The sequence below is a fragment of the Apodemus sylvaticus genome, chromosome 11, assembly GCF_947179515.1.
Source record: "Apodemus sylvaticus chromosome 11, mApoSyl1.1, whole genome shotgun sequence".
In the NCBI taxonomy this organism is placed as follows: Eukaryota; Metazoa; Chordata; class Mammalia; order Rodentia; family Muridae; genus Apodemus; species Apodemus sylvaticus.
In genome coordinates, this window is record NC_067482.1 from 5,908,042 (window position 1) to 5,977,365 (window position 69,324).

At 43.3% G+C, this 69,324-nt stretch overlaps 2 protein-coding genes across 2 annotated transcripts; both read left to right on the forward strand.

Moving 5' to 3' along the window:
- Window positions 1-6,936: 6,936 nt before the first annotated feature.
- On the forward strand, window positions 6,937-39,616 carry Hsd17b11 (hydroxysteroid 17-beta dehydrogenase 11). The gene is made up of 7 exons (XM_052198910.1): window positions 6,937-7,536; window positions 10,683-10,790; window positions 21,338-21,469; window positions 22,623-22,729; window positions 27,606-27,743; window positions 37,241-37,357; window positions 38,963-39,616. The coding sequence occupies exons 1-7, from the start codon at window positions 7,327-7,329 to the stop codon at window positions 39,045-39,047; spliced, it is 897 nt and encodes a 298-aa protein (XP_052054870.1). The 5' UTR covers window positions 6,937-7,326; the 3' UTR covers window positions 39,048-39,616.
- A 5,572-nt stretch (window positions 39,617-45,188) lies between these two features.
- Window positions 45,189-60,324, forward strand: Hsd17b13 (hydroxysteroid 17-beta dehydrogenase 13). Its single transcript, XM_052199352.1, has 7 exons — window positions 45,189-45,602; window positions 50,345-50,452; window positions 52,186-52,317; window positions 54,192-54,298; window positions 56,237-56,374; window positions 57,836-57,952; window positions 59,914-60,324. Exons 1-7 carry the CDS (start codon window positions 45,393-45,395, stop codon window positions 60,002-60,004), a joined length of 903 nt encoding a protein of 300 aa, XP_052055312.1. The 5' UTR covers window positions 45,189-45,392; the 3' UTR covers window positions 60,005-60,324.
- Window positions 60,325-69,324: the final 9,000 nt, after the last annotated feature.

The window sequence follows — 69,324 nt, forward strand, 5'->3', positions numbered from 1 at the left end:
AATATTAAACAGATATCATATTGTCATAATGCCTACACTCCTATTCCTGTGCCTGTGTATGTGAGAGAAAATTGAAGACACACAAAAACTTGACCATAAGTGTTCATAGTAGCAATTTTAAGCAAATACTTAAAATTGTATTAACATAACTATTGTGGGTGTGAGCACACACACCATGTCACATGTGTGGATGTCATAGACAACTTTGCAGAGTCAGTTGTCTTCTTTCACTTTGGATGGGGCTCAGGCCACTGGGCTTGTGCACTAAGACTTTGTCTGCTGAGCCATCCTGCTGCCCCTATAGGAACAATTGTTAATAATAACTAGGTATTAGAAACGTGCTAAGTGGCCCCATGAGCAGATAAACAAAATGTGCTGTAGTTATTCAGTGGAATGGTGTCTGGAGAGGGACCGAGGGGTTGGGTCTGAGACAGCCTTGAACCCTATGAAAAGTGAAAGAAACCAGTCTCAAAAGACAACTTACTGTGTTGTCCGCTAACATTCTCTACTTGAGAGCAGCCTAACAAACCCTGGCTAACAAGAGCACCACAGTCACAGAGACATGAAACATTTCAGAACAAGAGCCAGCTTTGTACTAGGCTAACACTGTGCCTTTCAAAAGGCATTTACTGTCACCCCTGTGTCTGACCTAAGCCTTCTGATAGATACTTCTAGATAAAACTTCTGAGTCATATGACTAAGCTTCGAAGACTTTTTACCTCCATCAGCCCTAAAGCCAAGACTGTATAACATTAGGAAAATATAGAAAGGATTTACCTGCCCTTCTATAGCTCACCAGACCCGATGACCACACCAGTGTAATTGGTAAATATATTGACTTATGTTCCTGTTCTGTGGTTACCAAACTTTATTCAGTTCCTCTAAGTTGGAACATGTTGTCAGTATAACTTCATTTTATGCTCCCAGGCCATGATAACCTATATCTGGCTCAAAATAAATTCTTATTTCATTATAAGAGTAGTTTTTATATCGACAGTGTGATTGAACCATATGAAGTAATCAGAATGATCAAATGCATCCTAAGAGAAGGGGTCAGTGGTTGTGTTACACTGAGAAGGGGTCAGTGGTTGTGTTACACTGAGAAGAGGTCAGCGGTTGTGTTATACTGAGAAGGGATCAGTGGTTGTGTTATACTGGGGAAGGGACCAGTGGTTGTGTTACTCTGAGGAAGGGACCAGTGGTTGTGTTACACTGGTACACTGGGAGAAGGGACCAGTGGTTGCGTTACACTAGTACACTGGGAGAAGGGACCAGTGGTTGCGTTACACTACTGGTACACTGGGAGAAGGGACCAGTGGTTGCGTTACACTGGTACACTGGGAGAAGGGACCAGTGGTTGCGTTACACTGGTACACTGGGAGAAGGGACCAGTGGTTGCGTTACACTGGTACTCACTCCGAGGGTACTCTAAAGTCCATTGAGCTGTGCTGTATGAACTGTTACTCGGCAAAGCTGCTTTTACAAATGCCATATGTTAAATCCTAGCCCTGCTCATGGAAGTCAGTGTCTTCCTGGGCAAGTCATTTACTCTCCCAGAGCTGTCTCTGTGGAAACTGATTTTTGTTTAACTTCTCTCAAAAACATAGTTTTCCTCATTTGTTCAATATATGTTCCTACTACCCTCCTGAAAGGGAAACTAAACAGCCAGGGTTATATCTCAGCTAGATCTTCACCCTAAATGGTTACTGAACAATCAAGTGGCCATTGTCCTGGGGTACGAGTACTGGGGTAAATCACACAGTAAGAAGGAGGCTCTTGGCCACGTGAACACAGCTTGTCATGTGACAAGCCCTACTCTGAGTATTTGTAAACATCTCGTTTATTCATCACAATAAAGATAATACTGTATTTATCCTCCTTTCATTTATGAGGAAGCAAAAGCCAAATAGTAATAAAACTTGCCTTGGGCCACAGATAGTAGTTAATTGAACAAAGATTGAACCTCCAGCCATCCAGCCCCAGAAACTATTCTCAGTAACACTCTGTCATCTCCAAAGTGAACATTGTAATAGGTGGATACATAAATTCTCTCTTAGACCCTACCTCCCTTTATAAAAAGTAAGATACAAGTCACAGTAGAACTTACCAATCAATACCCTGGGATATTTGCTGCAAAGATTCTATTAACATAGTTGATTTTTTAAATACTAGTATAATCTTCTAAATTAATTCAGCAATAAGATTGATTCTCTAACTTTGCAGATGTTGGTGCACAAATCTGAAAAAATTGGAATGTTAGTATAGTTTTTTATAGTATAGTTTTCCCAGTTGACTGAGTTCCTTTAGTTAGCTTTGTTAGAGCTAAAACAAGTAATTTTTTAACAGGTCTTTATGAGTATTTTGCCTGCATGCATGTCTGTGCACCGTGTGTGCAGTGTGCAGGGATCAGAAGATGTCAGATCTCCTGGAAGTGGAGTTACAAGGGGTTGTGAGCCACACTGTGGGTATTAGGAATTGAATCCTTGTGTACAAGTCAGTCATCTCTAGATCACTGCAACAATCAATCTTAATAATATTGAATACAGTCAAGCCTTTAATGATCTTGAACAAAATAAGACTATTTTAAAGCAAAAACAAAACAAACCCCCCTCTCCTCATTAGCATTGGCAGTTCTTTCTCCCTCTCTTATCTCCTCCCCCCTTCCCCCCTTCTCTCTCCCCTTTCCCTCATCTCTCTCCCCCCCTTACCTCCAGTTGTTTTAGTTTCTACTCAAATATCCTGTTTCCTTTTCTCTAGGATGAGTTTCCTGGCTCTTAGACCATGAGTGCTTAAAGAGAGATCTTTCTCTCTGCTTTGTACCCCTCAAGTTGCCTTATATAAAGCATTTATATTAACCCTTACTGAAGTGGGTTAGGTAGAATCAACAGTTGTCCTATTTGGGGAGCTGTATTTGGGGGGCTGTAGGAAGAATAAAAACACTAAACTTTTTTTTTTTTTTTTTTTTTTTTTGGCTTTGGCTTTTCAAGACAGGGTCTCTCTGTGTAGCCCTGGCTGTCCTGGAACTCACTCTGTAGACCAGGCCGGCCTCGAACTCAGAAATCTGCCTGCCTCTGCCTCCCAAGTGCTGGGATTACGGATGTGTGCCACCACCACCCGGCCACTAAACATTTTTTATTTGTTTTCAGAATAATGAAAAGGAAGAATCCCTGAAGCCCCCATGCTAAAATAAAAGACATTTTCTTTGATTCTTTTGTTTTAGGAAAGGTTCCTTTCATTTTCAATTGCTAAATTTTAATTTTTGAGTTTCAGTAAAAGAAAATTAAAGTTGAACCAGGAGATTCCATAAAATTATATTTTTCTGTAAGTAAGTTCTGAAGTTGAACAAATCAATGAAATCGTGTGACTTTCTAGAATGATCTCTCTAGTGGGACTGTTTGCATCTTGATGTCCCGGGCACGATACAGTAGTTCAGCTCCCCCTCTAAATCCTGGAAATTCGGGTTGTGGTTGGAAATATGATTGGGGGAAATCCCACCTTTTGGAGAGTCTGAGTCTTTTGTTCAACTGGGGAGGAAGCTAGAATGCTTGAGTTTGAGTCCCTAAAAAACACAGCTAAGAGCTGGAGGAATCCCCAGGGAAAGCAAAGGGCGGGGTCCCAGCGGCACCAGAACCTCAGTGGAGGGCCGCATTCCCTCCCGTGTGCAGTTTCTACAGCTATTCCGCGCCTTAAGGCGGGAATTCCAGCCCCGCATTTCCCCCCCCACCCCCCACCCCCACCCCCACCCCCACACACACTGCCCCTTGGCCCCGTTTCGGAGGTCACTTTTCTCTTTGTTTTAGGTAGGGTAGCTCTCCAAGACCGAAGGAACCCCTGAGCCTCTGGACCTCAAACTCGATCTGAGCGTCCCGGAGCCACCCCGAGTGAATCGTGAATCGCTTACACCTGTATTACACCTGTCCAAAGCTGTCAATAGTTAACGTCTCAAGTGCTGCCCTGCTTACGGAGGATGGGGGACGGGAAATCAGGACATTTTGCCTTGATCTTTTAGTAGTTATCCACCTCGTTTGGAGAGCCCAAGATTGCCTGCTGGGCTCCAGGTGTGGCTCTTGGGTCCTTCTCAATAAAGCCAAGGGCTAAGGATGGGTGAGAGTGAGAAAACAGATCCTCTTGTCTGAAGTAATTAAACCTCCTAAGACCACACGTTCGGAAGTGGTTAAGAGCATTGGCTGCTCTCGCAGAGGACCTCAGGCACTATTCCCAGGACCTACCCGGTGGCTCACAGTTGCCTGGTAACTCTAGTTTCAGGGCGCTCAGCACCCAATTCTGACTTTAGCAGGTGTCCAGCGTGCATGTGGTGCTCAGACATCCATGCAAGCAAAATATTTATACACATAAAATCATAAAATGGCTTTAAAAAAGGACAACACTCAACGACTGTCCCTGTGATGAATGACAACGGCACGATAGTATTTTAAATAAGAATATGTCTAATCTTACCTCATTTACTCCCCAGGGGATTCTTTTATTTATCCTCTTGAAATGTATAGGGCATTTAAATTTTATCATTATTCTAAACGTTTTATAAATACCTTTTAATCTTCCTGAAAATCCTATAAGGTATTTATTAATATCCTAATTTTAAGGGTAAAGAAATGAGACACAATGCTTTGTCAAATTCAAATTTATTCAACAAGAAAGTGACACAAACAGCGTCCTTTATTTGTATTTTATTTATTTGGATATTTCTGTTTTTGAGACAAGTTCTCTCTACATAGCCCTGGCTGTCTTAGAACTCACTATGTAGACCAGGCTGGTATCAAACTCACAGAGATCCTCCTGCCTCTTGCCTCCCAGGTGTTGGGCTTAAGGAAGCATGGCACCAGGCCCGGCTGACAGGATCTTTTATATGTAGCTCAGGCTGGCATGGAACTTTGGATCCTCCTGCCTCCACCCCCAGATACTGGGATCATAAGTGATGACAGTATATCCCGTCCTAATCTATGGTAGGAATTAGACTGGCCTCAACACCAGACAGCTGCTGAAGTCCAGCTGCTCCACACAGTTCGTCATTCCAGTCGACAGCACTGCTTTCCTCTGCTGTGCTCTGCCCCGGGCAGTCAACCCTCTAAACAGAGCCACAGGGAGGAAAGACACTTTTGATTCACAAGAATGTAAATATTACTTGTTGACTTTCAGTTTTCAAAATGAACTGGTAGAAGGAACAAAAGCAATGGCTGCAAGACAGGAAGTAAATCTGATCAGTCCTGACAGCGGGAAGCAAGCTGCAGAGGACAGAGGCTGGGAATTACCCCGGGACGAGGGACTGGGGTAAAGATTACACACCAAAGCAGACTTGGCCCAGGTTCTCCCAGCATCCTTCAGTCCCTACCTGGCACACCCTGCCCCAATCTTGAACTTTCTAGCCCAGGGCCTGGGCTGCCCCCCTCCACCCCTCTATATAATTTAGACATTTTGGTCTCTCTCTTCTTTTCCTTTTCTCTCTTTGGGCACGTTCTCCTTTCTTTCTCTCACTTCCCTACACCCCCTCCCTTTCCCCATGGTGAGTTCCCTGGCCCTGGTCCGCAATAAACTTGCCTCTAATATAATTTAATATAGCTTAAATTGGTTCATTTCACCGGCATCGGAGAAATAACCTATCATACTCCTGGGGAAGACTGGAACATTTTCTTTCTCCTTCAAAATCTGTAGCCTGTGGTTGTTGGGAAAAGAAAGAAAAATAGAAGTTTGTTCCCTAAAGTTACAAATTAAACTTAGCAGAAGTAGCAAAGGGAGGGATAATTATATTGGGATGTAGGAGACAGTAAGATAAAAAGCAAGCGAGTCACAGCCTCAGTGTCACAGGAGGAGAGTCAACAGCTACCATTTATAGTTCACAAACTGGGGAGCCGTCAACCACTCAGCAGACAGGCTGCTGGCTCGGTCCTGCTGATAAATGGTGAGAAACTGCCCTGGGAAGAGAGAGTTGCAGGCCAGAAGGAACTACACAGAGGAACCCTGTCTCCAAAAGTGTGTGCTGGGAACGGGAATGCTGGAGAGACTACAGCTACAGCTCCGTGGTCAAGCACTGGCTGTTCTTCCTCTGGACTACGGTTCAATTCTTTTTTTTTTTTTTTTTTTTTTTTTTTTTTTGGTTTTTGTTTGTTTGTTTGTTTGTTTTTTAGATTTGGTTTTTTTGAGACAGGGTTTCTCTGTATAGCCCGGGCTGTCCTGGAACTCACTCTGTAGACCAGGCTGCCCTTGAACTCAGAAATCCACCTGCCTCTGCCTCCCAGAGTGCTGGGATTACAGGCGTGGGCCACTACCTGCCTGGTTTATGGTTCAATTCTCAGTGCCTACATGCAGGGTCACAGCTCCTAGTAACTCCAGTTCTAGGAAACGCAGAACCCTCATCTGCCCTCCACATGCACCGTGAGCAAAAGCCGTGTGCATACTTGCAGGCGGACCACCCACCATTTTTGAATATATGTTTTGCTTTTTGTTTCCAGATTCTCTAAGGCCAAGTGGGAGCTGGTTGCCTGGCTGTGCGGTTCTTTCCTGGGGAAATGGGTTTACTGCTTTTTCCTAAAACTTGATAATGCCTTGGAAGGATACAATCGCCACTCCAGAAATCGTGCTCAATTCAAATTAAAAGGCGATGTAGGGTCCTTTCTAAATCAGGAACAGAACAGCTTGGTTTCCCACCTTGTGCTTTGTTTTGTTTGAAGGGTTGTTTTGTCATTATTTTGGTTAGAGTGCAAAGAAATGGGTTTGTGACTTTTATACACAAACGTGCCATTATTTGTTCTAACCTGCCCCTCCCCCATAGCCGTCCTCCCATCCCCCTCTAGCTACTTCTATTCCTTTCCCCCAAGCGTCCCCTTCCTTGTTTCCTGGTCCTTTAAGGTGTGGCTCCACATTCTTGCAACCCTTATGTAGAAACCGGCAACAGTCCACCGCAGCCCGAGAGGTGCTAGCACTGCCGTTCTCCCTTTTCTGCGCGGCGCAACGACCTCTCCGATGTCTGCTGCAGACAGGGAGGGGATTTTTCCAATTTAGGAAAGCGCATGGTAACTAGCCCTCCTAGGAGGAAGTCGGTGCAAGCTATCAGGGTCGCACCGCCCTAGGGATTGCCACTGAACTTCGTTCCTCCCAGATTTCCAACCCAGCGAGCAGTTGCTCTGACTGCAGTCCGAGCCAATGGCAAAAACCCTCCTGAAGCCCGGCCCCGCGGAAGGAATGGTTTCCGAGTTGTTTGTTTCTCTTTAACAGGGGAACTCTGCCTGGTTTAAGCTTTTACTCTCTGCCTGACCGGCACCCTCCTGAGGCAGTTTAGGACCGGAAGGAGAACACCGGGCAACCAAAAGGATGAAGTACCTTCTTGACTTGATTCTACTGCTGCCTCTGCTCATCGTCTTCTACATTGAGTCTTTCGTCAAGCTTTTTATTCCCAAGAAGAAGAAATCAGTCGCCGGAGAGATCGTCCTGATCACCGGAGCTGGTCATGGCATTGGAAGATTGACTGCCTACGAATTTGCCAAACTTAACACCAAACTGGTTCTCTGGGATATCAATAAGGTAACCGTGCTTCGTCGCTACCTTTCCTTTGTGGTCCACACTGGCAAACAACCACCTTTACCGTTCTCTGTAGAGTCCATAGAGCATTTAGTTACTATTGATATTTTTCAGATTGCAAGAGAGGCATAATTTGATATGTTAGACCACACGATGAACAGACCTATGGACGATGAGAATCTTGGCTACCTTCCTTCGCTACATTAACACCTTAAAGCCATCCTGAAAATGGCCCGTAATCTCCTCCTACTGACCCTCATAAACTTTTGAAAAATGCAGCCGTTTTAGGTGCTATACCAAGAGTTTGAGGTGTTCAGCTGTCAAGTCTCATTCACAGCTACCGAGATGGGTTCGAAATGACACCCCACAGGAATCGCCGTTGCACTGTCATGGTTGCCTACAAGAGTCATTTTAAGTCACCTTGTAGAAAAAAAAAATTAAAAGCAAAATAACTTCAGTGTGGTCTCCTGTACCTGCAAGTCAAGGTGTGAGGCAAGTTAGAAGGACCTAGCTGTGAAGTGTTAAGCCGGCTTTTGGTGAATGCTGAATGACAAAGGGATATCTGAAGGCATCTGCTGGCTTAGCATGGCCCTCACTGCACTGTGTGCACCCATACTGTGAACAAGAGGTCAAGGGTCATGAGGTTAAATAAGAGCTAGCTCTAGAGTGATTGACACTGCAAGTAACCAGTGTGCCGCAGTATCTACAGCCTAGAGGTTAAGACCTGGTGGCAAACAGGAGATGGGGTCCTTCCATCTGGTGGAAAAAACAGATAACCAGGTATTTATACAATGAGTGAAAGATGCAAACTGGGCAAGCATAGGTCAGCTGGCCAAGGCCCAGCGTAATCATATGGTCAGGCATAAAAGGGGCTCTTTGCTTCTTAGCTGAGAAAGACAAGGCTTCCCAGGCCTAAAGGTTTCAGAAGGCCAGGGAGATAAGTTAATGTGTGAAGTAAATTAGCCAAGAGTCTAGCAGCTGGCACACAGACAAGTCTGAAATTTCATTCTTTAAAAAGAGTGGTTTGGGTTGATGGTTTTTAATATACACGGTTTTCTCTAAAGCGTGTCTATCAAAAAAATATTTAATGACTCTTACTGTCTTCTGGACAGTATTATAATACAGAACTACAGATACCAGTGATGAATACAGCCTTCATGAGCTTAAGATAGTCAACAGGCAGCCTGTGCTGTAAAATGCACGATGGGGTGACATAGCAAAAAGAACCCTGAGAGGAGCATGGGGCTGTGCACAGGATGGGAACAGCAGACAGCAGGTTGTCAACGTGGCCAGGGACGGCATCAGAAGATGGAGCCAGAGAGGCTGGGGTTGCAGGTCAAGTCACAGCACTACCCCAGCATGCGCAAGGCCCTGGTTCAGTTCCCAGCACCAACACACACAAAAACACAGGGGCAGCAAATTCAAAGCCTGGAACAGACTGAAGAGAAGAAAAGTCCGAGATCTGGACCAAGGTCTGAGCTGAGGACGTTGTAGACACCACCTATCCCTCGCGGCTGTTTAGTGTGGGTAACCCACTTGATTCCAACCATTTATCGTGGAAAGGGATGCAGAATATTATATTGATAATGTGGAAGTAGTAGGAGTTTGATGGGGAAACTGCAGTAAATAAAAGGATGGAGTGAACAGTGGTTCTCTGAGTCAAACGCACAGCCTTGCAGAAACGTTGACAGTTTAGAGATAGTAACAGTTCTGCCCAAACTTTGTTACCTGTTTTATCTGTTTCTATTAACTCACTCTGATTTGTGGGCTGCGCATAATGTTTTAATTCAGCCTCTCCATGCTTTTTTAACGTATTTAGGTTAATTGTAACAATACAAACAACACCTGTGGTATATACATACAAAACATGGAGTGCTGAGGGAATGAAGCAGATGAACACAAGGCCACAGGGGCCCGAGGGAGGGCGCTGGGGGAGGAGCGCCTGGGAGGGACCCAGGGGGGAGAGGTGCTGGGAGAGGGGCCCTGGGGAGACAGCTTGGTTGATCACGTTCATGTGGACCCAAGTTTGGAACCACAGTGCTCCCAAGGGCAAAGGGGCCAGGGCCTGCAAGGCCCGTCACTGAGCCAGGAGCCTGGAGGATCTGTGGACCCTGCTGCCTTAGGTGCGTGGGTGGGGCCTGGAGGATCTGTGGAAGAGCTGACACTGGGGGTGGGGGTTGGGGCGTGTCAGGGAGTAGGGAGTAACCCTGGAGGATCTGTAGATCTGGTGGGCAAGCCAGCCTAGCAGACAGGACAAACTCCAGGCTCAGTGAGAGACTGTTTCAAAAACTAAATAAAAAATATAGAAAGTGGTTGTAAAAGAAATTGTTGACCTCTAGTTTCTATGTGCATGAAAACCACTCATACAAGGATGTGAACATGTACACATACATGTGCCACACACATCAATGCATACACATTCATACAATCCATGTGCTCACAGGGACACAGGCACACATGTGTGCACGCACACACACAAAGGAACTAGTCTTTGTATGTCAGCAGAAGTGTGTTCTGCAGTAGATTGGGGAATCAGACTTCTAGTCCCCTTTACTGTCTGAGTCACTGTGACTTGATTGATCTGACTAGCTTCTACTGTGCTTGTCAGAGTGCTGTCCCGCTCTGGCTCTTGGCTGTGCAGTATTTTGCTGCAAATATTTTGGGGGAAATGTCTTTAATTAAATGTACCTGAGAAACAAACCACTCCCCTAGTCAAAAAGAATATTCTGCTGGGTCAGGTTTCATTTTTTGCAATATGCTACTAGAAAAATTATAAAGGGGAATATGCCTCTTTTGGGGACCTAAAGCCAGGAGCCTCCATTTGGGGTACTGACTCCTGGAGGCAGTGCAGTGTTTGGAGATGATTTCTCCTGAGGAGGGATCCTGTGACAACCAAGTAGAGGGGACTGGAGAGGAGGCCTGGAGGGAGGGAGTAAAGGTTAAGACTCTGACAGCTGTGGTCTCTCGAGAGAGCATGGACGTCTGGATGACCAGGAGTCCAAATCATGAAGGACTAGAGCTGTTAGCTTAGCTTGGGTTAACTAATCCACCCTGTACTTGAACAGCTTGTCTTCCTCTTGGGCCCCAGCTTTGGTGATGTGCCCCCATCATTAACGTTCTCCGTTTGCTCTCTTCGTGGCCTTTTCTAGAATGGCGTTGAAGAAACAGCTGCCAAGTGCAGGAAGCTGGGTGCCCAGGCCCATGCCTTTGTGGTGGACTGCAGCCATCGGGAAGAGATTTACAGTGCCGCGAAAAAGGTCAGATTCCACGTGTACTTAGAAACATGTCAGGCGGGGGGCTAGGAAGTGTGTTGGAGATGGTCACATCTGCTCATTATACAGAGTCATTGAAAAGCGTCTCGGCTTGTATTCCCCAAGACTGTACGTCTGGTTAGTGACAGACTGGAAGTACACAGTGCGATCGATGGAGAGACTCGGGCTTCAGTGTGCTCCACAGTCCCCCGGGAGCTTACTGGCTGTATCCTCTCTTGGGGAAGGAGGGATGGCTCCATAGGTAAGATAGATGGCTCAGCGTTTAAGCCTGCCTGCTGCACAGGCGTGACAACATGCATATGTAAGACAGCTACATGTGCCTAAGGTTTGCTGGCTATACTCCTTTGTTCTCCTCTGGCCTCTGCATGTGTGTGCATAGACACATGCACCTACATGTACACTACACACACACACCACACACAGTATACACTACACACACATCACACACACATATATACCACACATACTACGCACATACACCACACACAGTATCCACTATACACACATCACACACATCACACACTATACACAACACACACACATATACCACACATACTACACACACATACCACACAGTATACACATCATACACATTATACACACTATACACAACACACACACATATACCACACATACTACACACACACACCACACACAGTATACACTACACACACATCACACACACATATACACAACACACACACATATACCACACATACCACACACACACACACACACACACACACACACACACACATATACATACATACACATTTGTGGAGGGTACTATGTGGCAAACTTTAGCAAGTACAAGGCCTGGGCATCAATATCAAAAAAAAACACCAGGTGTGTGCATGTGTCAGCCTTTCTCCAGTGGTTTTCTTTCAGTAGGGTAGAGCAGAGCCCAGGAATCTGTACAGTTAGAAACCTATCCACTTCCCTCCCTCTGCCATGTCTGACAGTGTGGAAGGCCCTTGACGATCACCAGCCACTTCCCAGCACTGACAGAGTCTCCTGAAGGCCAGTCAAGGCTGTGGGCCTGAAACTCCCAGTGTTAGGGTTTTGTTTGGTGGCAGGTTGATCTAGTCCCACCAGGCACGACTGTGCTCCTCTACCTACAGTCTGAATGGAATGTGCTTTTGTTTGTGCCTCGTGGAGGAGGGTCATCAGAGTAACAGGCAAAATTCTCTAAAATGTGCCATTTCTACCAGAGCAACCTGACCTCTCCCTCAGCTAAGTGGACACAAAGAGCGTGATCCTACCCAACTGAGAACCTCTTTGTTTAGATTTAGATATGGTTAAATGTTTTCCTTCTGTTTTTAAATAGTTTTGTTATTTTTTTATTTAAAATTTGGCATCATAATACGATTACATCATTTCTCCCTTCTCTTTCCTCCCTCCGAAACCTCCCATACAGTCCTTCTTGGTCTCTTCCAAATTCATGTTTAGGCATTTGGGTTGATGAGACTCTGACTGTCTTCTAATATTAGGAGACATGGACTCACAGCAAATCCACAGACTGTCTGGCTCTTACAGCCTTTCTGAAATGTTCCCCGAGTCTCAAAATCAAGATAGTTCATAGACATATCTGTTGGGACTTGGGTTTACAATTCTGCATTTTGGTTGTGGTTTTCTGTTGAGGTCTCTCGTCTGTTGCAAAGATAAGTTTCCTTAATGAGAGGGGGTGCTAAGTTTATCTGTGGGATAAGGACAAATATTTAGAACATACCTAGGGATTATGCTGTGTGTGTAGGTTCCCCATGACTTTACTACCCCTGGGTAGTTAGCTAGGTTTCCAGTACGAAACATAATTCCTCTCTTGTTGAACAAGTCTTTAGTCCAGTTAGAGAGCTGTTGGTTACTGTCATAGTTAGGGTTACTATTGCTGTGAAGAAACACCATGACCAAAAACAACTTGGAAAGGAAAAGGTTTATTTCATTCACAGTTCCATAGAACAGTTCATCATCAAAAGCAGTGAGGACGGGAACTCACACTGGGCAGGAACCTGGAGGCAAGAGCTGATGCAGAGGTCATGGAGGGAGCTGTTTACTGGCCTGCTACCAGTAGCTTGCTCAGCCTGCTTTCTTATAGAACCCAGGACCACAGCCTAGGGATGGTACTATCCACAATAGGCTGGGCCTCCCACATTGATCACTAATTAAGAAAATGTTGCGTGCGGGAAATATTAAAAAGAATGTCAAGTTTCCATGCTATACCCGGCTACTCTGGCTACTCTCTGCCTTGGCGGTCTTACCCAACCAGTTCTTATCTCGTGGAGACTCTCTGACTCAGAGCTCCAAAACCTCTCCACCCAGCTCAATAAGTTCCCACTGGCAGGTCGCTACCATGCCATCCCAAACTACAAAGCCCCTACGGCCTTTTGTGGTTCACATCTGGCAAACCCACGCTTTGCCACCATACCTTTCTCTCTGGAACCCAGACAAGTCACGTGAAGGAAAACACAACACAAACTTAGTTTCAGAAACAACAGTAACTCAATCCCAGGGCCCAATGACTAGAATCCAATCTTTCTTTCTTTCTTTTTTTTTTTTTAAGATTTATTTATTTATTATATGTAAATACACTGTAGCTGTCTTCAGACACTCCAGAAGAGGGAGTCAAATCTTGTTACCATAGTGGTTGTGAACCATTATGTGGGTGCTGGGATTTGAACTCAGGATCTTTGGAAGAGCAGTTGGTGCTCTTAACTGCGGAGCCATCTCTCTAGCCTCCTAGAATCTCAATCTTGTAAGCCAATACTAAATCGAAATCCACCAATGGTGAATCCTGGCAGGTCTACCTTTGAAACTGGGAGACACTAGTAGCTACATCTTGTCTTTATGCTATCCCAGTCCAAAAGCCTCTCACTTCCTGTTTCCTCTCTTCCTCCATGAAACCTGGAAGACCCGTCCACTTGCCCAGTGATTGGTCCCTTTATTCATTTGGGGGAAGGTTCACGAGAAGTCACCTGAGTACATGACTCATTTCTTGTTCCAGACAGCCCCTCCTGGGGAAGTGGAGTTAACATCAAGTTACAGGCAGCACCAGGGCCATCCTCAACAGAAAATGCCTTACAGCTGGACTTTATGGAGGCATTTTCTCAAGTGAGGCTCCCTCTCTGATGACTTGTGTCATGTTAACATAAAACTAGTCAGTACAGTCACCACTACGGTGTGTGTGCCCTGCTGCACCTTACTGTTCTCAGGCCTTGTTGGGTGTTGTTATGGTTCATGGGCATCACAGCTGGGTAGTACTGCTGGTTGCCTCCCTCCTTTGGAAGCTTGCACGGTGCCATCTGTTACCACAGAAGCTAGGCTTCAGGGACAGGGCATTCCAGTCAGTTCCTGTCCAGATGTATCTAGGCTGTGTCTAAAATGCATGGCATCTTCAGCAATAAGGACTTACCTATTTGCTCTCTTCATAACAATAGAACTGTGACTAAAACAAATTGTCTTCTTGATTCTTCGCTTTTTGAGTTCTTTATATATTTTGCCTATTAACCCTCTGTCGGATGATGTGTAACTGGCAAAAATTCTCTTCCGTTCTGTGGACTTCCTCTTCACTTAGCTGATTATTTCTTTAATCACACAGAAGGTTTTTAGTTTTCTGAAGCCCCTCTTGTCAAATGTTGGACTTAATTTCTTGGGCAAATGGAATCCTATTCAGAAAGTCTAGGTCCCACCTGTGGGTTTTGTCTACCAGTTTCAGTGTTTCAGGTTTAGGTTTTTGGTCCATGTGGTTAGTTTTATGCAAGACGATAGATAAGGGTCATCCAGTTTTCCCAGCACCGTCTGTTGAAGATGCTTTCTATTTTCCAGGCTATGGTTTTTTTTTTTTGTTTTTTGTTTTTTTTTTTTTTTTTTTTTTTTTTTGCATCTTTGCCAAATATTAAGTGTCTGAAGGTACATACACTCATGTTTAGGTCTTAGATTTTGTGCCATTGTCTGCTTGTCTTCTTGACTGCATGTTGTTTTTGTTACTATGTCTCTGTGATGCTGAAGGATCTAGAATGGTAATCTTTCTAGCACGGTTCTTTTTGCTCAGAATTGTTTTGGCTAAACAATCTTTTTGTGGTTTCATATGAAATGTAGGATTTTTTTTTCTTTTTCTGAAGAATGAGAAATTTTCGTTCTTCAGAAATGGGGATTTTGATTGGGATTGCATTGAATCTGTAACTAGCTAAAACAGTCATTTTCCTAATGTTAGGTCTTCCCGTCCCTGAGCGTGGGACATCTATTTTTTAGTGTCTTTCTCTAGCTCTTTCTTCAGAGGTTTAAAGTTTTCATTTTGATGTTCCTTCATTTCCTCAGCTGAGTTTATTCCTAGATATTCTATTTTCTTTGAGATTATTGTGACTGAGAACCCACATGTCATGATCTCCTTCTTTGTATGTTTGTTCTTGGTGTATAGAGAAACTGTTGATTTATACAACTTGATTCTGTGTCCTGTTGCATGTTGAGCTGATTTATCATTCCTAGTTTTCTGGCAGAATTTGGGGATCTGTAATATATAGTATCATGTCATCTACAAATAGGGATAGTTTGATTTTCCCCCTATTTGTAGCCCTTTAATTTCCTTCTCTTGCCTTATTGCTATAGCTAGTACTTCAAGCACTGTATTGTAGTGAGTGGGGATAGCAGACATCCCTATCGCGTTCCTGATTTCAGTGGGTTTGGTTCAACCTTTCCTCCATGTATGATGACATTGTCTGTGGGTCTCTCATTTATAGCTCTTATGTTGAGGCATGATACCTCTAGCCTCCAGGATTTATTATGAAGATGTCTTAGTCAGGGTTTCTATTCCTGCACAAACATTATGACCAAGAAGCAAGTTGGGGAGGAAAGGGCTTATTCAACTTACACTTCCACATTGTTGTTCATCACCAAAGGATGTCAGGACTGGAACTCAAGCAGGTCAGGAAGCAGGAGCTGATGCAGAGGCCATGGAGAGATGTTACTTACTGGCTTGCTTCCCCTGGCTTGCTCAGCTTGCTCTCTTATAGAACCTAAGACTACCAGCCCAGGGATGGCACCACCCACAATGTGCCCTCCCCCAACTGTGAAAATGCCCCATAGCTGGATCTCATGGAGGCATTTCCTCAACTGAAGCTCTTTTCCCTGTGATAACTCCAGCCTGTGTCAAGTTGACACACAAAACCAGCCAGTACAGAAGATATATTGGATCTTGTGAAAGGCTTTTTTTTTTTTTCTGCATCTGTTGAGGTGATCATATGGTTTTTGTTGTTAAGTCTATTTATGTGGTTGGTTACATTTATTGATTTGTAAATGTTTCTGGGATAAAGCCAGCTTGGTCATGTTGGAAAATCCCTTTGGTGTCTGTCTGTACTCTGTTTACCATTATTTTACTAAGCATTCCTGAGTCTGTGTTAATCAGGAATGCTATCAAGTAGGTTGTTGTTGTTGTTGTTTTTGCTGTGTTTCCTGGTTGTGGTGTTCCAGTGATATTGACTTTATAGATTGAGTTTGGGAGCGCTCCTTAATGTCTCCATTTGTTTGAGTAGATTAAGAAGAATTAGCCATTGATCTTCTTTAAAAGTCTGGGAGAATTCTATTGTGAATTCATCTGGCCCTGTCGTTTTCTGTTTTATTTGTGTTTTTGTTTTATTTATTTATTTATTTAATCTTTTCATTATCATTTGATCTCCTTGTTTGCTATGGGTCAGTTTAGATTGTTGAGTTCTTTTGGTTTTATTTTGATGACTTGGCTGAATATAAAAATTCATCATTATTTTTCATGTTTTCAAAAATAGTTTTAATGGTATTCAGGATTCTAAAAGTATTCCCTTGTGTTATTCCAAGCTTCTTTGGTCTCTGTTGAAAACTTCTCATGTTTAATTCTGATTTTGTTCATCTGGGTCTTCTCTTTCTCTCTTTTGGCAAGTTGGGCCAGGGGTCTGTTTATCTTGCTTATTGTCTCAAAAAATAAAATAAAATAAAAAACAAGCCGGGTGGTGGTGGCGCACGCCTTTAATCCCAGCACTTGGGAGGCAGAGGCAGGTGGATTTCTGAGTTCGAGGCCAGCCTGGTCTACAGAGTGAGTTCCAGGACAGCCAAGGCTACACAGAGAAACCCTGTCTCGAAAACCAAAAAAAACAAAACAAAAACAAAAACAAAAAAAATGGTTTAAAAATAAATAAATAAAATAAATAAATAAAAATAAAAAAAATAAAAAACAAAATAAAACAAAACAAGAAAGCTGCTCTTAGACTTGTTGGGTGTTTGTATTATCTGTGATTATTCCTGCTTCATTGGTTTCTGATTTCTTTTTTCTTCCCATTAATTGGGTTTGGATTTGTTTTGTACTTGGTCTACATTTCTTAGTTGCATTTTTTAAGTCATTTATTTATGTTCTTTCTGATTTTTTAAAAATTTTATTTAAGTCATCAAAATAATTTATAATAGTTAAATACCTCTTAAATATACATGGTATCTTCTGAAGCTAAAAGTAGTATGCACGTAACCAGTTTTTAAAATCTACTTGGAACTTTAAACATGATAGAAGTAGAAAAAAAATCTCTTATGAAATCCTCTATGAAAGGAAATTGTGACAGGTTCCTGATTAGACAGAAACCGTTCCATCTCCAAGGAAGAATACTCAACGTAACTGTGGCTTCCTAGAATGAATTGGGTGCTATTTCTGATTTTTAATACAGCCACTTGAGCTGCACATTTCCCTCATGAGACACGGTCATGTTGTGCCTGAGTCTTAGCTATGTTGTATGTTCATTTCCATTTAGTTCTAGGACAATTTTTATTTATTTTTGAATTTTTTCCTAAGGCCCATTCATCACCCAGTAATGTGCTTTTTAATCTCCATGAGTTTGTGTATTTACTAAAGATCTGTTTGCATCAGTTTTAAGTTTCGTTGCTTTGTGGTCAGATAGGACACCAGAAGTGATTTCAGTCTTTTGGAATTTCAAAGATTTTTTTGTGTCCACAGATGTGGCCCAGCTTAGAAAAGCGTCCACGTGCTGCTGAGTAGATTGTACATTCTTTGGTGTTTGATTGGAATGTTCTGTATCCCTTAAGTCAGTTTGATGTATGATGTAGTTAATTCTGGTGTTTCTCTTGTCCAAAGGCTCATGGAGAGGATGGGCCTGTGGCTATTGAAATCTCCTACTAATACTGGATTGCTGTTAAACTGTGTCTTTAAATCCAGCACTAGTAGTTGTTTGTTTGTTTGTTTGTTTGTTTGTTTTTATAAAATTGCACACCCCAGAGTTTGGGGTGTGTGTGTGTGTGTGTGTGTGTATTTAGGATAATAATATCTTCTTGGCTAACTGACCCCTAGTTTGAAGCTTATTTGGTCAGATTATAGTATAACCTTTCTGTGCCTGTCAAGTGTACTAGACTATAGAATAGAATATCTATGCCACAGGGCTACTGGTAAATATTAAATTAATTAGCCGTGTGAACTACCTAGCAATTCAACTGTCAGCATGCTTTCTTTATAAAGAAACATGTAAATCTGGCAGCATTCCCACCCTGAATAGAGAACAGATAATGAAAAAGAAAAGGGTTTTGTTGTTGTGGTGGTGGTGGTGGTGGTTGTTGTTTTTAAGCGACTATAAATAAATTACAAGAACCCTTACAATTAAGAAACTACTCAGCTTTCTGGACCTAAGAATGAATGTAAGAATATAGATTAAAATCCATATGCCTCTAAATAATCAATTGGGCTATTCAACATTAAAAGCCTTCTGGACAGACACAAACCTGTAATGTTTTACTGCATAAATATACTAAGCACACATCCTCTAAATAAATAACTATTTTTAAAGGAGAAAAAGTTGATGGTATTGGGGAAATTCTTTAGTAAAATGAGACAGGAGTATGAAGATATTATTAATAATTTTCCTTCTCTGATAGATGTGAGGATTGACTATGGATAAAGGACAAATACTGCAGTGTGGCCCTTATCACCTTAATTACACGCTGAGGCTGATGAGGTGATTCAGCCCTCCTAATGAGCGCTCAGCTTGTCAACAGAGGCTTCCCTGGGCACTGGTGAGCCTTTGTTCCCTGGCGGCCTTTCTGTGTGACGTCCTTTGTGGAGATCTGGGACAGTTCAGGGTCCACCTTTAAAAGCCTAAGCCGTTCTGTTGGCTCCTGCTTCTCAAGTGGGCAGACAAGAGCACCACCTTAAGTATTGTGGTGAGCATTAGATACAAAGAAGATGAGACTTTAAAACCGCGTAGGGGAGCAAATGATCCCACGGGACATTTGCCACTTTCCCTTTGATCCCCACCACACCGTGGCCCAAGCTCTAAATAATGGCAACTTTCTTAGGAGAAGCTTAGCTTTTATTTAGACGTGGCAGAGTACTGTCTGACTCTGGGGTGTACACAATCAATAAGTTTAGTTACTCGCAGCCTAAACAAAAGTTCTTATAGGATTTCCTTGCACTGCTAGACTTGAGAGCTCTGCTGCTCTGGTCTTCTGAAAAGGAATTTAAGCTTCGGGAGTCTTGAACTTTCTTATTTACAGGTGCTGTTAGTGATTACGGCAGAATCCAGAAGATGCAGCAATCACTTGGGGAAAAAATACATCGCCCTAAGTTCTTCCTTCTTGAAGATGAATAGGCTTCACGGCTCAAAGAATGCCTTGTACAGCCCTTGGCAGGCAGCCCTGTTATCTTACCTATATTTCCTCAACTGAAATCATTTTACCCATGGCTGCAGTAACCTCTGAAAGCTGCAGTGGCTTTCAAAATATAATCCGTTTGCTTTCTCAAATGTTCCTTCTGAGCTAATACCAAAGGGAGAAGCTGATCACCAAGAGGAAAGACTTGACATGGTAGAAACCAGGCAGGTAGTTTTTTGTCTGTGCTTTCAATTTTGTTTTGAGACTATGTAGCCCTGGCTGCCCTAGAACTTTCTCTGTAGATCATATTGGCCTCAAACTCACAGAGATCTGCCTATCTCTGCCTTTGGAGTTCTGAAATTAAAGATATATACCACCATCCCTGACTGTATTAGTTTGGGTTCTCTAGAGTCTCAGAATGTATGGGCAGTCTCTATATAGTTAGGGAATTTGTTGATGACTTACAGTCTATAGTCCAACTCCCCCAAAATGGGCAGCAGCAGCAGCCATGGATGGAAGTCCAAGGATCTAGCAGTTGCTCAGTCCCACGAGGTAAGCAGGCAAGGAAGAGTGAGAAAATCTTCCTTCTTCCAATGTCCTTATATATCTCCAGCAGAGGGTGTGGCCCAGATTAAAGGCGTGTGCCTCCCTGCCTTTAATCCCAGATGATCTTGAAGATCTCCTTGTCTTAACCTTCTGAAATTCATAGCCACTATGCTTCATCTCCATGCCAAGATCCAGGTCAGAAACTTATATCTCTGAGCCTCCAGATTAGGATCATAGGTGAGCCTTCCTATTCTAGATTGTAGTTCATTCCAGATATAGTCAAGTTGACAACCAGGAATAGCCACTACACCGACTATATCTAATATTTATATTATTTACCTCATATTTATTTCCATGTAAAGACCTTCTCAGATGCCTCACAAGGCCAAGAAAAGAATCTACAAACATATCCCTTGGACATAGGTATAAATGAATGTGTATCAATAACATAATAGTAATGATAGCTCATTTACATGTTTCATTGTTTCTACAGTAACACAACAAGCAGTGTTCTTGACTCTGCTTTAAGCAATGGAAATTTTGAACCACTTATTTAAAGTCCAGAAAGCAGAGTCAAAACTCTGCTCATGGCTAACCAAAGGTCTGTTACCCGACATTCCTGAGCCTCCTGCCCTGTGATGGAGAATATCTGGTGAGCAGTGGAGGAAAGTAAACAAAGTCAGGAGCCTAAGAAGTGGCCATCTTCAGAGCGGAGTCAGGGTCACACGACTCCTCACAACTGCCCTAGAATCTGCTAATGGACTTGACTCATTTCTGCTTACCTTTTGAAGAAGCGTTTAAAAATCAATGCTATTTATCCAAATATCCCTTTAGCCATAATCAATAGAGTAAGGTCAAGAGACTAAATTACAAAAGAATTCTAAACAGGGCCACTTTCGGTGTCAGCACTAAGATATAAAGTGTCTTTTACACCAAGTTGACATATAGGTAACAAAGTTGCTTCCCGACCCCCTGCCTACTAGATAAAAATGTATTCTCCCATGGGGTTGGGGATTTAGCTCAGTGGTAGAGCGCTTGCCTAGCAAGGGCAAGGCCCTGGGTTTCGGTCCTCAGCTCTGTTAAAAAAAAAAAAAACTGTATTCTCCCCCCCCCCCCCATGCTTACTAGATAAAAATGTATCTATCGTCTTAGGGGATGGAGAGATGACTCAGCCATTAAGAGCACTGACTGTTCTTCAGAGGTCCTGAGTTCAAATCCCAGCAACTACATGGCCTCCAATGCCTTCTTTCATGTGTCTGAAGACAGCCACAGTGTGCTCACATACAAAAAATAAATAATTCTTCAAAAGGAAAATGTATGCTCTTTTCAAACCTACAGCCAAACCACTTACTGGATATTGTTTTCGTTTTTGATGGTTTAAGGTAAAGGAAGAAGTTGGAGATGTTAGCATTCTAGTAAATAATGCTGGCGTGGTCTACACTGCAGATTTATTCGCTACACAGGACCCTCAGATTGAAAAAACTTTTGAAGTCAATGTGCTTGCACACTTTTGGGTAAGTGTGATTCCTTTTACACAACATTCCTTTTTGAAGACCCAAAGATTAAGAGTTCATTTCTAGTGATATGACTACATTTTTACCAACAATTGCACTTCCAAAATTAATAATAAGGTAAATCATTGTTTCAGGTATTGTGTGTGTTTTGATTCTTCTGGCTTTTGGCATCAAAGAAAGTCTCAGGTATCTCAGACTGGCCTTATACTCGATATATAGCTGAGGCTGGCTTTAAACTCCTGATCCTCCTGCCTCTGCCTTCAAAGTTCTGGGTTTGCAAGCATGCATCACCATGCTAAACTAGACTTGATTCTAAACTAGGTTTGCACACCTCTCTGTGATAATATGGAAAATACAGAGAGGAAATAGAGACCACCTGAATCACTGTCTGTGGTAACGGAACAAGGGTGAGTGTGGCGTGCTTTCAAAGTCTCAAGAGACTCAGACCCATCTTATTTCCTGGCCTCAAAAGCTTCAGACTTTATAATGCAACCCACCATTCAAGGACATTAGTTGTATGTTTCTGAAGATGCCAGCTAGTTCCCAGAGAGCTAGTTTATAAAAGACCCCTTGGTAGATTCTTAGGTATGGGCTTGGGGTGATTGGAGCTGTTGAAAATGCACCATGCTTTTACCCTGCTTTTCCTAAGCCATTGATACCTATCTGCCTATGTTTGTGCTTGGTAACATATAGTGTATTATCTTATTTGCTTCTGTATATCCCCAGCACACAGTGGGTACTCAATAAATGTTTAATGTACAAATTAATTAGTAACCATTAAAAGATTGCGCTCATGGTATTTTGATATCATGATCAAATTATTGTCTAGTTACTTAATATTAAGTGTTACTTCTTCTTGTACTCTAGTGTATCATTTCTAGTCAATATATAAACTGGTTGAAAATATCTATGGTAAGAGGGAGCTGGTTAGGGATATAAGTAGTTAGCGATTTAAGTGAGATGAGCTCTCAACGCTTTTGGTGTGTGTTGCAGTTGTTCTGATGTGACCTGCTGTTCATTTGTCTTAAGTTAGTCTTGGCGATCAGGGTATCAGGAGCAAGGTTTGGAGAATATGTCTTTCTTTTAAAGTATTCTCCATAGGCTATGAACCAGAAATAATACATGGTATCTTTTTAACAAAAATTATTTCTAGACTACCAAGGCATTTCTCCCAGCGATGATGAAGAATAATCATGGGCACATTGTCACCGTGGCGTCAGCCGCAGGGCACACCGTCGTCCCCTTCTTGCTGGCCTACTGGTGCGTGAGTACTTCTCCTTCGTCTACTCTGACACTTAACTTGTATGCTTTTGTGTCTCATTGGTTTAATTTAGATCCTCATAAACTTTTATATAAGGTGTGCATACATCTTACTTAAAAATAAATTACCCATCTACCCATATACATGTCTGCATATTTGCACACATCTATAGTTACAGGTACAGATATGTACATAATCTGAGTTTGGGCACTTAATTTTTCTTATCCTATCTAGTGAGGATTATCTTCATCATGATCATATACTTAAAGTTGCCGAAATATGAAGAGCTCCACAGAGTCTTGGGATTAACAGTGTCATCAACTCTTAAGCCCTCTTTCAGTTCACTTCAAGGGCTGTTCTGGAAGTCTATGGAGGAACTACTTGTAAGACAATCACTTAAAACATTCCCCATGCTTTCTAGCTGTAAGGAAACAACAGAAATGTTTTGCCACAGTGAAGATGGCAGTATTGTAGCTTATAAAGAGGAATGGCCTTTTAAAATTGACAAAGGGTGTCATCTGAGACAGGCGGAAGCCCAGAGCGGTGGGTCCATACATCTCCATCCGAGCTACAGCTCTGTGGTTTCCAAGCTGTGCAGAGTGCCCACTGCAGTTCTCAGCTGCCCGCCACATCTGTAAGCCTTACCTATCACAGCATCTTCATTGGTTCCATTTTACTCAGTGTCTGCTCGGAGCTAGAGCTTTACCATAAACACTATGATTTCTCCCAGCAGAAACCCTTCCCTTCAGGTATCTACCATCCTCCTTACACACTCCCAACTTCAAAGTTGATATTAAAAGAGAACAACTAGCTAGAAATTTTATTTTGTCACAAATAGCGTAGGAATTAGCTTATAATGGAATGCTGCTTTTAAAAGATTTAAAAAGAAACAGTTCTGACTATCACGAAGAATTGAGGTGAAACTGCAAAGGCTAAGGGGGGGGGGTCTATTCACTTAGGTTTCCTACATTCATATCTAATTCACCCTAAGGTTCAAACCTACTCTAACGACATGCACTATTCTAAAATACCTCTTACATCCTAAGAGACTGGACCTTTTGCTGGACCTCACAGCCAGAGTTAATAACACCCCTTGCAGTCAGTTAAGACTGCTGTCCTACTGTACACTCAAACTGTTTAACCTGACTTTAACAGAACAGTGTAACGACCATGGAATCAACTCCCCCTAACCTAACGCACACCTGCAGTCTTACCTCGCTCTTCCATGCCCCTGACCCAGAGGAATGCATACGACTCACTTGTTGAAAGCAGCCAATACAGAAGTGGAAAGCAACTTCCTAAAACCTACCATAAAGGTTGAGAGCATCTACTTATGTGTACTGGTTGATAAACAGTGATGTTTGCTACCTGGGTCAGGTGGAGCCAGTGACCTAATCCCTAGTAAAACTGTTAAAGATTTCTGTAACAGTTTTCTGCAAAAGTTTCAGTAATGGTCTCATTCCCTTCCCCATGGGTGCTTTCTGTGCTGCTCAATAAATGCAAAGCAAAGTTCTTTATTAGAGACAGACACACACAGTCACACAGTCAGAAGGTAGAAACAAGGACAGTTCTCAGTCTTCATGCAGGCACAGACTCAGATCAGACAGAAGGGATGGAAGTCAGAGGGAACATAAAATAGAAAATCCACATCTGGGCTCAGTCCTGATGGACTCCAAGGGGAAGTACCGCTCCTTAAAGCCACACGGAGGCAAGATTGGTGACTCGGAGCTAAGGTGTGTTCCTGATGTGTGTAATCGTGCCCTTCCTCCCCCAGACACTTGAGACCATAAACTCTATGCTGTTTTGTCATTTTTCTAATTCACTTGAGAAAAAAAATCAGAAAATAGAATTTAGTTATATATATATTATATAATATATATTATATTATTATATTATATTATATTATATTATATTATATTATATTATATTATATATATAATCTCACCAAGCACAAATTACCATGTTAAGCATTTGGAACAACTTTTGGGCACTTCAGCCATAGTCACATGTGAGAAATCACCCACAGTGGGTTGCTGCTCTGCTGTGGCGGGGCACACCTGCAATCTCAGCACTTGGGAGCTGCAAGCAGGGGAGTCAGGCTGGGCGAGTCCAGGGCTAGGCTGGGCTGTCACAGACACACTGTCAAAAATAAGGGCCAGAGTGATAGAGCACTTGCCTAGTATATACAAGATCCTACGTTTAAGGAGGGGGGAAGGAGTTTCCATGTATAGTGACGCCAAGGCAGGAAGATCACAAGTTCAAGACCAGCCTGGACTGCATTGCAAGTTCAAGGCCACCATTCAGGATATAGTGAGATTCTGTCTTAACAAACAGACAAACAGAAAACCTAGAAAAACCAACTGCATTATAATCTTGTATTTTGGATCTAAAACCATTAAGCTGTACACATTAGTAATATATACCAGCATCAATTTCAGTTCCTATGACATGATACTATGAATGTCACCACTCAGTTGTTAGGACTTTTGCAGGACTCTCTCAGTTAATAGGAATACAAACCTCCAGACCCAGGAAGGGCACAGAGTGAATCTCGGGCTGGCTGCTTCCCTCTGTTGATAAGGATTAGCCACCAGCAGGTCAGCTGACCTCTTTAAACCTCAAGTTCAGCAAGACCATCCCAAAGCACCTTTGCACAAGCAGGTTCTAGGCTCTGGGATCTAGACCAAGCTGGATCCAGTCATCGTATGGGTCTGACCGCTTGAGGACTGTGGTGTGATCAGAGCAGGAAGGTCTGAATGCTGCCCAGCACAGACATTTGAAATGCTCCCAACTGTTCTTTCATGAGCTTTCCCCAGCATTAATCTTTGGAAGCCCGGCTGGTGGTTTCTTGCTATAACGCTTGCACATGACTCTCAATCCAAGAGTAGGGCATGGTGACTCTCACTCCACTTGGACGAGCTTCATGCTCTTGTCAAACAGCCTTCCAGAAAAGGCCAGTGTAACCTGTGCTTTGGAAAACTGAAAGCCGTAGTTAGTTTTCAGTTTTGTTTTATCTCACTTTTTCAAAAAGCTCAGATCCAGACTTTAAAGGGTTGCTAGCCTCAGTTATACATGATGAAATCTGCCTATGTTGAAAGACAAACTGAGAAGATAAGAAATTGACCATCACATGCTAAAGGAACATGCTACTGTGTGTGCTAATGAATGAGCGTGTCTTTACGCTGCCTCTGTCGGCGTTTTATCCTGTGGGTTTCTCCTGCTTTCCTTTAGTCTACCAGACTTTACTTTGCACATTGAACCTTGATTCCTGTTTCAGTAAACAATAGTCATAAAATGCCTACATCATGGAGTCATGAGGCTTAAATAAAAATAGACCATCTGATTCACTGTGAGCAGGTTCTGTCCCACATCAATTATTTTAGATGCCATTACTTTCATTTGTGATGTTTTTCAGTGTACGGAAGCTTTCTATGCTATTATTGAAACCAATATTTCATTTACAGCTTCAACATATTTCTAAGCTTAAAAAAATGAAAAAGAGCCAGGCATGGCACACACCTTTAACCTCGGCACTCAGGAGGCAGAAGAAGGAAGATTTCTGGTCTACAGAGTGAGTGCCAAATAGCCAGGGCTACACAGAGAAACCCCGTCTCAAACAAACATATCTATAAAGAAAAGAAAAGACGTTCCACAATTTTCTGTTTTTTAGAGTACAGTGAAATTGGCAAGAATGTATAGATACTTTATCTAATTTCTAATTCATAAAGATTTAGAAGCATAAAACTATCTGGTAATTAATATCACTGGACTACACACTCAAGTGACAGATTTTTGTTACATGTATCTTATGACTTTTTTTAAAAATTAGTAATGTAAGAAACCAACAAATGACTGACTTATATCCCTTCAATTCAGTAGGTGAATTGAGTGCTCTGTGACTTAATATTTCAATAAAACTCTTTTTAAACTTAGAAAATAAAATATTTACCTAGAAAAATAAAGTCCATTTAGAGTAGTTTCAGCATACTTCCAAGTGAAGATGCTTTTGTGAGAATTGCTTTGCACTGTGATTCGTTTATGACAAATTTTTACTGAATGCCTGTCAAGCGGCAAGCGTTAAGCAAGGCCCTGGAGACTCATTGGTGACCAGCATAGTCATGGAGGTTACAGTAAAAGGGTAAGTACAGAGCTCAGGGGTCAGTCAGGAAAGTGCTGGGCTGACCACACAAGCATAGGAACTGAGTTCAGATCCCCCAGGCCCAGCAACACCCGCCTATCACCCAGCGCTCTAGGAGCAGAGAAAGAAGCATCCCTGGCACTTGCTGGCCAGGCAGTGCAGCCAGTGGGCAAGGCTCAGGTTCAGTGAGAGACCCTGTCTCCAAAAATAAAGTGAAATGCATTAATGGAAAATACCAGACTTAAAATCTTGCCTTTACCCAAATACTACACCCCCACCACACACAGGCACACACATGTATTACGAATCTGAAATATTCTATCCGAGTATCAGAGAATGAAGGTGGGGGAGGGGTAAGAAAGGGTTCTGAGGAACCAAGCTGTGACTTAAAGAAGAATGGATGTGTACAGAACTTCCCCCTGAATTCCATGACCATTTTAGAATAAATAACATATTACAGTGGCATCCGATTTTCTTGAAACAACAACAATCAAAGCAAACATTCCACAGGTTTCTTGTCTTCGATGCACTGAAATCCACCTGGTTAGGGACTCAACACTTGGACATGGTCTGGGCCACGTGCCTGAGGCTTTCGTGTGCTTAGGAATTAAGCTCTGAGCTGATAAATCCACACCAGACCTGTGATGTGATTAGGGGCGCCCTGCTGCTGGTCGGAGGAGCTCACCCAACTGCAGCACCTCAATTCTTGAATTCACTTGTGAACTTCTTCCTTTCAGTTCCAGCAAGTTTGCCGCTGTTGGCTTCCACAGAGCCTTGACCGATGAACTGGCTGCCTTGGGACGAACAGGAATCCGAACATCGTGCCTCTGCCCTAACTTCATAAACACTGGCTTCATCAAGAACCCAAGCACCAAGTAAGCTGGCACAGGGCGAGACCAGAATAACCGGGGAGCGCTCGTTACTGCAGCGCAGGTGCTTGCTGGGGATTTCGCTCTGTGGGCTTCCTAAACAGATTAATCCCTGAAACACCTGAAACCTGAACGTGCTGTTCACCTCGCTTTCAGTTTGTGAGGCTTGTGGGAAAACAGGTGGAGAAACAAAGAGAGAACGGTGGGAGGCCCCAGCTGAATGAAGACCTGAATGGCGGTCAGAGGGGGTGGGGAGAAGGACCACGGTGGGGGGGGGGGGGTGGTGGAGATACTAGTCAATCTTTATTCCTTTGTTTCTTCAACCCTAGACCAGCAGGTTTCAGACTCGCGTACACATTCTTATCTCCTGGAGTGTTTGGGACAAATGCTGGCCTCCTGAATCCCAGAGATGACTTACATTGCTTGATTGATGTAGGGTAGTGGTGAGGAGGGTGCCTGGATCCCTGCTCAAAAGCCACGTGGGTGATTCCGGTGACGCTGTGTGGTTGTTCCGCCATAGTGCCCTCCAGAAGCGAGGCGCCAGCGTACAGTCTACCAGCGGGCAGGGGGCATCTTGTCTTCGTGAGCTCCTTGCTGCTTGCCTTTTAACCGCTGCCAACTCCATAGAGTCTGTACGTAATCAGGTTCTCACACACTGCTTGGGGGCTCGTCTGCCTCACCCACCGTATCTGCTTACTTGTCTAGGGAGCCTCAGGATTTTAAAGCGAACATCTACTAGCCTTCCTGTATCTGAGACCCCTTTACATGTCCCATTGGCTGCATAGAGTCTTCCCAAGTGCTCCCCCACGGCCCTTAGGTTCCGCGAGGTATTAGGAAGGTCTCTGTCGACCACACTTAATCTACCCATATCAGCCAGGAAAAGACCAAACTTAACATTTGACTTTTATCTTTTGAGAATATCTCTTCTTTAACCCATGTATTGCATGTGCTTGGTATCTTGAAATGTAGGTTTTTTAGTTCTTTGTACACTCTAGATATTCGTCTCCTGTCGATTGTACAGCAAGCGAGGATTCGGCCCCATCCTACAGCCGCCGCCTGTCTTTACTTGGTAACTTTTCTGTGCAGGACTTCTTAGTGTCACAAGACTTCACCCCAAAAGAATCTATGCTAAGCTACAATTTTGTTAGAAAATAAAGGTAAGACTAAACCCAGGTCTTCTAGCATCACCCATAATCCCTAGCACTCTGAAGGCTAAACTTCACACCAGCATGGGCATCAAAGTAAGATCCGTCTCCAACAACAACAACAACAACAACAACAGAAGTACACAACAAGCCAAAAGGCAAGACTATTTGTTCAGAAAGCCAGTTCTTAACTCCACCTGTATTAACTATAAAGCCGTAACTTGACCCTGAAGAAAGGACAGGTCAACCTGGGGTTAGGGAGCAGCCTTGTTCATTAAACCCAAGAGCAGGTGTACCAAAATACCCCTTGCTGCTCCCTCTCTATCTTAGAATTTAGATGCTGAAATAACATATTGGCATTCTTCTTTGTTTTTGTTTTGTTTTGTTTTAAATAAAAAATAGTTTGACTTTCAGTTGTTAAAATCGGGTACCACATTTTAGAGCTTTTGCTGTTTTAGCCTTGCCCCAGGACATGCCTGGACAAGGCAAGAGCGCCCTCTGCTGGACCAAATATATCCCTAGGCGAAAAATTAGAGACTAGCAGCTGAGCACTAAAGTCTTTTTCTTACCTCTAGAGCGCTGGGGCAGCTGCTGTCTCGCTTTCCAGTAGAGATGATATCCGTCTGAGGTTTAGAGTTAATCCCCATGAGCAGCAAACAGAACCTCAGACCCAGCTACCCGGAGCCAGATTTCTTCATGAAGAAACTGGACCGGCTTCTAAGTGGCCGAATTTGAAACGATGCGTCCCAGATTAGTGTTGGTGCTTAAATCCACTCCTAAGGGTACTCATGTGTCTTTATCACTTGTGTTTATACATGCGACACAATGCGAAGAAGCAGGCTTTCCATAAAGGCAAGAGTTCACTGTAGTCCGAATTTATGGGGATTAAGTATTGTCATGCCTCCTAATTAAGTCCTTGAGATCTAAGAATTATTTGTATTAAATAAACTTGGATAGTCGTAGAGTTACTAAGCATTCACCTGCTAAGTGCCAAAAGCGGTCCTAGGTACTTTATATTCGCCTCTATTCTCTGACTTGATCCTGCATGCCAGCTTTGATCCTCCTGCCACGGTTTGATAATCTATCTTTGTCTGTGTCTGTCTGTCTGTCTGTCTCTCTCTCTCTCTCTTCCTTCCTCCCTCCCTTCCTCTTCCTCTTTCTATTTCTCCTTCTCCCTCTCATTTCATACAGCCAAAACTGGAATCAAGCTCACTATGAAGCAAAGATGACATGAGCCTCTGACCCCCCTGCCTGCCTCTGTCTTCCAGTTTCTTCTGCTCCTAATTCCTATAAGGACTCTGCAGCTGGTCAGCGTTCTGTCACTCTGACAAAATACTGGTGATAATCAATGTACACAGAGAAAATGTTTGTTTTTGTCCACAGTTTTGGAGATTCACACCTGTGATTGGTTGGCCTCAAGTTTTCTGGCACATAGCTAGGTAACACTTCACGGCAGCAACCAGTCAGCCAGGTGTGCGCCTCATGCCTCTAATTTTAGTGTGCACCAAGCTCATTACCACTAATTAAAGACCATCTTGGGCTTAAATACTGAGACCCAACCCAAAACAAAGCAGGAAGCTTCCTTGCCATCTGTTCTTGGAAGAAGTTTTAAAAGGATTTTTGTCAGTTCTCCTTTAAACGTTAAAAAAAGAAGCCAGGCGTGGTAGCTAGGATTTCCAGTTCAGACAGGTCTACATAGAGAGCTCTGGGCTAACCTGGGGTACACGACTCTGACTGTCTTAAGTGAGCAGTCTTCAGTGCTGATTGAATTTCTTACTAAAGGCCTCTCCGTTTTTCAGTTTCGACTTGAGTCATTTCAAAGTCTGCCATTCCGTGAATCTGTGTGTCTCACGTGGTCTCTGTCGCAGGGCTGTTTACGGTGCTCTCAGAGTCTTTATTCTGTGAGGTCCTAGCAATGACCCTGCCTATCCTGCTCTCATATTCTGTGTGTTCTATTTCCCTTGGACATCCTAGCTTAAAACATCAATTCTGTGGTTCTTTTCAAAGAAACAGAGTTGACTTCCTGGGCTCTGTGCTGTGTCTGGTCTCTGTCCACTTATGAATAATTAAATCTTTATTGTTTCCTAATCATCTTTGGTTTAATATTACCTGTAGCTTCTTTAAAAAAAACAGAATTTATTTATTTATGTATTTAATGTATGTGAGTACATTGTTGCTATTTTCAGACACACCAGAAGATCCCATCACAGATGTTTGTGAGCCACCATATGGTTGCTGGGAATTGAACTCAGGACCTCTAGAAGAGCAGTCAGTGCTCCTAACCACTGAGCCATTTCCCCAGCCCCAACCTTCAGCTTCTTTTTTAATGTTTTCCTTACTTTTGATATTATAATGTAGCTATATCATGTCCTCCTTTCTCTTCCTGCTCTCCACACCCTCAGCATGTAATCCCGCCACCTTCACATTGTGGCCTAAGGTCGGGGGCTCATGAGCTCTCCGCACCCCGCTGCCCCACGCTAGCATGCCCATTGTCGGTCTTGTAAAGCTCTGTTTAAGCAATCCTGTTAGTGAGACTTTATGGTGAAGCCTCTGACGTTTCTAGGAGACGCAGTCTGTCCCTCTGGCTGTGATGATCTTTCTGCCCCCTCTTCTGTTATGATCCCAAGCCTTCGTTCAGTCCAGGGTTGTATCATAGATGTATCTGTTGTGACTGGGCTCCACAACTCTGCATCTCGATGGGCTGTCATTTCTGTAACTCAGAACCTGTTACAAAGAGAAGTTGCCTTATTGAGAGGTGAGAACCACACATATCTGTGAATATAAGGATAACCATTTAGTATTTAGTTAGGAATTATGATGGGTTAGTAAAGTGGTGGTTGTAAATTCTCTGAGATCCATGACTTTACTGGCCCTCAGTAGTTGGCCAGTTTCCAGTACCAGCAAAATTCCTCTCTTGTTGAATGAGACTTAAGTCCGAGTAGAGAGCTGTTGGTTACTCCTAAGGTAAGTGGGTGTGCCACTACTGCACCTTAGGGTTGTCTGGTCATGCTGGGGGCTGTTGTGGTTCGTAGGCCGGATGGTGGGAGGACTGTTGGTGGGGAGGACTGTTGGTGGGGAGGACTGTTGGTGGGGAGGACTGTTGGTGACTCCTTCACATGGAGTTCCACATCCGTTGATTTAGTGTTTTTCTTCTTTTTTAATGTAGATGTTCCCAGTCTTGGGTTCCCCTCTGAGAACTGTATGTCACATGTTTTTCTGTGGAGTGGCTTCTTTTCATCGCAAAGCATTTCTGGTTGTCAGCAGCTTCCTCTCTATTGCACGAGATGTACATGTGGAGTCTGCTCACGTGACTATGACTGTGACCTTTCCGGCTCCCTTTATTACTGATTTCTAATTACACTCCATTCTGGGTTTCTTCCATTAGAGTCAGGACGTATTTTGTTCGATTTCAGTCTTTTTGCTCTTACCAAGATCTGTCTTGTGCTCTAAACATGGCCTACCATAATGAGGATTTTTCTATATGCTCTTGGAAAGCAAATCTAGTCTGCTACTGTTAGGGAAGTGCATTATCCACATTGGGTCAGTCTAGCTGACTTCAAATACTTCAGAAGTCTTCTGTCTCATGCTTTCAAACACTGTTGAAACTGGGGAATAAACTCCCCAACTATGTTGTCAAAACTGTATATTCTCTCAATTCTGACAGTTTTAGCTTCATATAGTTTGAGACCTGTTGGGAGAAAAAGGTCCTTGGACTTACAGACACCACTAGGGAAACCAGGAATGTTATACATGCAAGATCTGTCTGTCTGTCTGTCTCTCTCTCTCCCTCTCTTTCTCTCTCTTTCTCCCAATAAAACTTTATTTATGTACATTGAAATTAGAACATAATATAATCCTCACATGAACTGTTAAGCCATTTAAAATATAAAGCCTATTCTTAATTTACAGCTCATATAAAGTCAGGCAGCTTTCAGACTTGAACCATGGGTCAGCGTTGGCCAGTCCCTGCGAAGATTAAGGAGGAGACCGTGCCTTCCCAGGATAAAGACAGTGGAGCAGAGAAACCTCTGCTCTTCCCTAGAAACTTGAGAATACAAACTCGATGCTACAGCCACCATCAGAAGACCACTGACTGCTTTTTGTTGTTGTTTTTGAAAAAGGTTCTCATGTAGTCCAAGCTAGCCTCTAACTCTCTATGGATCCCACAATGACCATAACTTCTGATCCTACTGGATCTCCTTCAAGTGCTAAGATCACAACCATGCCCTCCTCACACAAAAAGGTGGTGCGTGCGTGTCATCCCAGCACTTGGAAGGCAGAGGCAGGGGAATCTCTGAGTTTGAGGCCAACCTGGTCTACAGAGCTAGTTCCAGGACAGCCAGGGCTACACAGAGAAACCCTGTCCCCCCCCAAAAAAAATGAAAATAAAAGGATTTCAAAAATAAAAAAGACACCATGTTCCATAGAATGGTGAATTTCCTCCAACTAAACCAAGCCCACGCTGTCCGAATTTTAGCACGCCGACATAAAAGCTATGATGTCACCTACGGTGTCGAGAGTCGGTTATTACAGATATAGTCCTGGGACGTGCCTGGTATACAGAACACAGCCTGAAGTGTTTCTTTCTCCTTCCTCCCTTTTATTGATTTTTTTTAGCTTTAAAAACTCTGTGTTAGCCGGGTGATGGTGGCGCACGCCTGTAATCCCAGCATCCTGGGAGGCAGAGGCAGGCGGATTTCTGAGTTCGAGGCCAGCCTGGTCTACAGAGTGAGTTCCAGGACAGCCAGGGCTATACAGAGAAACCCTGTCTCGAAAAAACCAAATCCAAAAAAACAAACAAAAACAAAAAACCAAAAACCTCTGTGTTATACTTAATTCATATCTTAACCGCTTTTATTTTCTAAATCTGCTGCTAGAAAAATAGGAAAACCAAATTTTTACTACTTAAAGCACAAATTTTATTTTTTTTTCAATTGTTTATTACATACCAAAAGATTTACTTTTTCTCAACCTGAAGACAAAAGAGAAAAGTATGCTGCTGCTAGTCAGGGGCCCAGGACAGGACTGAGTGTGTAGAGGACTTTCCTAGCACACATGAACCCTGATCCCCGCACCACACAAAGCCAGGAGGAGATACATGGCTGTGACCCCAGCACTTGAGGAAGAGATTTCAAGAAAAATAATGCATAACCAACACTTGCATCCAGAAGGCTGGAAAGAGAGCTGGTGATCTGTGTTATCTGTAGGGCCAGGAGTTCCCCCAAGCTTCCCCAACCGGAACCATAGCCCAGATGGCCTCTGGACCATCTTTATGACCGAGACCACACCCGATCCTTTCCTAGGCCCAGCTCATACAGTAGCCATCCCTAGAGCCCATCTTCTTGGAAGAGATATGCACTCTAAATTGAGCTTTGATGTAATTGCGCCTCCTTGTGGACAGTGGGTTGTATTACTCTAGGAAACTCCTCCAAATGGCACTCTGTCTAAATATGCTTACAATAAACTGCTTCAGGTCAGACTGTGAAAGTTTGAGCCAACACTGGCTAAGTCATATTGAACCAAATTTCCTTCTTTGCCTTACACTGATCAATACTCTGCCAGCGATCCTGGTGCTTCAAGAATAAACTGTTTGTTGGGCAGTGATGGTACATACCTTTAATCCCAGCACTTGGGAGGCAGAGGAAGGTGGATTTCTGAGTTTGAGACCAGGCTGGTCTACAGAGTGAGTTCCAGGACAGCCAGGGCTATATGGAGAAACCCTGTCTCAAAAAAACAAAAATGAACAAACAAAAAACCTGTTTTTAATTAAAAGTCTTCTAGAAATAATTTATCTCCTTTTGTCCAATTAGTGTTATAAACAATGCAGCATAATCTAAATTATTAGACCATGTGTAATTGTGTAATTGATAACCCTTAGGTTTTTCATAGCCAACTATTAAAACATTTCTCTTTCACTCAAATATAGCTCTATTTTTTACTCTAGATACTTACAAGTTGTGTATGTGTGCATTGCATGTGTGTGTGTGTGTGTGTGTGACAGAGAGATTATTTTATCTCAGCTGGTCCATAACAGACGTTATGTCCCAAGGTGGTGCTTTTACAGCAGAGCCGTACAATGTGCTAACAGCAAATGCCCATTTCACCACCACATCACAATCCAGGAGTGCTGGTGCTTGTCTGTACTCACCAAGCGATGCCCTGTGGGTAGCTGAAACCTGCCATAGGGGGCAGGGGGAGCATTAGTACCATGGAAACCACCAAGCCCTACAAAACTGCAGAGCCTGTCCTTTGGAGAGCCACCACATGCTGCCTTGTGCCCTAGGTTAAGAAACAGCAAACCTGAAAACCTGAGGTGTTGTCGTAAGCAGTTGAATTTGTTTGTGTTCCCCACCTATCGATTGAGCTGCTTAAGTGATCAATCAGTCAAACCCAACTCTTTGGCTTGGAAATCCTTCTCAGTCTCCCTCCTTGTCCATGATATCCTGCTTCCTGACCCTGAATGGTTGACTCATAGCACTGATGTATAATTTATACAAAAGCCATTGTGAGCATTTTAAAAATATGATTTATTTCCTATCAACACGAGAATTTTGGAAGAGATCGAACTTTTTCTGAAAGTCCTTCCTTTCAGCCTTTTAAACCACAAGGCTTGAGAGTTACTGCACTCCATCCAGGATTGTCTGACCTTAGGCAGTGCAGGTCCATCAGGCAGTGTTCACAGGCCCTACAGCACCCTCTGGTGATGTGTGCCAGGCTACTTCCTTATGGTGGGTACCAGGTCACAGTGTGCATTTCCTGGTGGCAGGTGCCTGGCTAGAGTGTGCACTTCCTTATGGTGGGTACCAGGTCACAGTGCACACTTCCTGATGGTGGGTACCGGGTCATGGTATGCACTTCCTGATGGTGGGTACCAGGTCATAGTGTGCACTACCAGGCTACAGTATCATATGTAATATTATTGTTTCACAGTCCCATGGTGGACATGGTGTTCTAATAAATGCTAATATATGCTAAGAATGAAGAATTACATTGTATATGGCTAAACTAAAATCTCCTTTCTGTGTCCAATTATTGTACTTACTTTAAAGTACAATGCTACATTTTTCAGTTTTATTTCACAATGTAATTGCTCTTTCTGAATGAACTATTTGTAACTACTTCTAGTATTCTCATTTCTTTGCACTGATCACATTTCAATTCTATCTTCCTAAAAAAAAAAAAAAAAAAACCACACTTGTGGGGGGGAAGGGCATCAGAATATTTAGTGAGTGTGTGATTATGCATCCCCTTATAAAACCGAAGAGCAGCTCTCATGAAGCCCCCCGGGGGACTTACCACAATGCCTAGATTGGTAAAAGCCATTTTGAGGGACCAGTTGATGGCATTTCATCCACAGTTACCTGGCAACAGCCAGGTGTGCCTGACTCACGGTAAAAGGGGCTGCTCGCCCCCTCTCTCTCTCTCTCTCGCTCTTGTTCTCTCCTCTTGTCCTTTTGCCCCCTTACCCTCATCCCCTTCTCTCTCCATGTGCTCATGACTGGCCGCCTCGCCTCTCCTCTCCTCTCCTCTCCTCTCCTCTCCTCTCCTCTCCTCTCCTCTCCTCTCCTCTCCTCCCCTCCCCTCCCCTCCCCTCCCCTCCCCTCCCCTCCCCTCCGCTCTCCTCTGCTCTCTCTCTAGTCTTACTCTGTCTGTCTGTCTCTTTATCTCTATCTGTCTATCTGTCTGTCTATCTGTCTATCTATCTATCTATCTACTCCCTTCTCAACTGCCCTCCTCGTGCCCTGAATAAACTCTATTTTATACTGTACCACCATGTGGCTGGTCCCTCAGAGGGAAGGGAGGCCTCAGCGTTTGTCTGTCCTATTGAATATATAGGGAAGATATGGCATGGGCCAGAAAAGAAGGTTGAAAAGGAAATCAAGAGCTGTTGAGAAATAAAGCTTCTGGTTAGACATCAAGGACCTGGAGCCAGGCACACAGGCCACGTGACCATTCCTCTGACACATTAGACATTGTCCAATAAAGACACTTAATATAAAACATTTCAAAATCCTACTAATTCCCAAGATGACTGAGGCCTTAAAAGTGAATTTGTTTTCTCTGTTTTATCTAGTCATTTCCCTAGCTGTCCCACTGAAGGACTTTATTATCTCTTGCATTAGGTCATTGTAAAACTTCAGGGGGAACACCTTCGCGGAAGGCTTAATGCAGTGTGTGGTCCACAGCATGTATTAAATAGGTGGCTGGTGTTAGTGGGAGCGTGCGCCTTTCTGAGAGCCTGTGGTGGGGTCGGCTGCCTTGACAGTTAAGGCTCAGGCTGCACAGTAATTCCACATGTTCAACAAGGAACTTGCGCTCACTGAGATACCTGGTTTCTGAAGCCTGTCTCTGTTTCAGTTTAGGTCCCACCCTGGAACCTGAGGAGGTGGTAGAACACCTCATGCATGGAATCCTCACTGAGAAGAAAATGATTTTTGTCCCGAGTTCTATAGCGTTCTTGACAGTACTGGAAAAGTAAGTGGCGGTGTGTTTGTCGGCACTAAAGGTCAACATGTTCGTATTAGTCTTAACATCAGTTCATAAAGTGCAGTTATGTGAGAGTAAGCCAACAAAAACTGATAGTCTGAGAGATTCTGTCAGTTTTTAAAACTGAGTGTGCTGATCATTAAGGAAGACTAGAAGAGCTACTGGAACATTTTCACATGGTTTTAAGGTTTGTTGGGTTTGTTTTTAAAGAAATGTATGTGCCTTATCAGTGAACAAGAATAGAATCACTGGACAGTAAGATTTGGAAGGAGACCAAGGTTAGATTCTTAGATTTTAATTCAGGACTTTTGAATCTGGACTCAGGAATTTGTGTCTTATCAGGTAACTGCTACCAACAGCTATTCCAAAAAAAAAATCATATTTTAAGAATTACTGAGCTCAAATTAAAAAAAAATACTTAAGAGATTTAAGTTATAACAAGCATTTTAACTCCTGCTCAAAAGCCAGTTGGACACACCCGCGAGTTTAGGTAGAAAAGCTCTAGGGAAGGGCAGGAGAGATGGCTCAGTGGTTAAGAGCGCTCGCGCCTCTTACAGGGCACCCAGCTCAGTTCCCACCGTGGAGACTCACAAACGTCCATAAGTGCAGTTCCAGGGGGTCTGGCAACTTCCTGTGGCCTCAGGACGCCAGGCACACACAGTGCACCTCAACAAAACACTCATCATAAAGGAAAAATAAAGAAATCTTTTATTTAAAAAAATAATAATCCCCGGGAGGGCTGAGCCGCTGTCTGCCACCATTACTGTCATAACTATCTACATCACGGGTGGGCAGCTTCCAGAGCCGCTTCCAATGCGGTCTAGCAGATCGCCGTGTGTCGTCACAGCAACTTAGGATTCTGTGTACTCTCTCCCACTGGCCTGTGAAAGGCTTTTCAACATTAGTACACATAGCGAGAGATGGGACGGGCTCGTGCCATCGCTGTCTGCAGCCTTTGTACTGGCATGGAAATTGTCCACTAGAGCAGCTGGACGGGAATTTTTTTCATGCACGTGTGAGAAATTTAAATGCAAAGGCCAATGAATTTGTTCAACATTATGTTCAAAACTAAGGGCACTGCTGCATTTTTATTAAACGACCCCCCCCCTTTCTCTGGGCTTTAGTGGGACACTCAGCGACTTCCGAATTATAAAGCAGCACATTAGTTCTGAATTTTCTTTCTAACCAGCTTTACATTGTTGGGGTTTTTTTTTTTTAACCTTTTAGCATCACAGCTATTCAGTATTGTATACCTCCATTCTGAGATCTTTTGGGGAAAAAATAGAGTACATTTATTTCAAAAATAAATAAATGCATATATGTGTATACTTAAAAGGTATTTGGGAACTAAAAAGATACTTGTATATTTAAAAGATATTGGTCTTACCCTAGAGAAAGTTAAAGCTCTCATTACTCAATTAAAAAGGAAGGTAATTTAAATGGAAAAAAGTTAAGTCTGAGTTAAGGCTCATAATAGTGTCTATAATGAATCAGATAATATATCATAAATTAAATATTAAACATTTTAAATGAATACGCTTTACAAATGTACTTAGTGTCACTTTCCTTATTATATTTACATGTCTCTTCTAGGATCTTTCCTGAGAGGTTCCTGAAAGTTTTAAAACACAGGATCAATATTAAGTTTGATGCAGTTATCGGATACAAAGATAAATGATGCAGATTGCCCGCCTTTCCCAGAAACCGATTTACTGGATTCAAGTTGATTTCGTCTAATATTAATCAGAATTTTGATGTTTTTAATGTTTTCTCCTTATCTCATTTCTTCACTGTCTCCTCTTGAAGCTGTGACCATTGTCATGAAAGTCAGTGTCACGTCATAGACCCAACCAGCCCCAAGGACGTTGCTCCTATGGAAAGGGGCGGGACGATTGGTTTCATGATGATAATCGCCCAGATTCTGTGGATCGTCACCAGGGTTCAGAATGTGTACTATCAGCTTTTATTTACAATATCTGTAACTGCACTTTTGGTTCATATAATTCGCACTTCCTGTTCTGTCCCATATAAAATTAGGAACCTTAACCTCTCGAGGCGGAAGGAAGGACTGAGTCTATGCCATTTCACAGCGGTGTCATGTGCTCTGGAACATTCCATACTGTGAATCACCTGTTTCCTGAGACACCAGCCCAAGGTGGCTTGGAGTAAAAGCACCTGTGGGATTTCAGCCTAGGTACAGGAAAAGGTCAGACGGACAGATGGAAATAATAAATGGACCAAATCTCACGTTCAGTGTCTCCATCTGATTCAGAGAGACCATGGTTTAACCTTTAAATAAAAGGAAAATCAATGACTTGATAAAGTCTCAGTCTCTCTCTCTCTCTCTCTCTCTCTCTCTCTCTCTCTCTCTCTCTCCCCCTCTCCCTTCTGGAAATTTCTCGGATGTGAAGTTCAGTGAGGTGGGACTTCATGTTGACAGTGAGTCTTCGGAGATCACTTCAGGTGGGCTGCACGTGTAGCTCAGGCCGGGTGTGAGCCTAACGGGCTCCAGCGCTCCTCGACTGGCTGCAGCTGGAGGCTGGGGTAGCTCAGGTCACCCTCAGCTATGCAGTGCTCGGAACCCAGGATACCTGGGACCCTGCTTTTAAAAGGAAATGATTCTTGGCTGTGAAGAGCCTGACACAGCCGCCTCCAGACAGCTTTATCCATTTAGCTAACTTATACATTATACTTACCTTGCCAGCCTTAGCTACCAGTGAGGTGGGTCAGGTGGAAGCCTCCAGAACCCACTAGGTGGCTCAGTACACAGATAACATTTCCCTGGTCCCACTCAATACGTTTTTAGTTTCCAAAACACTCATCAGAAATAAACACAAGTGGGCTGCAGAGATGGCTCAGCGGTTAAGAGCACTGACTGTTCTTCCAGAGGTCCTGAGTTCAAATCCCAGGAACCACATGGTGGTTCACAACCATCTATGATGAGATCAGATTCCCTTTTCTGGTGTGTGTCTGAAGACAGCTACAGTATACATACATATAATAAATAAATACATAAATACATAAATACATAAATAAATAATTCTCAAAAAAAGAAATTAACACAAGGATGAATTTTAGCCATGACAAGTATACAAAATGAGCGCCTTTTTTGCATATGAAACCAGCAAAATGGAAACTCATCTCATTTGCTGAATGTTCACACACTCACACCACTCACACACACACACACACACACACACACTAGGCAGAGATCACCACTAATCTCACAGCACTCCTCTGAACTTCAGGGACACATTCAAGTGGTGTCTTGATGTCTCTACAGGTATGGCCAATGGGGACCTTCAAGTACAAAAGGAAAATAACAGAGTTTAGCAAGTGTTTCAGTTTAATGAGATTCTAATATGGACACGGTTCTAGCTTAGTTTGGAAATTTTACAGACAATAACTTGTCCTGAGATGTGCTATGGGAAAATCAACCTTTAAGCTTCTAGACTCTTGTCAGAAGCAAACAATTGATCTAGACCCGGGCAGAGTAAGCTTGCAATGACCGCATATTACAAACAATGATTCTATACAATTATATGGCCTGCATGGTGGCTTGTGACTGTAATCCCAGGAAGACTGAAGCAGGAAGATCAGGAGTTTCAGGCCTGAATGAGCTACGTAGCTAGATTCTGTCTCCAAACCAACAAAAACACCCACACAACACACAAAAGATAAAGTGTTTTAATCAGGAGACGGGTCTGTTTCTAACAGTTAAAAATCCTGTGTATGAAGAACTAAATGTTCTGGTCCATAGAAAATAATGAGAGAGAACGAGAGAAAAAAAGTTGATCCACTGATTGCTCTCATAAACTGACTAACATCCCGGCTATTTGAGGAAAAACACAGCTGTTATGCACTTTTTTTGGTGTTTTTCAATTCTTAGATACCGAGTGTCCTCTAGAAGTAAAATACAGGTCTCGTTATAAACCTAAGGCCACCTTCCCATAGCCTATGAGAGTGACCTTGGACGTTATCTGGTCGTTGCACACAGAGCTGAAGGCAGACTGCTGCGTAGCAGCTCAGCCCACGGTCTGCTCTAAATGGTGTTATTGTGTGACAGTTCCGTGATCTCTGTAAACGCGTATGTCTTAGTTCCAGTCTGGTGCTGCTCACTGCTGCATGTTCAGGTACACGCCCAGCCTGGCTCACCCTCCACCCTTGGGCCTCGTCCCACCAACACAGAACCCTACACTTCACACATTACGAGATTTTCATGATCTGCTTCAAAACTTGCTCAAGTGGCTTTCAAGCTTGTAATTTGTGGATGACAGGGCCATTTTCTAGTGTCCATAGGTTTGCTTGATGTCAGTAGCATGCCTGATCTGTGGCACCCAAAAATAGCTCAAAGCATGCCCTGGGGTACAAAAGCTACTCAAGTCCAGAGGCGAGGATTAAGGGAAAACTGGGGCTCTGGAACCAGAGCTCCTGCATTCAAATCCTCCTCATCTTAGACGCTGGCTCTCAGCCAGCTGCCTACCACGCCAACTTCAGTTTCCTCGTTTCCAGATGAGGATTAATGACGTGTGCACTGTGTGAGTCTGTGTGCGGCTTGTGTGTGCAGGTGTCTGCAGAGGCTGGAGAAGGACACCAAATTCCTTGGAGTAGCAATTAAAGAGGTTTTGAGCTGCCTGATGCGGGTGCTGGGAGCTGAATCCAGGCCACTGGCAATGGCAGTAAACCCTCAGCCACTGGGCCAGCTCTGTAGCCACTGCAGATTTTTTTTTTTTTTTTTTTTTTTTTAGGATTTGTTCTTTTTGCTTATATGTTTGTGTGTGTTTATGACACGTGTGTCCATGTGCTGGTAGCAGAGACAAGAGAGGGTGTCAGATGCCCTGGAGCTGGAGTTTCAGGTTGTGAGTTGTCAAATGTGGATGCTAGAAACTGAACTCAGGTACGCGGGAAGTGCAGCAGGTACGCGGGAAGTGCAGCAGGTACTCGGGGAAGTGCAGCAGGTACGCGGGAAGTGCAGCAGGTACCCCGGAAGTGCAGCAGGTACGCGGGGAAGTGCAGCAGGTACGCGGGGAAGTGCAGCAGATACACGGGGAAGTGCAGCAGGTACGCGGGAAGTGCAGCAGATACGCGGGGAAGTGCAGCAGGTATGCAGGAAGTGCAGCAGGTACGCGGGAAGTGCAGCAGGTACCGTTATTATCCCAGCCAGTCCTCCACTCCAAAACGTAGTAGACGTAGTAGACGGTGGTGGTGGTGGAGTTTTGTTTGAAGCAGGGTCTCACAGTGTTACTCCAGGTAGCCTGGCACTCAGGTAAACCAGGCTGTCCTTGAACTCACAATCTGCCTGTCTCTGAATCCCTAGTGCTGGGATTAGAGACATACCACCACACCTGGCTATTCCTACAGATCTTAAAGGGTTTTTTTTCTTATAATTTTTAATTATGTGAGCATGCGTTCACATATGAGTTGTTTCAGGTCCCTAAGGAGATCAGAGACATGGGATCACCCTGGCACTGGAGTCAGAGGCAACTGTGAGCTGCCAGACATGGGTGCTGGCAATTGAACTCAGTTCCTCGGTAATTACAACACACACTCTTGACCCCAGAGCCATCTTTCCAACCCCAGTACAGATTTTAATAGTATCTCACCAAACACATCGTGTGAGGAGAAAATAAATGTGTAAAAAGCCCTTAAATCAGCTCGCCATGTGCTTTGTAAATTCAAACCATTACTATTTGATTTCTATAACCATTTACCACTTGCAAATTTTCTTGTGTCTACATGCGTGCATGTGTGTGTATGTATGTGTGTGCACATGAGTGTGTGTGCTTTTTCATTTGGTTCCTTTTTGCCTTGTTTATAGCTGACTTTGCTGGGGAGCTCTGTGGCTCATTATGTAGCCAGGCTTCTCTGGAACCTTCCATACCCCTGTCTCCACACCCCAAACGCTGCAGTTACAGCAAGTGCCACGCGCCCAGCTTCACACAGCTTTGGTGTGGTTGTGGGGGTGGTGGCTGTCTCTATATATCTGAATAGCTTTGGTAACTCTCACAAATGAAGCCAGAACATACATGGTTTATCTGGCGATTGTTGTGCCAGCAAGTGTTCATGAACCCCAGAAGACCACGGAGGAGCCATTTCCAATGCAATAGGGTCTCTTTATTACAACCTAAGGCTTGGGCTCTCCTCCAACCCAACCCTGACACAGCAGGAGGCAGAGCAGCCTGGAACCCTCAGCAAGACAAGGCTTTATAGGAAATGGAAGTAAGTGGGGGGATGGGGTGTTTAATCCCAGCAAGAATCTAACTGAATGTCTATTGTAGCCCCAACAGGTGGGTGCTCTGAAGCAAGACTGCATACAATCACAAATGGTCTGAAATAATCTGAAACAACCAGACTAATCTTTGATTGACTGTTGCTAGGAAGTAGCTAGGGAGTGACTCTGGCCAAGAACAAGCCCCGCCCTGGGTCCTTCCTGGTGCCTGGGTCCAGCTTGGGTTCTGCTGCAGGTCAAGTTCTCAGGCTTTTTTCTTTTCTTTAAAATGGAGGCCGGTCCCAAGATGCAGTAGGCTTGCCTTCTATCTTAGATGCCTCGTATACGTGGATTCAGAACCTATGTGGTTTTGTGTCCGGCTTATTTCCTTTTGCATATTATAACTGAGGATCACCATGTTGTAGCACATATCTGAATTTCTTCCTTAGAATACTATTACATTGTATGTATATCCCATATTTTACCCATCCATTGATGGACAGGGGTTATTTCTACTGTCCAATTATTAGAAGTGACTTTAGTCAGAAAGTGTCCCCTTAATTTCTCATGCTGGAATCTAGCTCCTATTATGACAAAATTAGAAGGTTGGAACTCTGAGATCACATCATGCCGGCCATCTGTGATCTTGATAAAGTTGGCCACAGAGAATTCCCTCCTCATTCTGTGCAGTGGCCATGAAATGACTGCTGTCTGCAAACCAGGAAGCCAGTTCCCACCTCACACACAGCCCACTTACAGCTTGGGCTACACAGACGCTAGGACTGTGTGTAATAAGACACCGTCACCTAGACTAAGACAGTGCCTGCACTGTTAAGTTGAGGTTTATGACATCTGGTCTGGTGATTTTTCCAGTGTTGTAGGGAGAACTGTTTCCTCTAACCTAAATTCTCCTCAACCCCAGGGGTTTCAGAGGAAGATCAAAACTTTAATAATGAACTTCTGTGAATACATGAGTTGAATAGTTAAGCTTTGATGACCCATATTTTAGCTTCCTTGTTTTTACTTTATAGACATGTGTGTGTATGTGTGTGTATGTGTGTTTGTGTATATGTGTGCATTTGTAAGTATGTATGTGTCTATGCATGTGTGCATGTGTGTATGTATGTGTCTATACATGTGTGTCTGTATGTGTGCATCCGTATGTGAGTGTGAATGTGTCTGTGTGTGCCTGTGAGTGTGTGTATATGTGTCTATGTGTGTGCGTGTCTCCCTCTCTGTGTGTATGTGTGTAAAGTTGGCTATCTCCTTCCACTATGGATTTGGGGATCAGATTCAGGTGAGAGGCTTGCATGGCTTGCACTTTTGACTGCTAAGCCATGTCACTAATCCTTTAAAGTTTCTTGAATATAATGTTTCTATTTCTAATTCTCCCAACCCTGATTTAACATGAATTCACACATATGCTTGCTTGTGTGTGTGTGTGTGTATGCTCACACATGCACACAGAAACACACACACACATGCTCAAATGATAACAGACCATTAGCTGATGCAATACTTCCAGAACAGAATAACTTTGAGAGGTGAAGTTTTGTGTTGAAACACAGTACACGACTGCCTTTTAGATAAGCAGGTCCAAAGGGCACATCCCACTGGGTTCCCTGACCTATGCTGAGCTTCTGTTAGAAACTGGAATCATTTCAAAAACCAAAGGTGTATCTGATTCTTCAGAGGACACAGTCAAAGTCTGCCTCCTCTCAAGCAGTCCATAATACCTGAGAGGGCTCTCTGTGGAGCTCTGCGCAGAGTGTCTGTTGGGAGAGCAGAGCCCTAGGGAGAGGGCAGTGCAGAGCCATGAACCTCGTCCTGGAGCTTGTCCTGCTGGTGGGCATCATCATCTACTCCTACCTGGAGTCACTGGTAAAGTTCTTCATTCCACGGAGAAGAAAATCTGTGGCCGGGCAGACTGTTCTCATCACGGGGGCCGGGCATGGAATAGGCAGGCTGACCGCTTATGAATTTGCAAAGAGGAAAAGCAGACTCGTCCTGTGGGATATCAATAAGGTAATAACACGTGTTCCTGACAATCTCTTAAAGTCACGAAATAATAAGGCACATGGTTCTCTAGTTACTTGACTTAGTGTTGGCTTTTTCTTTGTGATTTCCTTTTTCAAAGTTTTAATAACCCCCCCCCCACCCACCCAAAGCCTTTCTAGATCCCTGCGACAGGTGAACTAAATGGAACCAACGCGCTGGAGAGCTAAGCATGGGGGGATAGGGGAGTTCGTTTTGACAGTTTGTTTGTTTGTTTGTTTGTTTCTACTGTGATGTACAGCTTAATAACAAGAAATGCAGGCAGCAGAGAGCTTCCCAGATGCTGAAATTAGGCAAACCACAGAACTTACCTTAACTTCAATTTTTTTTTCCAAATCTCTACCATTGGGATAAAATCTCAGAGGGAGACAAAAACCCACAGGTAATTTTTGCCAGCAACCAAATTGGCCAATATGCAGCTTATTAAAGCTAAGGATGACTTTTATAATTTTAGATTTTCATTTATTCAGCTATTCATTTGCTCCTTTCTGTGATAGAGACTGAAGCTGGGGCTTAGTACCCTAGCATGTGCCAGGCAAGTGCTCTACCACCGAGCCATATTACCTTAGCAGGTGCCAGGCAAGTGATCTACCACCAAGCCACAGTACCCTAGCACATGCCAGGCAAGCACTCTACCACCGAGCCACAGTACCTTAGCAGGTGCCAGACAAGCACTCTACTGCCAAGCCACAGCTACCGCTCAAGTTTTTACACATTTGAGAGATTGTCAAAACAAAAAACACATGAAGAACTTACAGCAGAAACCCATGGTACCTCTGCTCACGCTCCAGCCATCCTAAAATACTTTATCTGACCTTTAAAAAAGAGACGTGGGGTCCCGAGCAAGAAGAGTAAAGAGAGAGAATCATACTTTAAGTACTTAATGTGGCCTTTCGTGTGCACAGCCTCACATATGGTAATGTCTACACTGGTGCTAGGCTTTTGTTTGGACATTCACAAGGTTGTTGACCTCTTGCTTATTTATAAATGCTCTTAACTACCCGTAAGTCTGAAGGTGTTGATGTCTTGAGTTGCTTTCTCCTACACGCACACATTCCCACAAGGCAGAGAAGAGGCGCCACAAGAAACTGTCTCTGGGATTGTGATCTTTGAAGAACTGGACCAGGGATGTAGCCTAGTGGTGCAGCAATTGTCTAACATATGCAAGCTAGATATTAGGTCCAGCTGTGGCTGAGTCTGAACCCCAGCACTGCAAGGAAATCAAAAACAAACTTCTACTGCTATGTACCAGATACAGTGGCTGAGACTAGAGAAACCCAGGGTGTTTGCTTGTTGGTTGGGTTGTTTGCTTATTGAGAAGCAGAGTTTCCAAAGGCTTCCTTGGGGCTTTGCTTGGCTTCAGGTAACCCTCTTTTAGGCCCTTTGCCATCTGCAGTTCACTTTACCCGGCCTTCAGAATGCTCTCAAATATAAGGAGCTATATCTGCTTTGGTGCAGTGAAGAATCCTGAGATGCACCATGTATCTTTGCTTAGCAGATCCAGGCGTTTGTGGGCAAGATGAGCTTACATGGTACATGGAGATGATTCCAACATTAGCAAATCCTGCAGAGGTCCCAGGCAGTCTTGGAGTTGAGAAAACTGAGTCTGCAGCTCTCAGACCCTCAAAAAATATATAACCAAGAATAAATACATCATGAAGAGGCTTCATGAATCTCTCAGATCACCTCCCAAGTGTGTCTGGTGGTAAGACATCAATACCTAACTTAGTAGACTTCCCTTTAATTTGAAAATTTTCAGATACAGAAAGAGTAAAACTAGAAAGAGGTCACATTAAAGATGGTGTCCACTATTTTTTTCATACCTGCAAACTGAGTAATTCAATCCTGTAAATTTCTCTTTGAATTCTTGAACTTCATTATTAAACATGTAAGACAGCAAATGATTGGCTATAAAGCTGCAAGTGTAGCTCTGCTTTCCCTGCTCACGGGCCAGCTAGCTTTCCATCAAAGCTGGCTCCTTCAAAGGTGAGAAGCAAGGCCACAGAGAAGACCCCGGCTTTAAGAACAGTGACACAGACACATGAAACACAACTTGTTAGGAAGGGAGCTCAGCAGGGGGCTGGGAGGGGTCTGTAGGAAGGTAACAGGGTAAAATAATAAGAGCATACACATATATGCAAGGAGTGAAAAGTGAATTTAAGAAGAACACAATGACATAATAGCAAAACCGTGGACCTGTAGACGTGGACTGGAAATGTGGTTTCACACATGGGACATCATTCAGTCTTTTGGAAGAATGAGATTATTCTGTATGCCGGACAGCAGGCGAACTGGAGGTCACAACGTTAGGTGAAAAAGGAACTAGATTCACAAAGGGAAGGACCATCAGGAATTTTCTACTCTGCTCTGGTCCTACCACCAGAGGAGCCAAGGTAGGAGGATTGCTGCAAGTTAGAACCCAGCCCTGGCTACAGGAAGAATTATAGCAAAAGACCAAAGACAGCAAGCATGGGCTCTGCCGTGCCTCGCGCGTGGGAATGCCATCATAGAACATACTAGTTTATACCTTAATTAAAAAGGACATGGGGATTAGCAACGCACAGAGGTGTTGACACCCCAGAAGGTGTTTCCTGTGCAAAAAAAATGACAAAGAGCTACATTCTGCCATGCTCCAGATTAATTATAAGTCTGGATGGTTTGCAAGTTATTAGCATCTATCATTCATACACAGTACTGGGTTTCACCATAAGCTTTCATAGACCTGTGTATTCTGATCATATTCACCGTTCACCCGTCATTATCTCTGGTCCCCTCCTACCCTTGCTGATCCCCTTTCTAACAGTTCCTCTGTACTTTCATGTGTGTGAGCTAATGAGTTTAGTAAGGATTGATAACTTGAGCTTGGATGAGGGCTTGTTACAGGAGTAAGGACAGCTTGCTGGTGGTGGTGCTACTTGAAGAAAGTAACTCTGATAAATTGTTTCTTCTTCAATCAAATCATTTACTTATGCTTTTGAAGAAAGTAACTCTGATACATTGTTTCTCCTTCAGTCAAATCCTTTGCTTTTGGTTTTGAAGAAAGTAACTCTGATACATTGTTTCTCCTTCAGTCAAATCCTTTGCTTGTGCTTTTGAAGAAAGTAACTCTGATACATTGTTTCTTCTTCAAATCCTTTGCTTGTGCTACTGGAGACAGTAACAATGATACATTGTTTCTTATTCAGTCAAAGCTTTGTTTGACTCCACCTTTACTGCCTCTCTCTGCAGCTCTCACTTCTCTTCCAGACTAGTGAGGGGGGCAGCTAGGCCATCTGGCAGTAAGCAGCCTTCCAGTTGAAGCCAACATTAGTGGAAAATTCTACTACCCAGACCACAGCTCTATTCCGCAGCCCCATGCAGCCCCATGCTCTGTGTGGCAGTCCACACCAAGTCTATGTGAAGGGACAGTTAGTTTTGTAGTGAAGCCCTCATCCTCCTTAAAGACTGTTCTTTAAGACTTCTATCATTGCTTTGTGGTTTAGCCAAGATAGGGAAATGCAAAGGGGCCGGAGGGAGGCAACCAGCGTAAGCCACCCCTCCCCCATCCACTCAAGGACGGCCCACCGCATGACGGCTATACTATTGCCATCCTAGCATGCACAAGAAAGAGCTAAGAGCTTCCTGGGTGTCCTCATGCTACATCACAGAGAAGTGTGGACAACCATCAGAGGAAAAAGCATGATTTTGAATAAGAATGTGAACCCTATAATATTCCCCATAAAAATCAACAGGTGTCAAAACTTGAAAAAAATCCAAATTTTCCTGAAATGTAGGTTTAAAAAAAAAAAAAGTCCAAGAGAAGTGACTCACTCCTTGTAATTGCAACATTCAGGAGGTTGAGGCAGGAGGATTGGCCTGAGTTGGAAACTAACCTGGGGTAAACATAGTAAGCAAGGGATAGAGAATGACATGTGGTCTAAAACAACAAGAGAAAACACACACACACACACACACACAAAACCACATTGCCTCTTGGCCTTTTTCCCTTCCAAAGCTCCATTAAAACAAATATCCAGTTAAAATTGTTATGTGTCATCCGAGTGGTGGTGGCGCACGCCTATAATCCCAGCACTTGGGAGGCAGAGGCAGGCGCATTTCTTAGTTCGAGGCCAGCCTGGTCTACAGAGTGAGTTCCAGGACAGCCAGGGCTACACAGAGAAACCCTGTCTTGAAAAAACCAAATCCAAAAAACAAAAAAACAAACAAACAAAAAGATTGTTACGTGTCGTAAGTTAGTTTCCTCACGGAAGCTTTTCTCCTATAAGATTTTCTCCTAGCACCAGGTGGGTTTGTGAACCCAACTTGTCAGAGGCCATCTAGTGTCACTCTACTGCCAGCAATGGGTGATGTTCCGCAGCCGTGTGGACCAGTCTTCCCTCTGTCCTCCATGCTCAGACATCTTCCCTGACACTGAGGCACAGCATCTTTGAGCACTTCCGGGACGCCCTTCATGCTACCCCAGTGTCACTCTAGACAAATCACCTACAGGCACGCCCAGGACAAGATGAGAAGCTGCAAAACCTTAACGGGAAGGGTTTGCTTCTGTTGGCTCCGCCGCTGCTCTGGCAGTATAATTAGTCAATGTAATTAGATTCACATAATTATGTAATAAATTCACATAAGGAGACTTATTGGACAAGGATCTTAAAGTATTGTAAAGAGTCTGATTTTTTTCTCGAATTTACCTCCCCCGCATCCCCCCTCCCCCCCAGCATGGTGTTGAGGAAACCGCGGCCAAATGCAGGAAACTAGGGGCCGTTGTGCACGTGTTTGTGGTGGACTGCAGCAACCGGACGGAGATTTACAGCTCTGTGGATCAGGTGAGGACCAGGGTGTTAAGTGTCTGCGTAGAACCATACCCATCAGCTGACACAGCTGGGAATGGAAAGGATTTTCTGGGGCTGCTTGACTTCCGGTAGACGTCAGCTGCTCCATCAAGTTGCTGTGTGACCGAAGGAGGACAAATACAGAACTTTCTTGGTATTAATATCCACTCAGCTCCGGCCTCTGGCACCATTTCATATTCTGAATCAAATCTGCTGTGGCTGAAAAGTTTGGCTCAGAGGAAACGAGTAATGATTTATCAGCAGAAAATTTGATCTCTTTTCTAACTTTTTTAAAATTAGATTCTGTTCTGCTTTTTCTTTATTTCCTCTCTGAGATTTTATTGGTTTGTGGATAATCTAGTCTTTTATGAAAAACATAGTTAATGACTTTTTAAACATTTTATTTGTTTTATTTATTTACTGCATCATGTGTGTGTGTGTGTGTGTATGGGGGTGGGGTGGGTACCCACACACACCCCACAATGTGTATGTGGAATTCAGATGACAACGTCTGAAAGTAGGTCTCTCCTTCCATGATAAGGATCCAGGAATTGTCAGGTCTGGCCAAAAAAAAAAAAAAAAAGCCTTTACCCTTTACCCACTGAGCCATCTCCTCACCCACTATACCCACTATTTTAAAAAGTAAACACTGAGTACTTACAAAAACAAAAACAAAAACCCTCTGATAAGCTACTGCCTTTTTTTGTTTGTTTGTTTGTTTGTTTTTTTGTTTTTTTCGAGACAGGGTTTCTCTGTGTAGCCTGGCTGTCCTGGAACTCACTCTGTAGACCAGGCTGGCCTCGAACTCAGAAATCCACCTGCCTCTGCCTCCCAAGTGCTGGGATTACAGGTGTGTGCCACCACTGCCCGGCAGCTACTGCCTTCTTTAATTTGCTTTAATTTTTTAAAATCCTATTAGCCTAACTAAAGACAAGCAAATAAAAACTTGGAAAGTTTGGCCCAGATAAAGATCATGTGGCCAGTGGGTAGCAAAACCAAGATTAATTACTTAACCCTTTAAAAATATTTTTATCAGAACTCAGGTATTATTTACCAGTGCAAACATTAGTTCTTGTTTACTTAAGTTCATAAGCTTTCACACTACCTATCACATACTGGGAGCAGAATTCAAGGTTTTAACCAAAACAGTTTAGCCTTTCCTCGTGACAGGTTTCCCTTCGGTCACTGTTTGGGCTGGTTCTTTCACGGCTGATCTCTGAGACCTCATGCTCTGGAATAACAAAAGCTTAGATGGCATGGTGACCAAGCTAGCTGTCAGCAAAGCCAGTGAGCACAAACAGAAACTGCATCTTCAAGCTGTTCTTTATTCTCGGAAGACATTGATAGCTTAGATACCTGTCTCCCATGTCCTCCCTGCCAGTGACCTGTGATGTCTGTGTGTCTCTCATTATCATCCCTTGGACCACTCCCTCCCTTTGTGTTATCGCGCTCAGGCATTCCTTGGAGTTGGCCTAGTTTCTGCTGGCTTCAACCTTCGAGTTCTTGGGTAGCTAGGGGTAGGGTGTGGAGTGGTTGGCTCGGAACACACTGTGGAGCTGCTAAGCTATAAATAGTGTGTATGCTCTGGTTCCTTTTTCCATGGTAGGGTGTATATCCTTATAGAATATAAAAATGCCTCTATCCATCTCCTATCAATGATGTCTCCTATCAATATGAGCTTTGTGAGAATGACCTACCCTGTGTGTGCTTTCTTGGCATTTTAAAAGGTAAAGAAAGAAGTGGGTGACATAGAGATCGTGGTAAACAATGCCGGAGCGATATATCCAGCAGACCTTCTCAGTGCCAAGGATGAGGAAATCACCAGGACCTTTGAGGTCAACATCCTAGGACATTTTTGGGTAAGTCAGAAACATTTCTGGGGGTATGTGTCTGAGATCTCTTCAGTACAAGAAACTCATTAAAAGTTCACAATATTTGAGGGGGAGGTGACTTTTTTTTTAAGATTTATTTATCTTAAGTATGTGAATATACTATAGCTGGCTTCAGACACAGCAGAAGAGGGCATCGGATCCTGTTACAGATGGTTGTGAGCCACCATGTGGTTGTTGGGAATTAAACTCAGGACCTATGGAAGTGCTCTTAACCATTGAGCCATCTCTCCAGCCCCGGTTTTTTGTTCTGTAAGTCAGGAATCTTGTAATGTGTTTGAGTAGAAGAGCCACAGGGCTCTGACAGCAGGGTTCAGAGTTCAAGTGGATACAGGACACCCAAAAGAGAGCTATTTGGTTTATTTTGTCAAACAAAATCTAACATAGGGCCTGGTGTGTACCAGATCTACAAAAATTAATTAATTAACTAATTAATTTAAAATATTTGTAAAGGTTTGATGAGATTTCTTCTGTATATCTTTCCAGTATTTTAGAAGAAATGTATGCTGCATACATCTGTCTGTGTCTTTCTTTCATCGGTGTTTAGAACCAAAAGGACATAAATACTCAGGCGTGTGCAGGAATTGGGGGCATTTTGGTTTTAGGCTCTGAGACAAGTAGACATTTTGACATAACATTATCATCTGCAAAGTTCCTGCCTGAGAACTTCACAATCAAGTTACCAGAAAGGGAGAAAAAACTCAAAATGTTTTATGTCAATTCACAAGTTCGCACTGGTCTATATGCACAGTTAATCTCGGTCATAAGCAGCCTGTGGGCTGTGGGGTGAACATGCCTGTTAGATCTGTGGAATTCCGGAGTGTATGTAGAAGATCCAGAAGATTTCGTACCATTGGTTGTTTGTGAGAAACTGAAGTATGCCTCTCAACCCTCTGGAGGGAACATTTATATGAATTAAAACTGTGGGCCTCGATGTTACTATAGCACCTGGAGTAAAGCTGGAGAATCCTTCACCCAGCTAACCCAGCCAACGTGACACAGAAACCCTATGTATTAGCTATCTAATGATTAATATGAAATTATATTATGTCACAAAATATATCAAAAGGTAGAGGTTTAGAGAACCAGAACTCTCATTGCCTCCATACAGATCCACAGGCAGGGCTGATAGGGGGGCTGTCTCGGCAATCTGGGCTCTAGGAATTTACATAGAATTTGAAGAGTGGGTCTGTAAAATTCTCATAAAATGTTCTGGTATTTCCCACTGTACAGTGAGGCCTTTTCTTTTTTTGGAAACAAAAAATCTTTTGTTTCCCATAATGTATCCTATAATGTATATTGTTACAAGACAGAGGTTTGGATCTGCTCCCTGTGCAGGCTGTGGGCCAGGATAGAGCTTCGGCTGCTTTGATGTGAGCACAGATTCCCAGTCTTCAAACTGGAGCCAAGAACTTGTGAAAATGGTAAATCAGCCTTCAGCTCCCGTACGTGTGGATCTCTTGCTTGACAATATCTCTCGGAGCTCAGCAGCGCCAGGCTTGCCGGCGAGCTCCAAGTCCTCTGGTTAATCCCTAGGGCTGTGAAAATAACAATGTTGCTCATGTGGCGAGTCCAGGAGAGAGCTACTTAATTCCTCCTGAAGGGAAGAGGAGCGTGCAGGCTAGCACAGGTCCTCGCATCTAGGGGACACTCCGAGTACTGCCCCAACCGTCACAGTTACTCTCCCTTTCTGTCATTGTGTGGAAGGAACCTCAGAGTCTTGCAAGTGTGTGATTTCCAATGCCTCTACCATAGCGGAGGAGGAGGCATTGGAAACAAGACAGCCTGGCTTGGAATCCATCTAATACCCGTGTCGTTTCTTTTCTTTTTATGTGGTCCTTAAGATCATAAAAGCACTCCTTCCGTCGATGCTGAGAAGAAACTCTGGCCACATTGTCACAGTGGCTTCAGTGTGCGGCCACGGGGTGATTCCGTATCTCATCCCTTATTGGTAGGTAGTGCTTGCTCATGGCGCTCTGCACTTCTGCTTAGCAGCCTGGAGATTATTTATAGGGAATTAATATAGGTATTAATATAATTAATATATTTACAGGCTTTATAAACATGATATGTTGTGATTTTATAAATATATATTATTAAGTATGTTCATGTATAAATAATTATAGGGATTAATTATAGAAAATAATTAGGGATTATAAGTTTTCAGGCCTCAGGGCCCACAGCTTAGTAACTGGACATAGAGAATTTACATAGTACATTAGGATAATGTTTAAATGACTTCTAAAACAAGGAAACTGGCTCTAATTTTACTTAGATTATTTTAGGGTTCTGAAACACCCTCCCATAGAGTGTGTTTCCATTATATTCTAGAATCAGTAGATGTTGAAAACAAGAACCACAACTGCCCAGCCAAGCACCCAGAAGCGCACACGAGCACAGAGGTAGAGCGTGGCCTGTGTGTGTTCACATGGAAGAGAAGAAAATGGGGCAGCTCTGCCTTCCCAGGAGAGGCACACACTGCACATCGTGTCCTGGGGACACACACACACTCGCCAGCTGTAACAAATCCCTGCCAAGCCTGCCGTTGGCATCTTGTTTCCCTACTGCTATATGGTGATCTAGAAGCAATTTTACCAAGATCTGTGGATGGAGCAGATGTGTTATTTCTTTATAGGCATATTCAAAACTAAACTTGACCATGGACTAAACAATCTCTCCCATCAAACGTGGTCACAGATGAGTTAAATTTCAATGTAGTTCAGGTTTTCATTAGAGAGAGACAGACAGACAGACCGACAGAGAGAGACAAAGACAGACAGACAGACAGACAAAGACAGAGAGAGGGAAGAGGGAGACAGAGACAGGAATAACTTCTAACGCTGATATTTTTTGTCACCTGGACAAAAACTACAATTTAAATGTATATAGATAATAAGTTGCTATGTATATGCTAATTTATTGAATCCCCAAGACAGCCTTATATTTTATTATCTATATTTTATAATCAGAAAAATGAAAGAACCAAAGGTTAAAGGTTGCACACACAAACACAACCCCACCAACACTATTGGGAGCCTCTTTACTCCAAATACTCATTGTGACATTAGACAATCAGTAAGGCTTCCAGCATCCAGAGATAAAAGATAACTCTGTAATCTAGAGAAATAAGCACAGGCCCACAGAAGTTTGTCAGTGTTGCTTACTCAGTATTTTAAATATCTTTTTCTGACTCATGTTTTTAAAGATGAAAACTAATAAAACCTGACTAAGAAACATTTGGAAGGTTGACTGGACCATAGAAAAGGTCATGTATACAGTGAAAAACATTAAGCCCATCTGTAAAGTGGTCCTTTTGCCATCTTTGCTAGTTGAAAATTAGAAACAGGGACCTTGGCGGGGTGAGGGGGTATCAGTGGTTGACTACATGTTTACCATATGTCAATCCCTGAGTTCAATCCCCAGCACCCCAGAAGAAAACAAAAACAAAAACAAAAAAACAAGTATTGTGCATGTTCAGAATTCTGCTTAATGCACAAGAAAATAAAACCTGAATGACCATTTGCCCTCTCAGAAAAACTAGAGTAGCAGGTGGGGACAAATGAGGCTATCTTCTCACCACACACACACACACACACACACACACACACACACACACACACACACGAGAGAGAGAGAGAGAGAGAGAGAGAGAGAGAGAGAGAGAGAGAGAGAGAGAGAGAGGGGGGGGGGGGAACTAGTTCCTTCCTGCTTAGACGCAGTTATCAAATCCGCTTTTCTAGGAGCCTTTCCTTTCTGGAGGTAAGAAAGGAAAAGATGGGGCCAGTGGACACCAGGGTCCCACGGAGTCCCGGAGGCCAGAGAGGGAGGGGCAGGGCAGCTGAGACGGCCCCACCCCCACCCCCTTGGCTGATGCCTGATCTTCCTGCAGCTCAAGCAAGTTCGCTGCTGTGGGCTTCCACAGAGCACTGACTGAAGAACTGGACACCCTGGGGAAAACCGGCATCAAAACCTCATGTCTCTGCCCTGTGTTCGTGAATACAGGCTTCACCAAAAATCCGAGTACAAGGTGAGATGGAAATCATCTGTGCTAACCTTTAAACTGGAGCCCTCCTGAGTGATACTTAACAAGTATGCCACGGTCATTTAGGTAAATCCGATGGCACAATCTCAACCCCCAGTTACTTTTTGTTTGTTTGGTTGGTTGGTTTGGTTTTTTGAGAAAGGGTTTCTGTGTATAGCTCTGGCTGTCCTGGAACTCACTCTGTAGACCAAGCTGACCTTGAACTCAGAAATTCACCTGCCTCTGCCTCCCAAGTGCTGGGATTAAAGGCGTGCGCCACCACTGCCCAGCACCCCAGTTGCTTTCTTACGTGGGACAGTGGGGCCTATTAAAATCCTGGCAAGTGCTCAGCGTCAAGTCTGATGCATTTGTCAGGAGTACCCTGGCATGCCAGGAGAAGACGAAATGAGGGAGACACATAAGAACACCAGTAAGTTGGCCATGAGCCTGGAGCAAACATAGCTGCAGACACAGCAATGTCCCCCTCAGGCTCTGGCCCTGAATTTCCCCTTCCCGCTGAGACTGACATTGAGATGCTCGTGTTAGACGTGGTTCTAAGGCTGGATTGAAAACTCCATTGTGGGATTAGGAAGGGAAGAGCCAGAGCCAGGATAATCTAAAAGGTATTGATTTGCGCACTGCGGTGTGATGGCTTGCTGGTTCGCGGCGCGGGCATCTCATGAGTCTTCGGAAGCCACAGACTATCTCATGGGACTCAGTTCCAATGCCCACACAGTGGTGCCTAAGCATGCTAACCTTGGTGTGACACCGAAAATCCATTTTTATGCCTCTCTCCTCTTCACTAATGGGCAACAACCCAACACTAGGCATAGGTTATAAACATTTCTCAATGATATGCGTGTGCAGCCTTAGTCAAGGAATGTCACACTGCCAGCTGTAGCAGGGCACTCCTTATACAAATCTTAGATTCCCATAAAACTGCAGGAGAAGCAAATCTTAAGTACTAAACACCTCAAAACACTTCAACTCTGTGGGTGCCCAGTGTACTCAGACAGAATATTCTCTTTACAGCCAAAAAGGCATCAGAAATCTGGTGTTTCCTTCCTGGCTCCTGAGTAATGCTATGCATACCATTTTGTCCCCTTGCTCCTTGGTCTCTCGCCATCTTGTACCTTATTGTTAATTATTTTGACCTGGTGAGGTAACAGATTGACCTACTGACCCAAGAGCATAAGCATGTTATAACAAGATGTCAGTGTGGGCTGTGGGAAGGTGACGTTCACGCAGGGAAGCCTGGAACATTTTAAATCCTAATTCTAAATTTGGTGAAGAGACAGGATACTTTCCTTCATTTGTTAATTAAAAACAATATAAATTGAGAGGCTGGGGTTTTACTTGAGTGGCAGAGTACATGCTTAGAATGTGTGAAAGTTCTGGGTTCAATTCCAGCATCCTAGGGAAGACATAAGTATAAATGGAGACAGACTCTTTCCCCCTTTCCTTCAGGTTATGGCCTGTATTAGAGCCGGACGAAGTTGCGAGGAGTCTGATGGATGGGATACTTACTAACAAGAAAATGATCTTTGTTCCATCCTATATCAACATTTCTCTGATAATGGAAAAGTAAGTACAGCACAGAACCCCAAAGCACTCAAGTGCACATAAAATGTTGCTATGGAAACTCCCCATGACCGCAGTGAAAGGTAGGTTTTCCATGTTACCTCATGATTCCTTTATTCCCCGATGCCCTTTGTGGAATATATCTACCACCTTGGCCCAAATTTTGCTCAAGTCTATTCAACTGAAGGAAAGACAGTTTTAAAAGTACAGGGTATGGGGATACCATAAAACCTCTGTGTGTGTATTCTAGTGCATGTGGTCCATACAGATGTGATGCTTGTAGAGGCCAGAGGCAAACGTCTCAGAAACCACTGCCTATGACTTCTAAAATCCAGCATTAATTTGGGTATTCTTTCTTTCTTTCTTTCTTTCTTTCTTTCTTTCTTTCTTTCTTTCTTTCTTTCTTTCTTCCTTCCTTCCTTCCCTCTCTTCCTCTCGTCTCTTCTCTGTCTCTCTGTCTCTCTGTCTCTCTCTGTCTCTGTCTCTCTGTCTCTCTCTCTGTGTCTCTGTCTCTCTGTCTCTCTCTGTCTCTGTCTCTCTGTCTCTCTCCATGTGTCTCTGTCTCTCTCTGTCTCTCTGTCTCTCTCTCTCCCCCCCCCCCACCCCCACCCCATACAGTCTCTCATTGAGACCTGGACTCACCAGTTTGGTTAGGATAGATATCCAGCACCAGGAATATCCCAGGCCTTATATCCCCCAACACTGGGGTTACAAGCGCTGACCACTATGCCCAGGTGTTTATGTGTGTTCTGAGGACTGAACTCAGGTCCTCATGTTTGTGTGACAATCTCCCTAAACTCTCGGTACTCAGATTTTCCACTCTTTGCAGCAGTATGCATCTTGAATGTCTCACAATCCACTTCTATATGTCTTTCTATCACCTCATTTGCAGTCTAAGAGCCTTATGATAGAATCATTTCTTTCCATCCCAGGCTTGTGAGTCCCCAAAGATGGCAAAAATCCCATAAATCGAATTTCCTCTAAACAGCTCAAAACGGGTCTCACTAAAGTTGAAAAATTCCAAAATTGTCATGTATATGACCAAGATGCACAAACGATCGACTGTTCTGTCCGCGTTGAGAAACTGACCATCTCATCAAAGGCAAAGTCTTTGCCCCACTGTGGAGCAGCTCCCCGGGTGATTGTTACCCTAGCAACAGGGCTTTTTGTTCTCATTGCATTTAACTGTATTAGAGAGTTAAATCACTAGTCTCTGGGCTTGTTCGAGGGCCTGAGGAAGCTCTCTCCTTACTTTCTCACAGCTGGATCCTCACCACCAAGTCTCCTCTCCCCTCTTCTGCCCCCTACCCAGAGACTGACAGGGAAGTAAATGCTGCATTAGTAAACAATCCCAAAGTGATTTGAGACATGGCGTTCTCTGTAGAAAGCGCTCCTCCCCAGTGCTCCTCCTGCCTCCTTGACCTCACTGACGCCCTTCCCTATTCTGTCAACTCAGACCTAACCCTCTCACATGCTGAGGGGTTCAGCCGTGCGATCCCTTCCACATTTTGTTATAGACAGCCGACGGTGTTCTGTATTCATTTCCATTGGCCATGATTAACCGCCGAGCAGCTGAATATGCTAAGAGGCAGTAGCTTTTAAAAAGGCCCTTTAGTTTTTCTTTCTCCAAAGTAATAGGTCTGGACACAGTCAGAGGGGGAAGGGGGTGTGTGGTGGACTCTGAGCTCTCGGCCCCAGAATACACTGCTGTTTTCGGAGGTGCGCTTGGTGTCAGTTTCAGGTTGTCATTGGAAGAAGATCTCATCCGATTTTGCTATTGTGAATGAGCGGTGCTATGTTATATATGGATAACTGCAGATGGGTGGGGGAGGGGAGACGAAGCAAGAAGCAAGGAGGAGAGCCGGACATGGGCAAGCATGCTTCAGGCGGTCTTAAACCGACAACAGAAAGGAACACTGGCATCAAAACTTCAAACTGACATTTCTCATTTTTTTCAAATGTAGGTTTCTTCCAGAGCGTGCCTTAAAAGCTATACGTCGCATACAGAACATTCAGTTTGAAGCAATCGTGGGCCACAAAACCAAGATGAAGTAATGCACGCAGAGACGTGTAGACATCAAAGATGCAAAGCCAAGTTTAGAGTGGACACAGAGCTTTCTTTCACATGTTTTAAGTGTCCCTCGTGTTTAAAATGTAGGCTTGGCCCTCGCAGCCTTCACAGAGATGAGAGTGGCCCTCTGGTTTCTTATACTTACAGATCTCTCAGCCCTGGTACTGGGTTCTGGCCTTAGAGACATAGTAAGATCTATCCATTACACAACAGAGTGAAGAAACAATTGGTGTGTTTTATAAAATAAATTACTAGATAGAAACGTGGGCAAAGGGACAAGACAATAAAGCCTGGAACAAACGTTGGTGTGCTGTACTGATCTCTGTGCCGATAGAGGGTTGATTGGTGGTGGGGTTGTTTTATTTTCTGTTTTGTTTTTTGTTTTTCTTAGATTTATTCATTTATTATATGTAAGTACACTGTAGCTGTCTTCAGACACTCCAGAAAAGGGAGTCAGATCTCATTTCAGACGGTTGTGAGTCACCATGTGGTTGCTGGGATTCGAACTCAGGACCTTTGGATAAGCAGTCAGTGCTCTTAACTGCTGAGCTATCTCTCCAGCCCAGATGATGGTGTCTTAAGTTTGTTTTTTTCGGACAGGATGAAAACTCTGCCTTGTTTCCTTGACATATGAATTAGGAAGGAGTATTTTTCTTCCACAATGTTTTTCTCAGTGTGCAGTTTTCTTCACATCGTGAGAATGGTTAATGAGGCCATTTTATTTACCTAACTTGGGGAAGCAAATATTGACACAGATTTGCAACCGCGAAATCTCAACACCTTGTTCTTTGGTTTAGAAAGACCTTGGACACATTTGTTTTTCTTTTCAGTCTGTTGGGCAATAACTGACACTATCCAACCATACACATGTTAACGGCGACATGACCTCCCACACAGATCCCATCATGGAGCAGGAAACCTTCCTGGATTTTCTCTTGGCTTCTGTATCTTGCTGCAGGAGACTGGTTCCACAGACTAGCGCAGGCTACCTATGCAGGCAGTCTACCTCTACCTCCTGTCTGTAAACCAGCAGAGCTATTTCCACATTTTGCTTAAATAGTTTTAAGGTAAAGCTCAGAGGAGTGCCTGGGCATGCTACAATGATCTCTCCTTCTTACTTTTGCATATTTTGAGTGTGGATATCTTCCTTACAAGATCTAGGTTCATGTCTAAATATTTTTCTATAATAATCCTCACGTTCACAATCAACACTCCTGCCAACCATTGCAGCCCCTTAGCCTACCTCCAGGAAGAACAGATCCCCAAGTAAGACTCCATCTACACAAATCATTTAGTTAGAGACACGTCATAGAATTATTGGATCCCTGTGAGCATGGTGTCATGATTTATTGATGAGTGTTTCCGAATGGTGTTAAGTATTTGTTTATTGTCCACTCGGTTCATGGAAACACCCTTTTTGGTAAGCAGACAGTATCTCCTCTTGTTTGATCCTGAATCGTTATACTCTTTATTATCAAATGAACCATTCTCATCCGATCTCACAGCCACACTGAATGCCAGTCGTAAGGAGCCTATGAATATCTGACATCACTTTGCAGCTCTTGGATGCAATAGATAAATAATGGCACTGTGTTCAGACATAGCCAGTGGAACTGGATTCATGGATGCACACCGTGGAGTGAAGCACTCATCTTCAATAAACCAGAGCCAGAAGAGGACCAGAGGCCCAACCACACCGCTCCCCAACCCACTAACACTTTGGTTTCTTCTATACACTGCTGAGTGTACTTACTCCAGAAAGCTATGATCTGGGGGCTGAGGAGAAGGCTCAGTTGTTAAGGTCTTTTAGAGGACCTGGATTCAGTTCCAAACACCCACATGGTGGTTCACAACAGCCTGTTACTCCAATTCCAGGGGACTTGACACCCTCTTCAGACCTTCTCAAACACTAGGCACTCATGGGGTGCCCATACTTCATACACAGGCAGACACTCATACACATAAAATAGAATAAGTACATGTTTTAAATGAACTAATAATACTGACATTTTAAGCCAGTAAAGTATGTGATTTTCATAACAGCAATAAAATATTGGTGTATAATGTCATCGTGCTAGCTGCATCACTGTGACTGAATAAACCCAAGTGAATTTCACTCATCTCTTTCTCCCCAAAGTATTTACAATACTTAAAAAATAAAAGCCTATTTTTATTTTATTTTTTAAACATAAAGCCATATACAAGATTTCCTTGGAATCTAAATTTTAAAATTTTCTTAAAAATATATATGCATAATTCAAATGAAATGCACGGGGATACCATTTCCCCTCTGTTTTTTTTTAAGAAGATATTGTTTTGTTTTATAAAAACTGTTTTATATTATCTCATGTTTGAAGATAATAAAGAATCAAATTGTCAAAGATATCTCATATGAATAGCCTTTATTTATTAAATGGCCAGTTCTAATGTTTGTTCTCATCTAAATTGGAACACCAAGCATATACCATAACATATGCAATAACTATGTAACTATAGAAAATAAACATAGCATTTTTAGTTGCCCTTTGCTAGAGCGGTTGCAATTAGAATGCCCCAAAATGAATCATAGTTATATGTAGATATTTTAATTTTTTAAATTAGAAATATGAGTATCATTTATCTGTAAAAGTTAATTAAGTCCTCTAGAATCAACACCATTATGTGATAGAAGTAGAAATTGAGGATATCAAGAACAAATCTTTATAATTTGATGTACATAAAAATATAAAATTATTTTTAAGCCATTACCTTTTTGATGATACAAATAATAAATGTGCTTGTACATCTGAATGTTTCTATATACCCTCTTTGGGATACAAACTTTATGTGCCCTGACCCCAGGGGTCCTGTCCAGGCACCTTTTTAAAGATTAAATTATAAATAAGTATATTGTAGTTGTCTTCAGACACACCAGAAGAGGGCGTTAGATCTCACCACAGGTGGTTGTGAGCCACCATGTGCTCGCTGGGATTCGAGCTCTCATGCTCCATGAATGAGGGCCTAGCCTTTAGCGGCTGAGCTATCTCTCTAGGCTTATAAACATAAAATACAAGAGTCTAGCTCTCAGCACCCATGGCTATCTCTCTAGCCTTTGGGTTAGCATATAAATATCTAAAGGATAGTAATTTAGAGAACATATCCTTTGAAACTTGAATTATATTTGTATAAACAATTGTAAAAATTAAGAATTAGCAGTATTAAAAATAGAACAATTTTAAGCAATTGTAAGCCATGAGCTTTATATATTTTTACTATTATTAAAAGATTGATTTTTAACATCTTTAAAATAATTGCTATAGCACCCAAGTGCTGAAGCAGGGAAAACTTAAAGGAATAGACGTTATATAAACTTTAGTCCCATAGTTGATGTATAATTTATGGGATGTATATATAGAAATATAAAGCAAATTGCAACAACTTATTTTTTTGGATAACAATTATTAATTTTGCCTAAAAAGGCTTGTCAAGTAATAGATCAACCATTAATAATAATTAATTTGATTGCTGCTTGAAGCAAGGAATAAATGTTTTATTAGGCACTTAAAACATTTCTTTAAAGTATCTCTATAACATTTTAACACCACGTCAATAGTTCTCCTGTGGCAAACTTAAAGAGATGTCTTAGCCAATTAACTTATTTTAATAACCTTTGAAAATTATTTATTTAAAATTTTTAAAAAACCCATAAGCAAAGGCCTGTTTTTTATAAACAAAACATTTTTATAAACAAATATTTTTATAAAACAAAAGAGATTTCTATAAATAAAATATATTAAAAAATGTTAGATCTCAGCTTCTTTTATTGAAGCAAAGACAAAACACTCCTCATGTAAGGGGTGCTAGGGGCCGTTTGAAAAACCCGCGGCCCGCAGCAGGGGAGACACTTCTCTCCTGTTGTCTCGCTGAAAAACTAAGTTACTCAGGCCATGCCCGGAAGCCACTTGGCTCCAGTCCAGAGTCATAGCCGGCTGGCCATTAAGGCCGTCCATGCTGCTTTATGCTCCGCCTCTAGCCGCTTGGAAAACTCGCTGGCCGAGCGCTCCCCTCTGGCCCCGCGATCCCGCTGGCAGCACGCAGCACCCCAGTTGGGCACCATATGTTGAGTCCAGCTCACACATCTTAATCGTGGGTTCTCTGGAAGGAAAGATGGGCAAGGAACAGGCTGCAAGAGAAATTACATGGAGAGACACAAACACAAGGCTTTAGGTTCAAGTCTCCATCTTTAATGATAATGCCTCTCCCAAGAAACAAAGGCAGACCAAGCCCCTCCCCTGAAGGCTGGAAACCGATTCTTCTTGTTCTTCAGGAGGTGGGTGGTCAGGTTGCTGGCTGCTATTCTTGAGAGCAGTGGGCAGGGGGAAGTCACAAGTATTCTGATAGCAGTCTTCAGATGAAGACATAGAACTCTCAGCTCCTCCTGCCTGGATGCTGCCACGTTCCCACCTTGATGATAATGGACTGAACCTTTGAACCTGTAAGCCAGCTCCAATTAAATGTTGTCATTTATAAGACTTGCAGTGGTCATGGTGTCTGTTCACAGCAGTAAAACCCTAACTAAAATAGCATCTATACGTGTGTCTGTGTGTGTGTGTCTGTGTGTATGTGTCTGTGTGTGTGTGTTATGTGGAAACTTAAGGGTTCTTTGGAAAATCAGTTGTGTTGGGTGGTGTTTTGCTGGGGCAAACCCATGAAGGAGTGTTTTCCTGAAATAAACACAGGTATAAGGTTAAGGCAGACTGGTAAAGGACCATTTCACTGAAACAGACACAGGAGAAAGGATGTTCTGCTAATGTAAGCACATGCACGAACATGTGTTGAAGGATTCTTCGCTAACGACACACTTGTATTGTTTTGGTCTGGCTTACTTTGCATAGCTGAGCTCCATTTGTCGGTACTCCATAGAGAGAAATGCGTCAGCAACCTTCTGGTGCTGTGCTGCAGGTTCTTGCCGCTTCTGTGGACTCGGGCTGATCGGCAGAGTGACGTCAGATGAGTCGGATGCACGTGCGGAGTGAGGCAGGACACGTGATGTTTGGAGGGAGGATAAACAGGGCTCTACAGATGGTGATGGGGGCTGGGCTTGGCTGTGCAGCCCTTGTGGGTCTCACCTTCACTGATCTTCGTTTCGCTGAGGGAGGCATAGACGAGAACTTCTTCTGGAGTTCCTCCCTTGCTCCCTCCTACTGACTCGTGCCAAGGCTGAGGCCTGGCTGCCTCTGCTAGGTCGCATCCCTTGTTGCTAACCCAGCTCAGAACAACTGAACTGCTGGTGTATCCGTGAAGAGTGGATCGAGCTGCCGTTGCTGACCAGTGAACAGAACTGCAGATTTCCGGACAACACAGATGGGAGTTGCTCCAAAGAGCCATTTCTACATAGGTCCATTTTCCCCGAATCCTTTTCTTTCCCACTGCCCTGGTGGGTGGTGGGCAAAGAGGGAGGTTAAAAATGTTTAAGAACCATCATTAAAAATAGGTTTGGAAAAAATTAAAATTACACATGTGTGAAAGTTCTGGAATTAAAGGTGCATGCTGCCGCCACCGCCGCCGCTGCTGCTGCTGCTGCTGCTGCCGCCACCACCACCCAATTGAAAAGAAATACTTATATGTATTTTATAAATATTTAAGTTGTTTAGGAGGGATGTTCATACCTACAGATGTTTTTCTCCATAAGAAAATATTACCACATGTTGATTGAGATATTACTACAGTTTATCAATTCTTCCAGAAGGCTGAAATCTTAAAGATAAGTTTCCCAGTGACCTAGAATATGTATTTAATTTTGATTTTTACTTGATTGGGCAGGAAGAGCAGGAGGAGTGTGGAGAGAAGCCAGTGGCACACCCAGTGACTTGGTTTTCTGCTGACGTGTAAGGACCTGGGAAAGGCAGCCACCAGACCTCAGGCCACCCTGGAGCACTTGGTTCAGCACTGCTTGTGCTGATGTCACCTCTGCAAGGCTTGATTCATACAGTTTTTCTGAGAATAAAATGAAACCTAGATACACTTCGGTCCACATTTAGAATGTGACTGTGGACAGTCACTTGCAACACAGAACACCCCAAAGCCTTTTCCCCAAGTTTATGACCTCTGCCTCCAAAGCATATATTTTATTTGTTCTGAAAGACTTCGACCATTCTGCAGGAAGCGTGGCACACCCTTGGGCTAGGCCGAGGAAGTGACGCATAGCTTCGCTGGCTCAGAGTCAAGGTAAACTGTGCTGATTGTGGGCAACTGTGAGAAACAGATGACTGGCGGACGCATCTGTGCTTTCCCGTGAGGTCAGAGTTTGTTGGATGTCCGTAAATTCTCAAACCACCTTTGCAGGCAGCGAGTTGCCAAGGAGTCCCGTTTTTCTTCCCCTGATAGCCAGCCAAGCTCTTAAATACAAAGAAGAACCCTCAGATCACACAACACACGTCACTGTAAGAGTGTGTATGTTGGGGCATAGTATGCAGGTTAACCAATGGCCACAAAAGGCTAAAGGATAATCAGCAGGGTCCAGTGAGCTCTTAAAGAGGGCTGAGCGGCAGAGGAGGTTGGCAGGGCTGCCAGGGCCTCTCTGTGGGAGATGAGATCTGCTGGAGCTACTGCTGTGGAACCCGGGCACGGCAGAGTTGTGTGGAGCCTCAGGGTTGATTTGAGCTGCAGAAGCTAGTTGGAGGAGAGCAGGGGCTACAGAGGACAGGGACGGACAGATAGACACGTGAGCTGGTGGATAACAAGCCCGGGGGGACAAGTGGCAGATGGACAAACTGATGGCAGTTTATCTGCAATGGGGACAAGCTCCTGCCATGGCTGGGGGTCCTCTGCCTGTTGTCACGCTGTTGACATACACACAGGGCCATTGTCATGGTAGCATCAGGGGTTCTGGTTTCCAGGTACAATGTTACATCCTTTCTGATAAGTTCTTAGGCCTGGTTTTCATGACAAGATTTTCATATAGCCACATGCTCACAAAATACCAATTTGCTGTGATGTTTCTAGAATGGAATCTTATGTTTTGATTTTTTACTTTTAGGAGCAAGTCATTTTTTTTCCCCTCTGCCTTATGAGCGGGGCCAAACAGACTGAGTTAATGTGCCCACCAAGTGCTGAGTCATCCTGCCTCTGTGCACGCAAAACGGGTATCAGAATGTTTGTAAAATGGAGTCGCAGCCTGGGAAAACCAGTGTTCTGGCCACATAGAACCAGACATGGCCTGATCTCAACTCTCAGCAGTGACACACTCCTCAGTGATTGAAGGGAGGAGAGAAGAGGCAGCTCAGGGTGGCAAGCTCCACTCCTGTTATCTCTCCACATCTCCCGCATGTCATTCCCAAATCCTGCTTGCTGAGGGGCCTGCAGATCCAGGCTTTCTTGCCAGAATAAAACAGGCACTAACCCCATCCTGTGGGCTGCATCCTCACAACCAATTACTTCCCATAGGCTCAGCCTCCAAGTGGCATCCCGCTGGGAGATAATGGCTTTCTTCAAAGGGCAGCGTGTTTCAAAAACACATTGCCTTTTGGAGAAAACCATTGAAGGGTGTGCTTGTACTATTTTCCCATGTGTTTGTAAATCTGAAAGTTTTCCAAACATAAAAAGGATTGGACTCTACCACTGAGCTATATTTCAAGGATATCCTCTTCCCTGTATTCAAGGGTACTCAGTAAAGAGACAGCCAGCATGACCAATCCAGTAGGGGGAAGGCTTTTATCGTGGGTAAGAGAGAGAAAAGATCCAGAAGCACCTGAAAGCATCTAGGGCAGAGAGGACAAGAGAGAGGAGAGCTTGGGGTACACATTACACGGACTGTGAGGGGATGAGACCCTGAGGGGGAGCTTCTTCTTCAGGGGATGGAAACCCACGTAACCAGTTCCTGAGGTTAAATGGGTGAATGCCTGCTTTTCAACCCCCAGCTGGAGCTCATGTCTATGCACGGAGCAGCTGAGACCTGAGACTGCCTTCTCCTCCCTCACCCCCACCCCCGGGTAGCTAGGATTGTGTCACCAGACCCAGCTTTGAACTCGAAAGCAGTGCTAATTTCTCTGTACAGAACTGTAATCTTTCGAATAACGCTTCTACCTGTGGTTTTTAAAATCCCCGTCCTGAAGCAGTGAAAGCTGGAAGGTTCAATAAAATAAAAGGAGTAAAATATAAATGAAAAATAAGCTTGGCCCTCCCTCCACCAGAGCCGCTTCAGCCAGCAGCTGTGGCCAAGTCCTCGGGTTCATTTCTTGCCATATTCTCTAACGTGTTTGTTTCATTCATTTTTAGAATATACAGCATTCCTCTGTGTAGCTCTGGTTGGCCTGGAACCCATTATATAACTGAGACTGGCCTCAGACTTACAGTAATCGTTGTGCTTTTGCCTCTGAGAGACAGAAAACAAGTATAAACAAAAACAAAATTTAAAAAACCCAGTTTATTACAGTTTGGTTAAACTGGAAAAGAAAATTTCAAATTTTTTTGTCCTTGCTCTGTCTTACTATGCATAGAGAAAATGAAACAATGGTCAAGAGATATATAGGTCAAGAGATGTAAAGGTCAAGAGATATAAAGGTCAAGAGATGTATAGGTCAAGAGGTATATAGGTTGGCTGTGAGACAGACCAGCTTGGAAGGAAGGTTCTTTCACACATAATATCCCAGGCTGATTCCATTTTCATCATGGAAGGCCTGGCACTTTAAAATCCTACAGAAAGTATCAGGCAAATGTCAGAGTTCCCTGGCCCAGAACCCAGCTACCTGTCTAATACAGGTGCCAACAATCTCACCCAGGTACCCACCAAGATGTTAATCTATGATATTTACCTAAAAACTGCCATTTTATTGCAAAAAGCCAAACTAAATTTGGAACTTGGAAACACTTGGAAACACGTAAAATAAAGAAAAGTGGCCGAGGGTCATTTAAATCTGTTATTATTACAATGGAAGTCTACAAATTAAAAGAACTTCCTTAGCTCTTCTAAAAGCTAGATGTGCATAGATTCTGACAGTTGTAACGTCACAATAATTACTATGCATCAAGCAATCATGGGTCTTTAAAGATAAAACTCTAAGGTGTACAGCCCATTGCAAAGGAAAACACAATTCAATAAATGACCCAAGACAAGGCAAACAGTTGGCCTGAGATAAATTCAATAAAAAGTTTGTTCAGAAGGTGCAGATAAAAAGTTTGTTCACAAGGCGCAGATAAAAAGTTTGTTCAGAAGGTGTAGATATCCAGCTTTGATAAACAAGTGGCTTTGCACCGCAGCGAATCCCCCCCACCCCCAGAACTATCCCTACCCTCTTCACAAAGCTGCTTTCTTTGGCCTGTAACT

Coding starts and splice junctions, on each gene's coding strand:
- Hsd17b11 (XM_052198910.1), top strand. CDS start 7,327: ATGAAGTACCTTCTTGACTTGATTCTACTGCTGCCTCTGCTCATCGTC. Junction 7,537..10,682: donor TTCTCTGGGATATCAATAAG/GTAACCGTGCTT, acceptor GGCCTTTTCTAG/AATGGCGTTGAAGAAACAGC. Junction 22,730..27,605: donor CCCTTCTTGCTGGCCTACTG/GTGCGTGAGTAC, acceptor TCTTCCTTTCAG/TTCCAGCAAGTTTGCCGCTG.
- Hsd17b13 (XM_052199352.1), top strand. CDS start 45,393: ATGAACCTCGTCCTGGAGCTTGTCCTGCTGGTGGGCATCATCATCTAC. Junction 52,318..54,191: donor ACATCCTAGGACATTTTTGG/GTAAGTCAGAAA, acceptor GTGGTCCTTAAG/ATCATAAAAGCACTCCTTCC. Junction 54,299..56,236: donor CCGTATCTCATCCCTTATTG/GTAGGTAGTGCT, acceptor ATCTTCCTGCAG/CTCAAGCAAGTTCGCTGCTG.